The sequence below is a fragment of the Eucalyptus grandis genome, chromosome 4 (assembly GCF_016545825.1).
Source record: "Eucalyptus grandis isolate ANBG69807.140 chromosome 4, ASM1654582v1, whole genome shotgun sequence".
Lineage (NCBI taxonomy): Eukaryota > Viridiplantae > Streptophyta > Magnoliopsida > Myrtales > Myrtaceae > Eucalyptus > Eucalyptus grandis.
This window is the reverse complement of record NC_052615.1, coordinates 20388995-20461083: the sequence shown is the minus strand read 5'-3', so window position 1 is coordinate 20461083 and position 72089 is coordinate 20388995. Positions and strand designations below refer to the sequence as shown.

Genomic DNA, 72089 nt, shown 5'->3' with positions numbered 1-72089 from the left:
TTTGAAAAATTTGCTAAAAAGGTTTAAAATGAAAAAGGGTATGTTATCTCGAGTATAAGAACAGATCATGGAGGTGAGTTTGAAAATCATGATTTTACAAAATTCTATGATGAATATGGTTTTCAGCATGAATTCTCTTCTCCATATACTCCAGAGCAAAATGGAGTTGTGGAAAGAAAGAATAGATCTCTTCAAGAAATGGCTAGAACTCTTTTAATTGAAAGTAACATCTCTTCACGTTTTTGGGCTGAAGCAGTTTTTACAGCATGTTACATAATAAATAGAGTTTTTCTAAGGCATATTCTGAAAAAAACCCCTATGAACTATTCAAAGAAAAGAAGCCTATTGTTTCATATTTTCATGTATTTGGATGCAAATGTTTTATACTAAAAATGCAAATGATCGAGTTGGTAAGTTTGAAGAAAAGTCGATGAAGGCATCTTCCTTGGATATTCAACCTCAAGCAAAGCGTACGAGTCTACAACAAGAAAACTCAAACAAAGTGGAAGAATCAATGAATGTTAAATTGCAATACTCTATGCAAAATGAATTCATTCAGACTCATCTTGAAGAATCTGAACCTGCTCCGGACTCTACAAAGTCTAAAATAGCTCAAACTTTGAAGGATCAGCAATAAGTGACTGTTGAAGAATCAAGTGAAGGAAGTGACCATCAATCGACAAATTAACCAGCAACTGGAAACATAAGTCTAGTCATCCCAAAGATCTTATTATTGGCGACATCAATGAAGGAATCCGCACTAGATCCAAAAGGCACGAAGAATCTAGTGCTGTGGCACTTGTTTCTGAAATAGAACCCAAAAGCATAGAAGAAGCTTTATCTGATTAAAGCCGGATTAAAGCTATGCAAGAAGAGCTCAGGCAATTTAGCATTAATGATGTCTGGGAATTGACTCCTAAACACAAAGGTAAATCTGTTATTGGAGCTAAATGGGTTTTCAGGAACAAGATGAACGAGAAAGGAAAAGTCATAAGAAACAAGGCAAGACTCGTGGCCAAGGGATACACACAAGAAGAAGGGATAGACTATGATGAGACTTATGCACCGGTAGCAAGGTTAGAAGCAATTCGATTATTACTTGCTTTTGCTTGTTATAAGAATTTCAGGTTATTCCAAATGGATGTCAAAGGTGCATTCCTAAATGGATTCATCCAAGAGGAAGTCTACGTGGAACAAGCGCTTGGGTTTGAAGACCTAAGGAAACCAGACTCAGTATTCAGACTCAAAAAGGCTTTATATGTCTTGAAACAAGCTCCTCGAGCTTGGTACGACAGACTGAGTAAGTTTTTAATTGAAAATGGATTTGTTAAAGGTAAAGTAGACACTACTCTTTTCATTAAAAGACAAAGCAAGAGTTTTCTACTTGTTCAAATATATGTCGATGATATTATTTTTAGATCATCTAATGAAAGTCTCAGTGCAAGAAATTCTCTAAGACTATGCAGGATGAATTTGAAATGAGCATGATGAGTGAGTTTGGACTTCAAGTAAACAATTCTTTCTTGGACTTCAAGTAAAACAATTGAAGGAATGAACTTTTATTCATCAAGAAAAATATGCTAATGATATTGTGAAGAAGTTTGGACTGGACAATTGCAAAAAGGCTGATATACCAATGTCAAGCTCCGTGAAGATAGAAAAAGATGAAGAAGGAAAGAAAGTCGACCAAAAGTTATACAGGAGTATCATCGGTTCACTTCTTTATCTTACTGCTTCTAGACGTGATATTTTGTTTAGTGTTTGCATTTGTGCTAGATTTCAAGCAGACCCTAAAGAATCATATTTAAATGCTGCAAAGCGTATTATCAAATATATTGCATCAACTTCAAGCTTCGGTCTCTAGTATCCTAAAAGGGGAGACTTTACTCTTCTTGGGTACTTAGACGCAGACTTAGCCGGATGCAGAGTTGATAGAAAGAGCACCTCAGGTACTTGTCAACTACTTGGAGGCAGGACAATGTCTTGGTTTTCAAGAAAGCAAAGTACGGTAGCTCTCTCTACAGCACAAGCAGAATATGTAGCTCTTGGAAGTTGTTGTTCACAAATTCTGTGGATAAAACAACATTTAAGAGACTTTGGAATTGAAAATTCATGCACGGAGATTAAATGTGATAACACCAGCGCAATCAATCTCACCAAAAATCCAATTCTTCACTCAAGAGCAAAGCATATAGAGATTCGACATCACTTCATTAGAGATCATGTTCAAAATGGAGAAATTACGATTCAGTTTGTTGACTCAAAGAACCAATCGGATATATTTACAAAGCCTTTGGAGAAAAATCAATTTGAAATTATCTGTTCAAGACTCAACATTTTGAAGTTAGAAGAAGTTAAAGTTTAGAGACTCTCAGACTCAGACAAATAAGACTTTGACTACAAGACTTTGACTGCAAGACTTTGACTGTAAGTTATTCTCTCTCTCTCTCTCTCTCTAATCTCATTTTGAAAAGGCACGTTCATTAACCGTGTTGATTATTGTTATCTCAATCATTATCTTTAATTGACGAAATTATTGCATCGTTTCTTTTATAAAAAGAAGTTATTTTGACCATTTTTCGAAAAAGGCAGTTATTTAAAAAAAAAGGCGTCTTTTCACTTACCATTACAACGGTTGGTATCCTCTCCTTACAACTGTCTTATATATAGTCGTTTTCTCCTTGCTTAACTCCAAAACCTTAAAAAGCACCAATCTTCCATTCTTGTTTTCTTCTCTTGTTTAATCTTCGAAAAAGTTGTCATCTTTCTTGGGAAAGTCAAGCAAGGAATCTTTCAAAGACTAAGAAAGATGTCTTCTTCAAGAAAGTCTTTGAGGATCGCAAGCGGGGGACCACGGCGAATGAGTGAGGGGCCTACGCACTTCGATCTCACTGAAGAAGAAGTTTCTCCAAATCAGCAGCAAAGCCCACAACATTCTCAGCAGCGTTATTCTTCTCCATCTAGTCCTCAAGATGTTGATCGTCATCAAAATAAAGAAATCATTGAAGATGCAAACTCTGTAAGAGTTCAAAGGCCCTCTTTTATTTATAAGCTGTATCGTGCCTTAAAAGGGATTGGTACTCCATTGAATTATGTGGATGATTTTCTTAAGGACAAAGGATATAGAAATGAATATATCTTTTTGCGAAGAATGGAAAGTTTGAGAATTGCTCGTAAGGGTGTGACAGAAGAATCCCTTGCGAATATCCCAAGTGACCCTCGTGATTGGGGAGTTAATCCAGTGGATGGAAATGATTATGACAAATTATACAACGAATTTTAGCCAAGAATGGGAATTGCGGCAGAAAATAGAGGAAAAATGGGAGAGATGTTTAGATCGAAGGAACATATGAATCTATACTCAAAATTGCTTAAGCGAGGGGTGATAAGCCCTAGGAGTGTGGATTTTGACTTTCTGGATGCTGTAAATGTGAACTTAAGGGAAAAGTTTGGTCATCTTCAACTTGAGAAATTCTGCTCTGACTCCACAGAGGCATATCCTCAACTAACTCCTTATTTCTATTTAAATCTGAGTTTCTTGGATGCGAATAGATTCTCCTTTAGTGTCAAAGATCAAGACTTTCTTGTGGATATGGATATGCATGCAGATGTGTTAGGAGTTGAGAGAGGAAGGTATCAACGGATCAAAGTTTCTATTGCTCGTACTACTCTAGAACTTGTTAAGGATAGGAGAACAGAGGGAAAGATTTCCTATTCAAGGATGAGTGCATTTAACATCTTGCTGCACAAAATTGTAATCAATTGCCTCAGATCGAAATCAACTTCGAAGACTGATGTCTCGAGTTCAGAGGCAAAGCTAATGTATGCAATCATCATCGGGAAAAGGTTTTCACTTCCTCACACTTTGTTATGTTCCATATGTATAGAGCTGTGATGAAGGACAGAGGACAACTTCCTTATCCAGGTCTTGTGACGAAATTATTCAGACATCTGAACATTCAGCCTCCGCAAATCTTTTGTGCTCGATCGTGCGATCATATGGTGGTAGGACTGAAAATGGTGACCAAGATGTGTCTGAAGGAACTAAGCAAGGCATTGGAGAAATTTAAGGAGAAGACTCCAAATAAATCTCATCAATTCTCTTCTCGGGAAAAAGGAAAGGGAAGGAGCCCATGGATGCTCCATCCAAGAGAAGAAGATCTCTCCTCGTTGAGGATGAAGATGATGAGGATAACATCACTATTGCTTTGAAGAATCTCAGTCAATCTGTTCCAGAGAAAGAGTCAGAACAACAGACAGAAGAAAGAGCAGAGAAAGAGGCAGAGAAAAAAGAAACAGAGGAAAGAGAAGAAGAAGAAGAAAGAGATGTTGAGCAAGAGAGAGTTGAAAAAAAAAAGAAGAGAAAAGAGTTCAAGAAGAAGGAGAACATGAGGAGCACTCTCCACTGAAGGCATGAACACGGGGGAGACCAAGAGAAAAGAGGAATGTCCTCAAATCCCGCAACCAAAGAGGGAGTCGGTGGATCCCCAAACGATCCAGGAGGTTTTTGCCTCTCAGTTTCCTGAGGAAGGTCATGATGTTTCCTCACCAAATCTGCGTGATTATGCTGATCTTCCATCGTCTACATTTACTCCATCAGATCGTGCTAATGCTAGTATGCAGACCGAAACACATAACAAACTTTCGCAGAGTGATGGATATTCTCTTGGAGATGCAAGGTCAGATATATGCATTGGGATGTGAAGTTCAGAACTTGCAGAATGCAGGACAAGCTTATCCAAGCCCTTTCTCTTCAGATTCAGACTAATGCTAAGGGTAAGGATGTTGCACAACTGAAGGAAGACTTGAAAAGGCTGGAAGGCATCGTTCAGTCGATGGGAGATTTTCAGCTTGTTTGTGTTCCCAAGAATCCTTGACTTCATTTTCTTCTCAATCCTTTTTATGCTGACAAAAAGGGGGAGAGTTGCGACACTTGAAAAACTTTGAACTTAAATTTGTCGAACTTGTTATTTGGTTTGTGGTTTGTTTTGACTTGACTTGTGTCTGGATGTGGACTAAATCTGCTATTTGGATTTGACTGCTTATTATTAACTACTATTGATATCTTATGGAGGGCTTTATTGCATACTGGACTAACCTATTTTCTGTGGTTGCAGATTCTAGTGTTATTCATTTAGCGATTTATCTATAAGATATGCATATGTGTTTAAGAAATGTTTTGCGGGTCAAAGTTTTCCAAATCTGCGGGAAAGTTTTGTCACCATCAAAAGGGGGAGATTGTTGGAGAAATCCTCCCGAAGTGTTTTGAAGTTGACAAAACGTTTCCTTGATCTAGTCCGAAGGCTTGTAGACTCTGCTATTTAAAGTTTGAAGACCTCCGAACAGCCAGACTCAAGACTCAAAGTCTATCCTCATTGACAGTTTCTAATCCGTTGAAGAAAGGCAATCCAGAACTGGATGTTTCATTAAGGATGTGACCTTATCGACTGGAGAAGATCTCTTGGCTGGATATGACATAACAGAATTCTTTATTTGATCATAATTGATTCGAAGATAAAGGATCTGATGATTGGCAAAGTATACTAGGAATGTTCTACTTATGGAAACCGAGATCCTGATTGTATGGGCGAACAGGATTGCTGGGCTATCGACATGTTCCTTTAATAGCTCAAATGATCTTCCTAATTGATTCCGTCCAACGGGTAGATTGAAGGAATTCCTTTGGTAAGTGCCAACAGGTATGATGGCATGAAGGAGTATATAAGGAAGACGTTCTAGTTGTTTGAAGGAGTGCATGATAGAAGAATTCCAAAGTCTGAAGCTCCTTGTTGCTAGTCAATTCATTTGTTAAGCAAAATCGTGTAAACAAAAGAGAGTGTATATTCGTGAGAAACCTTGAGAAAATGTAGTAGAACATCTACACTATGAAATCAAGGAAAAGCTGTGTTGTAACTTCTCTTTTGTTCATAGTGAAATCCAGCCGGTGGGCTGTCAGTGCGGAAGAGTGGATGTAGGCTTGGAATAAGCCGAACCACTATAAATCTTGTGTTCATTTCTCTCTTCCCTAACCTTTACTTTACTTTGATCATATTTTCTTTTCTATCGATTGCCTAAAATCGCTTCTGTATCTCGAAAATTTGTTTGTGCACCTATTCACTCCCATCTAGGTTATTATACTAGCTATCTCAGGTCCTACACATTTTGATCTAACCGAGGAAGAAGACTCTCCTTAGCAATAGCATGAATGTCATCAACAACATTTTCAATCGTGCCATTCTTCTCAACATAGGACTCAAGATCCTCCTCAACAACAACTAGAAGAAGAAATTTTAGAAGACGTGGAACTTATAAGAACATTGAAACCCAAATTTCTCTTTAAACTCTACTCTAAGTTATAAGAGGGTGGAACGGCAATGACTTTTATTAATGAGTTCTTGAGCGAGAGAGGGTATAGGAATGAGACTCACTTGTTGAGAACAATGAAGAGTATGGGCATTGTGCCTAAATGTTTGGCAGCAAGGACCTTTGCCAACTTTCCAAGCGATCCACGGTTTGGTACCTTTAATCAGCCTGAAGGGAAAGATGACGATGAAAAGATGTTCACAAATTTTAAGCCTAGGATGGGTGTTGCTGCAAATGTTCGTGGTGAGAGGACGGATTTATTTCGTTCTAAAGATCACATGAAGACCTATTCGAAACCTTCGAAGTGTGGACTTCGATTTTCTTGATTCATTGAAAGTGAAACTGAGGGAGAAATTTGCACTCCAACTCGAACGTTTTTGCTCTGAGACGACTATCGCTTACCCAGAACTTATGTCTTACTTCTATTCAAATCTATCTTTTCTAGATGTGAATAGATTTTCTTTTATGGTTAGGGACAAAGAATTTGTAGTCGATGTGGACACATTGGCTGATGTGATATGGGTGGAAAGAGGCCGTTTCCAACCAACCAGTGTATCTGTTGCTCATGTTACTTTGGAACTTGTTTGGGATAGATTTGCTGAGGGCAAGATTTCTTATTCTAGAATGACTGCCTCCAATATATTGCTTCGCAAGATCATGATCAATTGCATTAGACCCAAATCAATGTCAAAGACTGATGTTTCTCACTTAGAATCAAAGTTGATGTACGGCATTAACATTGGCTTCAAGTTCTCTTTGCCTCACACCATCCTAATACACATGTATAGGACAGTGGTGAAGGACAAAGGGCAACTTCCTTACGTTGCTCTTATCACTCGATTATTAAGACATTTCAACATTCAGCCTCCTGCTATTCTGTGTGTTCAAACCATTGCTCCAATGGTAATTGGACTGAAAATGGTATCTAAGATGCATTTGAAGGAGATGAACAAGGTTTTGGAGAGCATTAAGGAGAAGTACCTTGTCAAGGCATGAGAATACTTTGTAGCAGGAAAAAGAAAAGGCAAGGAGCCCATAGTCGAACATACCAAGAAGAGGAGAGCCCTTATCTTGCAGGATGAAAAAGATGAGGATGACATCACTCTTTCCGCCTTTGCCTTAAGGACAGAGTTATGTCAGCTTTAAAGAGCCAGATGAATGAGAGCACATAGAAAGAAAAGAAAGGAGAACAGAGGAAGAAGAGAGAGAAAGAGAACAAGAAGAAGAGGAGGGTCAAGATGACTCGTTTGAGCTAACACTTGTTGTATCCTTGACAGAAGACTTGGAGAAGTCAAGGAGTGGAACTGCATGAAGAAGGAAAAGAAAAACATCACTCAAGTGTTGAAGAAGAACGGGAAGAGGAATTCTTTTCTCCACCCGATGGAACAGAAATAGGGGGAAGCTGCTGACAAAAGAGGTATTTCTTCACCTGTCTTTACTAGTGATGTTAGTAGATCTCCAGCACATCTAGAGGATGTCTATGCCTCTCAACATCCAGAAGCAGATCTTGAGGCATCCTCTCTAAGCATTGGTGATCGAACAGTGGATGTTCCCTTACATCTTAAAATTCCTAAAATTGACTCGGCTGGACTCATCATGACATCGGAACCAACAACAAACTTTCAAAGGCTGTTGGATCTCCTTTTGGAATTAAATGGTCAACAATATGGTTTCGAGTTTGAGATGAAGAACATGATGACAATTCTAAAGGCAACTTCGGACTCTCTACAACAGCAACTACAGGCCTTGAAGCTTCAAGTGTAAGAAAATGCCAAGGGTGAGGATATTCAACATCTGAAAGAGTCTCTGAAGAAGTTGGAGGATACTGTCAAGTCCTTGGGGGAATTCCAGCTTGTCCGAATCCCCAAACAACCATAATTTTTTACTCCACTTTTTGCCGTTGACAAAAAGGGGGATAATTTGTACAGAATTTGACCCGACTTATCTTTTTGAGCACAACATCTTTTTGGTTGATTTGTTTGGACTTTGGTATTTTTGGATTGCTATGCGTTAGACTTTTGACTGCTACTTAACCTTGAATCCTTTTGACAGCTGCAGTAACTAAGCTTGTGATATTGATTATGGCTAGATAGTTATTTTATCTTGCAGGATTAACATGTTTTTCTGTGGTTGTAGAATCGATACTGTCCAAGTCCTAATCAACTTATTTTTATAAGATATCATGTATTGTTTATATGTTATTTTGCAGGTCAAAAGTTTTTCAAATTTGCAAGAAAGTTTTGTCACCATCAAAAATGGGGAGATTGTTGGAAAAAACTTCTTTATTATTTTGAAGTTGACAAAACGTTTTCAAAAGTCTAGTCTAAAGACTTCCCTCTAGACTTTATTGTCAAAGTCTGAAGACCGCCAGACATAAGTTTCAAAGTCTGCCCACTCTGATAGTTTCCAGACTAAAAATGAAGACCTATCCAGATGCCAGATTATCTTCAAGGATTCGATTAGTATGGTTTTTGGAAGACCTTATGGCTGGATATAGCATCTATTTGTTTGATTATTCTTATTGGAATCTACTCCGAGACGAATATCTTTTTGAAAGGTGAGCAAACTTGGAAAGTTCTACTTATGGAAACCAAGATCCTGATTATATGGGTTAACATGATTAACGAGCTTTCATCATAAATCATTCAACAACTCGAGATCACCTCAATTGATTCTGTCCAACGAATAGATTGGAAGAATTCATTTAGAAAGTGCCAATGGTTGTGAAGGCATGAAGGAGTATTTAAGGATGACTCTCTAGTTGTTCGAAATAGTGCATAAAAGAAAAATTTCAAAGTTTGAACCTCTATTGTTCCTTGCTCTTTCATTCATCAAGATCAAAATCGTATACAAAAGAGAGACACATAGTGAGACTCTGTGAGAGATCAGTAGAAACTTTTCATTGAGGAAGTCGAGATCACAAGCTGTAAAATCTCTTTTGATTCATAGTGAAATCTAGCCAGTGGGCTATCAATATGGGAGAGTGAACGTAGGTTTGATCTAAGTCGAACCACTATAAACCTTGTGTTCCAATTCTCTCTCCCCTTAACTTCTTAGTTTTATTCATTGTTTTATATGACTATTTAAAGCTATTTATGTCCCTCATCAATCATTTTCAAAAGACAGTATATTACTTCTAAGTCTTGCGAGAAAATTTTATTTACACCTATTCACCCCTCTCTAGGTATTGCTCTAGCCCTTTACATTATCAACATCCTAAGTAGCATCACAATCGATTTGCGACACGCGACACGACATATCGTTTTATAAAGAATAGAGAATTTCGACACATTGGAATATGTTGTATATTAAATATATATTTTGCATATGCATTACAAAATATCATTTTTATGTTTATTTTAATCAAATTAATTTGATTCAAATTCATAGTAAAATAACTAATAAAAAGAGTTTAAAATGAATTTATACTAAAAATATTAATTTACTATTTATTAATATCATTCATTATTCCAATTTGACAAATTCAATTCCATTCCAATAATTCATAAAATTTGGAGGGAAAAAAAAACAATTCACATTCTGAACTAGTGTGTCGGAGCATCTTGGAAGAGAAGGGGAAAAGAATAAACTTGGAGGGAGAATTATGTGTTATGAGAAATGGGAGTCGAAAGAAAAAATAAGATTAGGTTTTTCTTCTTTCCCTTTCATTATTTTTAATATTTTTTTATTATTTTTACATATTTACATTTTGACCCATTATTTATTGAATTTTTTTAAAATTGACTATGTGCATCTTAGAATTATAGTTGTAATTCTGAACTTGTATGGAGTTCTAGACTTGAGCATCGAAGAGTATCAGAAAAGTTGACTAAGTGTCGAATTTTTTAACACGTGTTGATCGAGTGTCAAAAAGTGTTAGAGAGTGTTGAAGAGTGTTGAATACATGTCGTAGTGTCTGACACAACACGAAAGCTCTCAAAGAGTGACGGTGCTTTAGAGTCAACACCATTAGTTACAACAAGGACTTTCTTATTACAAAGCGCTTCTACAATGCTCTTCATTTCATAATCAATTTTATTCTTGCATAAACGTTGATCTCGGATGATGACTTTTTTTGCAACTTAGCTAAACCATCAATTCTTGACAATTTAGCTTGAACATCTATAAGGAAACAACAACACTTTCCAAAATGAGAAGAGAGCTAATTAAAAACGATCTTGGCAAGAGTCGTCTTACCGATACCTCACATGCCATAAATCTGAATGAATTGCACATCGCTAGTCGACATCTAACAATTCTCTTATTGCTACAATTCGATCATAAATTTCAACTAAATGTTCAGTCACTAATATGTTCTTCGATTTCAACCTTTCCACAACCTTCTCGACTACTAATTTGATCAATTCGCCATGGGTGATACAATGGAAAACCATTTTAGTGGGGGGGACACTGGGAAATCCTGGTTATTTGGCTAGAAGTGATGTTATTCAAGTACCCTATAAACTACTTAGCAATCCGACGAAAAATAGGACCTCAACAATTTTTATGTGATCGTCTAAGAGTCCATATTGGACAATTACACCACTCCAAAACATATGTTTAATGTACTTGCCAATGGTCATGTCCCGAAAATGGACTTGATAGCAGTATGATAAATGTAACATCGATTCATCGATTAGTTTACTTTAATAAAAGTCTCACCTAAATCAAAGAGAAATTTTTAAATCTTTGGTTGAGTGTTAAGGAAAATCGTGAAAGTAAGCATCTTTGAAAGTAGCTAGCTTACCATTTGCACTTCTTCATTTCCCATCCCTTTATCACATCAACCACCATGAGAGCCTCTCTCTCTTCACGCGTCCACTTTTTCATTGCTCAACTTCTTCTCACCCTCCAAATTAAGAGTATCGATCACATTGTGATACAGTGAAGTTTTCAGCTTAATGTCATCATGTTACACGTTGAAGAAAATAGATAGGGTTCGAGAATTTTCTTTCATTTTCCTGGGGAGGAGAGAGAAAGAAAATGCAAACCCGTGAAATTCAGTTGGGCCCTTTTCAGCCAACAAATGCCGAATGAGACAATGTTCAAGACTTGCACTTGGGCCCAAAATTGCCATTTTCGGATTCACAATTCAAAGGTAGGTTCTTTTCTTTACTTGGTAATGGAATTTTCAGTTCCACATCAAGGAATTCTTCTCCTCCAAGATGCGGCTTAACAGAATGCTTTTCACGTGTGCACTAATGCGGGAACGCAGTTCAATAATGGGGTGCATGGAAACAACGGGCGTAAGTCCTTAGCTTCTTCCTTGGGATAGTTTGGACCTTGCGGTCCTGTTTTTGATAGGGGACAATGCAAATCTTTTTGTGAAGCCATTCCCTCTTCCATGGACTCGCTTTGTTAGGTAAATTAGACAAAGCTCAATGTCTCATTTTCGACTCCAAGAAGTAGACATGCATGTCATGTTTCTTGTTTTTTGGAGTCTCCTCATGATCATCTGACCTTTCTGGGATGGGTTGCAGATTAATCAATTTCTTAAAAGATCATGAATCTCTTTTCATGTGTGATTGCATATTTGGTGTCTCCCTTCCAAGAAGAGATCTATTCGTGTCCTCCTAATCTTGCCATTCGAGTTAGAGGATTAGGGAGTGAATGCTGCGAAATTTTCACCTTCCACTCTGCATCACATAGAGTGACCAGACATTAGATTATGGTATGGAGAACTTGAGTTCGTGGCGAAGTTTGAACACACTACTGGATGATAAACAAGACGACAGAAAATTCATGGAATGTCCCTTGACTGATTGCTTAATGCTCCAAAAATGCAAGCTGCTTAATGAGGACGAATCTGCAGCATTTGATATGGCCTATGTTGATACCAGAGAATCCTTGATTGGGAATTCAGTTGATGCTTCGAATTATCCGAGGACAAGAACAATGCAGTCCAAAGAAGAAGACACTGCCGAAATTCTCCTTCGGCGGATAATTTCCCCGAGCAAAATGGCCCTAAACCTCGTCTTCTCAAGTCTACAAAATAACTCAAGCTTAGAAAAATCCTAATAGTTTTGGCTGCATACCTTGGCAAAAGAAGTTTTTGTTTCTTTCTCTTGAGGAACCAAATCTCGGGCAAGAAGACGAATGGCCTACTTGATGCCCTTTACTTTTGCGTTGTTACCATGACTACTGTGGGATATGGAGATCTTGTCCCAAGTAGCACATTGGCAAAACTTCTAGCCTCGACATATGTTTTTGCAGGAATGGCTCTTGGTGGGCTGATATTGGTCAAAGCAGCCGATTACATTCTCAAAAGGAGCAAATTCTTCTAGTAAGAGCTACACACATCAATAAAATGGTTGGTCTGGCTAAAATCCTGAAGGAGGTTGTGTGACATTCTGATTTTCTGATTCTGTTTTCGATTGAATAAGTTGGGCTTTCATCAACACGCCTATAGTTCTTTTCCCTAAGCTAATCACTCACGAGATAACTAGTCTATCAGGTGAAACCGTTAAGGAATCTAAACGCAATAGACTTGAGAATTCGATCAGGAATTGATTGCTCGACCGTGCTAATCTGCAAGGGTCATTACTGCACCATCAAAATCGATCAGAAATCAAAAATAGGTCGATACGACAGAGGTATGTGATTAGTGTGTGGGTGATTCCACCCGATTACAAAATTTCTGTTGAACGTCACTAGAGTGATTTTTCTGTCATCTCTGTACCTTGTGCCATTATTTGAAATCTCAAGATTTTCATGACAACCGAGAGTTGCCAATGTGTTGAAGATGTACAATGTGGCTTGAAAATAATCAACCATAGGTCAAATGCGCTAAAAATTCCTAAAAGCTACCTAGTAGGTTATGTCATGCTAAAATTGGACCAGATTGAAATTAACCGCGAATATAAACCCGATTTCAGAAATTGAAAATTCTATTATGTCACGATTCATTTTAGGAATGTTGACTCATTCTCAGAAGATTTTTTTGCAAATCGGGATTTTCAGTGAAAAATCAAAGTTGGGTTGTCTTAGATCGGGAAAATTATAGGGCCATTTCTTGTCGCATTTTTTCCGTCAAGTTGGTTCAATTGACGAGGAAAAATCATAAGATGGATGAGGGCACCCTAGTTGAATTTTTGGGACATCAATTGGGTCAATTTGGAGAAGAATTGAGCTCAATTTGTATGGAGGATGTCCAAAATTCGTAGGTCCTTGGGGGCAGCAACTTTTGGACCATTTGGCAAGCTTGTTTAGGAAGCCATGGAGGGAAAAGAGGCTGAGGCTGACAGTAATGGGTGGTGGGGCATGTTTGATGATGGTTTGGATATTTTTGGGGAGACTTTGAAGGCTTGTCGCCCCCTCTACTTACCTTATTTCTCAATTTTTCAAGTGTTAGAGAGCTTAAGAGAACTAGAGAACCAACCAGCAGCATCCCCCTGATTGTCAACTGTTGCCCGAAGTCGCCGGACTCATCACACACCTCCCGCGAGCCATCTGCGTGTCCCTCGCACCCACGTGCTCGTCCCGCTACGCCTGTCGTCCAGATCATCCTGGTCGCTGTCCCACGAGCCCAGCCACCATCCTGAGCTCGCCTTGGTTGCTGTCTACCACCATCGAGCACTACCGTCACCCTTTGCAGCCTCCGCCAACTTGCTTGGCTTGTTTCAGCCTAAGCCGAGCCTCGTACAACCCTCTTCAGCCCTTGGATAGAGGCCAAAGCTTAACCTAGCCGAGAGCCTTCTAAGCCCATTTTAAGCCCCATCCGAACCTCCATTGGTATCGTTGTAGGCTTGGTTGTCGCTCGTCTCCACATCGCCCTCGCCATGAACTCACCGGATCGTAAAACTAGTGAGTTTACTTGCTAAACTCTACTTATGGAGTTAATTATGCTTAAAGGTTGATTAGTTTAGACTAAGTATGGATTATGTTGTTAGTTAGATTAGATTTGTGATTTAATTGCTTATTATGTTTGCTAGGTGGTTAGATTAGATTAATTAAGGGCTAATTAGATTTTACTATTTATCTAGATAGGTGCATTAATTTTCTAGGCCCATTTAGGTGATTCAATTAGTATTTCCGGCCTAGGTTAGCATTTATTAGATATAAATTGTATTATTTAATTATTTTTGTAATTTATTTAATTATTAAATATTTTCCAGAAATTATACTAGGATAACCGGTGATCGGAATTTCGTGTCAATTGCAATGGTATGCTTAGCTTATGCAATTGAGTGGTGATTGGAATTTTGGATATTTGTTTCAAAATTGTGAAATTTTGGTATTTATTAGGAAATCTCGGGTGTCGGGTTTTGACACTGAAAATAATTTTAAATACTATATCAAATAGTGGGATTTTAAAAGGAAGGATATCAATTTTTCTGGTTTAGTCTGACCGTGTACTCACACGCGATTATTTTCACCGGGTGTTTTTAATACGAAGAAAATGGGCCAAACGCATTATCTTAATTGAGACATTTGAGTGCAATGTACGGTGTCCTTGGTCGTAATTGAATGGTTGTGTGTTGATTATGAGAACTTGTCGCGAGCATTTATGTCGAACGTTGCCTATGGAATGCCCTGGACAACGGAAGCCGGTCGCAGTAGATTCTGGACCGATGCTCCTTCGGGGTTGCCGTCTAGTAGAGACGTTGCCATACTCAATAGGGTGAGATGTCACCTGGCTATGCCAGAAGACCACCGAATGTCGAGTAGGCCGTGCCCTAGGGGCCATAATCAATTGGAACGTGTGATTGATTGAGATAGACACATCGGATTATGGGATGGCATGGTATGGGACGTATCATAATGATTTGGCCCTATAATCAAGACCCTTGTAATTGTTTGAAATTGAGTGAGACATTCTAATTGATGTATGCATATGCTATATGCATCTGTGATACTAACATGCAAGAAGGAACTGAGGAGAGGTGAGTCACCTGTGATGTATGATTAAACTACCTCGAGGCATATTTCCTTCTTAGTCAGGGTTTATGGGGTTGAACTCTAGGTGTATTTCATTCCTAGTCGGGGTTTATGGGGTGAACTTGCTGAGATATTATCTCATCCCGTCGTGGGCTTTAAATTTTCAGGTTCTTAGATGGTGGCTTCTCCGATACATTATGGTCAGCCTAGGAGGGTGATCGAGTTGATTACTACCTTCCATGTTCCTAGAGGCCACTCAGTCTATGAGCTTGTAGTGACCACCATCTGTCTACCTCAGAGCGTACCTCATCGATTCAGGGCGTGGTTTCGCCCGGGCTCAATGGATACCGAGTCGGTCCCCTTCAAGGTTTTGAGATTCTAGTTGTGGTGATAGACACTACTCCATGCGAGGGTGCAGTTGACCCTCCTGATGGTGCTGTGGAGGACCCAAAACCCCCAGAGGCCTCGGAGTTTTCGGTTTGGGATTCATGTGTCTAAAGGGCTTGTTGACCCTTCTTTTTTGGAGTAGGCTTTTAGCTATAGATTAGTTTTGTATATAAACCGGTCCGTTTATAAAAGTGTTTTGGTTGTGAAATTGTTTCATGCTTTTCTATCCCATGTTGGTTGCTGCTAGGGGATTTGTTTATTTGCTTCTGCATGTGCATTAAAATGAATGGGTCGCGACGTGTTCTGGGATGTCGCAATTTCATCGACCGCTGAGGGATGTGCGTGTGCTCGAGATTCGGGCATGACAGGCCAAAGCCCTTAAAATCAGATATAATTTTCTCACTTCCCTCGTTCATGTCGTGGTCCTCACTATACTTGGAATCATGTATATGTCCGTCACTGAGAAATTTAAATTTGTCGATGCTTTCTTTTGTGTTTGTGCTACTATTACTACTCTGGGCTATGGAGATCAAAGTTTCTCGACCACCAGTGGCAGAATCTTTGCCGTGTTTTGGATACTGGCTAGTACCATTTGTGTGGGTCGGTTTTTCTTCTACCTCGCTGAATTGTGCAGAGAAAGTAGGCAAAGATCGTTCACAAAATGGTTTCTCACACGAAATCTTACGTCCTTCGATTTAGATGCTGCTGATCTTGATGATGACAAAGTTGTCAAGTGAATTTTAATCATGTACTGCAAATTCAATTATGCAAATAAACTAATTTGAGCAAGCGTCTGAGTTTCTTGCCGGCGCTTTCTTTTTGCACTGCTGCGGAGTTTGTTTTATACAAGCTACAGAAAATGGGAAAGATCAGCCGGGAAGATGTTACCACAATCTTAGGAATGTTCCAGAATCTTGACGTCGATCACTCTGGAGCTTTGACAACCTCTGATTTAATTCAGTCCCAAAATTAGGGGGTTTGGCTGCTTGGAGGATTGTACTTACATACTTTGTCTTGCATCACTAATACGCCCTGCCATTACTTGCTGATAATGCTGAGTTTTTTCTGTTGGCTTCAACCATGAGGAGACATTCACCCCTATCTAGAAAATCACTGGCAAAAAGTAAATCCAAAATGTGGAACTCATGTGCATCTAGCCGCAAATGATAGAAACTAGGAGTCGGATAGTCTGCGACATCAGCTTCACAAAGTTGTTGAGTTTCATCATCGATCTGTTGCAGCATCACTTTTACGTAACAGAAGTTGCTACCACGGTGTGTGCAACAAATTCTGCAGTTTGCCAACTGAAATGTTTTGTCCATTGATGATTTTTTTTTTTTTTTAAAGTTCCTAGATCTATCTGAACAGCACTATCATAGCCATCATACAAACGGACTTGATTTAAATCAGCTGTCCTCATTGATTAAAACTTTAACAACTGGTAACTGGTAAATTTAATCTATTTAAAATACCAAACCACCTACCTCATCCTATTTCAGCAAACAGAATCATAAAATCATCGGCCTTCCCACCAAACCTTATTGTTCCTTTACTGTCTCATACGATTATATGCAAGTATCCACCAAATTTGACAGATCCTCCAACTAAGCACAACTGATAAAATATAAAACCTTTAGCAAGTTAACATCCCCATGCAACGCTAACCCATTCATGATCCAATCACATGACTCTGCACGACTCAGGGTTCTCTTCACTGAAGTAGTCAGCGCGGTTCGTGTTATAGCCCCTATTCACACCATAACTGCTCTCACTGTAATAAGCCGGCACCCCGTGATAGTATGGCACGGCGCCATATCCTTGGTAATATGGCTGAGGCGGCTGGTTGTACATTCCACTGGGATAAATTGTGGGATATCCCGAAACAGGCTCGGCGATGTGCTTTTGAGCTTTCACTGTCTTCGGTTGTTCTTCTGGAGACGACCCCTCTTTCGGTTGTTGCTTCTGTGGTTTCGGTGTTTCCTTCTTCCTTCCACTTTTTGTCGCCATCTTTCTTGTCGTGTTTCTTCTCAGGCTTCTTCTCGGGGACTATCCCGATGCTCTCCACAGTTTTTCCGCCTTTGCTGGCTATTTTCTCAAGGATTCTCTCAGGACAACAGCTTACCACACTGATTAGCACCCTGTTCTGCTTCTCATCGTAAATTTGGTCTCGGATTTCTCTTGTTCCCAAAACGACAACACCGATAAATTAACTTAGTTTCCTTTCTACGGCTAAATTTTGGTACTAAAGTTTACATCACATAATACTACTTACGGAATCTAATTCACCACAGTCCTCATCCTAAATTCATAATTACAATAGGAACAATGTGTGGGAGACTTTCAATTTTGGAAGAAACAGAATTACCGTTTATGAAATACGACAGCCCAGGATTAGAAATCCAGACATACAGTCGTTAGTTCATTATGAGTTTGCAAAACATTTAGCATGAAAGCTCTATTTATCGCCGATTGTGACTGCCTCACTGAAGTCATGTGAAGTCTGTGGTGATAAAGAAGAAAAACAAAAAAGAAAGTACAACCATTGACACAGTAAGGTGAGACCCACCAGGGAATTTGCACATCACTTTCTTGATCTTCTTGTAGCAGCGATAGCACCCCAGGTCAACCCTCATGACCATTGTTACCTTCTACACTCCACAGTCACGCACACAAACGCACAAAGACAGAGAAAGTGAGTGAACAGCACAAGCAAAGATTTTTTGTACTCTCGCAAACAAAACGAAGCTAAAAGAAGAGAGAAGCATGGCTCTTTCTGCCAACAGAAAAATGAGAAAAATCCTTCTTTTTGTGCAAGAATGAAAAAGAGCTGATCATACGTGGGTTACAATAATCTTGCTATCAGTTAGAAAGAAAGAGTCTTGATAAATTGAAAGGATGAGGAACGTAATATGCACCTTTTCGGCCATTGCTCTCGTCTCCGGTGGGTTTTGCGAGATCTGATCTCTCAAGCTTTAGGAGGAATATGACTGATTGTGGAATGATTCTCTCTCTCTCACTCTCACTCTCTGAGGAATGAAAACTCAAGGGAGATGGACAGAGAGATCAAAGAGACGATAGTGAAGTGAACGGGCAAGATCCAATAGGGTCACATTCATATAGATGAGGACAAGAAGTTCTTGCATCATGTGAACATGTAAGCCTCCGAGCAGCTTCGAATGGGATGACAGCACGTGTTGGTTCGCGGGCGGGTAATCCACGTTGTCGTTTGATGACGGTCGAGACAGTGTTGCCGGTATTCGTCAGCACCTTCACCGAATGCACTCAATCGCCCATTGGAATTTGGATCCTTGCCGCATCAAATTCAACGGATGAGATCGTCGGATGTAATTATTTTGTCGGGTGGTTGTGGGGTCTGATGTTGTCGGCCTCTTATCATATCTTTTTTTATCTACATGTTTTGGAGGAAATAGGCGGGAGAGCCGCTCTGGAGTGAGAGACCCTGCATTATCTTTCTATTTCCTCTCTGTTGGGAAGACAAAGATAAATAAGGAATGAGGGAGCCTCACGGTGGAAAATGTATACATCACATCAGAACTTCTATTTTAGTTACTACCGGATAAGCATGTATAGTAGCCTCCCACGCTTGGAGTGTGAGGATGGGAAGGTCCTTGATGGAAACTTCTCACCTTCCAACTCTCTCCCTGTGTTTCACAGTAACCCAGGAAACAAATTAGAAAAAAAAAAGTGATGTTCTACGGCACGTCGTCTGGTTTACGTTGCAATAATTGACTGGGGGAGTGATCCTTGGCTTTGGCTTCACATGCCAGTCACCTTCGGTTCACAGGAACATAGAAACGAATCTTGCTATAGGTGAGTGTCCTATTTTCCGCGTTGAATTAACAATTACAGATGTCGATGTCCTTCGCCTGCAAACTAAACTAAAAGCAAATGCGGGTGGCCTTCTTATTTGTGATCCACCAGGTCGGAACAATAATTGAATGAAGTTTTCTCCTATCAGAGATGATATAGGTCTAGAGATAATGGGTATGCAAAAGAGCATGATTAAATTATTATTAGGACTTTAGGCTTGCTTGGTGTTTCAACATGTATGGCTTACTTAGGTTTGTCTTGTTGCATCAAACTCGAAATTGGTCTTTGCAGTTCCTTGTATCTGATGAGATGCACCCTGTAAACTCAAAAGTTAAAGACATGAGTCTTGCCATTTTTGTGCAATGGTAATTGTGCTTCAAAGTTCTGAGTCAAGATTGTGTTCCGCGAATACTTCCGAGTGATGAGGACGCTTAATTTAGGTTTCAGAGATAAAATTTGTACTCCCAAGAGAAAATTCAAGTGGTAAAAGCGTGTACTTCTACCCCAATAAAAAGGGGCGGGTTTAGACCACCAAACATTCGGATGGGCACGAGTTTCCCCTAATTTACTCTTTGCGTGTGTGACGAGGAGAGCCTGCCGCACCCAATTGGGGGCTAGTCGGCAGTGGTCCAAAACTATATAGGAGATCAAATGCAATTGGTGATCAGAATGCAATCAGATGGTGCTGAACTGATCTAGAAGATCTTACTAGAAATCGCCAGTCTCAAGCCGGTTAGGATACGTTTGGTGATGTTTACATTCAAAATTGTTCTCGGGAACTTCTGTTTTGGAGAACAATTTTTTAACAAGAACACGTTTGGTAAACTTGTATAATTTATGTTCTGAAATAGAAAAAAAAAATGGAAACACGTTTGGTAAACTTGTATAATTTTTTTGTATTCTTTTAATTTTTTAATATTTTTATTTTATTTTTTTTCTTTATTTTTTTATTTCTTCCTTTTGGCCGGTGACCGGCCAAAGGAAAAAGAAGAAAAAAGAGAAAAAAAGAAGAAGTGTTTCTTGGAATTGTTCCCGAGAAAAAAAAAATTTCTACTTCTTGTTTCTGTTTCAAATCTGTTCCCGGAAACAAAAATGTAAACAAACACGTTTTTGTTCTTTTTTATTTCCCGGAATAAAAGAACAAAAATTTGTGTTCCAAGAAACATAAACAAATTTAAATAAACAGCCCCTTATTAGCTGGTGGCGAGGGCAACAAACTCTTGGGCCCCAATGTGATTTGGCGTTGGCTCCGATCCAATGTCACACTACGAAAGGTTTTACTCATTGTTTTCTTAAAATATGCAAAGCACATATACAACGTGCGAAGCGTTTTTCTATATTGCGGGTGCTGACAAAGGGACAACGTGTGCATGAGTAATGGTGATATGCTTTTGTATCGTGGCTTTTTAGCTGGCTCCGTGTCTTGAAAGAGCTCTCTCTCTCTCTCTCTCTCTCTCTCTCTCTCTCTCTCTTCTCTTTCTCTCTCTCTCTCTCTCTCCTTTTTGACCGAACGAGCAATGTGGAATCTTAAGCCATCATAAGCCTGCTAATTAACAAATTGGAATTGAGCTAATCATGCTTGAGAAAATTGGAAAAAAATGGGAGATTTCATACCTCGGTTTGGAAGATTGAAGTCATCTCGCTCGACTTCTGACTTCTGGAAAATCCTAGATTGTTCGGGAGAAAATTGAATTGAAGAATTTGTTTGTTTCTTTACATAGTTTAATTGAAATTGTGCTTTCGAGAGAACTTAGTCCCAGACAACAAAGAAGATGACTGTAAAAGAAGGTGGTTGATTCTTGCGCGGCCACTTTGGTAAGAGTTTTGCAGCAATTAGTAAAAGGCCGACGGCTGATTGTCATATGACATAAAACTCTGCAATCTACACCTATCCAAGCGTGGAAATTTATGAATGTGTTGGGTTGAAATTGGGAGAAGGACAAGAAAAGGCAGAAACAGATCGCCTGCCGGCATTCAATAATTTATAGTAATTTAATGTTGGTGTCTATTACAACAATCCACATAGCACTTCTCTTTCTTCTTCTTCTTTTTAATTTTTTTTATTATGTGATAAGAAATATCATGAGCCTAAATTCATGAAAGGTGAAGGACAAAGACGAGAATAAATACGCATAAAAAAATACTTTTTATATGTTTTTTTTTTGGGTTTAATATGTAAGTAATATAGAGCAAATGAAGTACAATAGCTTAGGGGCATCTCCCAGACATTATAAATAGATTTAATAATTTAAAAAGAATGAGGTAGGAAGTCTCTACATAATAGCCAATACAACATTTTGACTGAAAAGGTCTTAACTTTTCAAATGCATTTACTTGATGGTGACTTGAATAGGAAGTTAGGCCGTGGAATAGGATATGTACCAAATCCACATATCATTTCGTATTTGACAAATTATGCATGATGATGTTTGAAATTTGGTGGAGTGATTTGATAGCAGTGGATGGCCATACATAAAACATGGACAAGGGGATAAGTACACTAATGGTGCCATAAGTTGTGTACGGCGCTCACTTTGGTGCCAAAGTTTCCGTTGGATCATTTAAGTGCCAAAAATTTGAAAACGCTCACTTTGGTGCCAACATGATATGATCGGCCGGAAATCTGGCGTGGCCTTTTTTATTAATTTCTTATGCTGATGTGGCTCGCCGGAGTTTCGATTAGATCATTAGGCCTTCAAACGACGTCATTTTAGCATCCTAACACCAAAACGACGCCATTTTGTGCCTTTCCCCCAAATTCAAAACCCTAAATCCCCAAATGACGCCGTTTTGTGTCGTCTTCTTCCCTGAGCAGATTCGTCTTCTTCCCCGAACAGATCCAGCAACACCAACAGCACCAAACCAACAACACCAGCAGTGGAGCACCAGCAACACCAGTAATTTTCCAGAAAAGAAACCACGCATTCACCTCCGCCCTTCCCCAGTAGTTTTCCCCCATTTTTAATCACCTTATCAACCTTTCAAAGCCCTGAATCTCAGCCTCACCACTGCATTTTCCTAAGAAATATCGTTGGGTGCAGAGGAAACGCGAGCAATCCGGCCAATGGTAGCCGTGAAGATCTGGAACGCCACGGAGGTTGTCGGTGAAACCAGCTGCTACGAAGGTGGCGGTCGTGGCCCCGCCATCCCCTCCTCCGCCCTCATCGTCGACACCTCCCTCTTTCTCGGGATTTTCTATTCATTTTTTTTTCTTTCTTTCTTTTGTCTTGCTGTGGCAAGCAACTACAATGGAGGTTGAGGGATGGCGGGCTGAGTGACGGTGGCCGAGGGACGTTGGCCAAGTGACGGTGGTTGAGGGACGGCGGCTAAGCGACGGTGGACGAGCAATGGCGGACAAAAAAACCCTAATTTCAATCTCCAAATAAAATTAACAAAATGGCATCATTTTTGTGAGGGTATCCATGTAGGACGGCAAAATGACGTCGTTTTCTTAAGGAAGACGGAAAACGACGTCGTTTAAAAGGCTTCTCGATTTTTTTCTTAAATATAAAAGCCACGAAATCATTTTGGCCGGAATCTGTCGTCGATGGCACCAAAGTGATCGTTTTTCCTCCGATTTGGCACTTAAGTGATCTGGCGGAAACTTTTGGCATCAAAGTGAGCGCCGTACACAACTTATGGCACCATTAATGTACTTATCCCCATGGACAAGACATACTGAGCCTCTCTTATTGACATTTTCTTTTTTCTAAAATTTTGACACCATCTCTCCTTTGGATTATTTTGTTTGATTGTGCCTAATAATGCATACAATTATTGTCCACATACGGTTGAACAACCTTTGCTTTTATGTAATTGTTTTTACTATTCTTCTTTGCATTTTATCATTCTTTTAAGAAGTTAATGGAATCTGATGTAGAAAGATGGAATTGTTTTTTTTTTTTTTAAACATGGAAGGGCCAAATCACAAGTTCATTACGATGCCAAAGCATCAGGAAAAAAATGTATAAAAAAAAGGAAAAGCAATAAATGCATTTCAACTCCTAAAATTTATTACAGAATTGCATTTGAGTTTTAACACTTTTAAATAGTATAATAAAATTTTAAAACTTGTAAAACTAATACTATTGAGTTGAATGCGATATTTCCTTATGTTCTTTAAAGACATATTTGGTGCCTTAGGAAAAAAAAAAAAAAAAAAAAAATTGAAAAAGAACTTCAAAAATAGGCTGAAAATGAAAAAGAAAGAAGCCAAAATCTTTAAGAAAAGAAAAAGAGGCTGAAAAATTAAAAAGGAAATCCAAACATTTAGGGAAAAAAAAAAAAAAATCTAAGGAAAAAACAAGGTTTGGCGGCACTGCTATATCAATTTTGGTAGCAAGAGTTGTTGACCCTCGCCGGGGACTTGGTGAGGTCAGATGATCCTCATTTGAGCACTGCAAGGGCTGCTAGTCCTTGCCTGCTCGAGCAGTGGTGGTGTCACCACTTGTCACCGTCATTTGAACGTTGGTCCATCTCTTTGATCATAGTGACTTCTTCAATCACAACGATTTTCTGGACTTCGCCGAGATACCCTGGAACGGTGGAGCTAGCAAGTGACTTGAGCTTGTGAACTCACAATTAGACAATCGATAGGTGTATGTTATATTTATTGCAATAAACTTTACCAAATTGGCGATATCAATAAAACTTATGAAGTGTGATCAGATCAAGCGATCTAACATAGGCAAGCACCTTACTGATTAAGTAGGTATTGGCCAACAATAAAGTAGTCTGTGATCTTATCAAATATTTATAGTCTATTAATACAGATAATTGGGCATATGTAAAACTTGCTTTTGTCGGTAGATTGCTGTTAATTAGCTTTGTATTCCATCAGTATAATCAATTATCGGTGTGCTTTCTTAATGCTACCGAACGAAGTGATCGAAAAGCTCGTAAGTGCCTGTAGATCTGTCCGCCGCGGAAAGGCAAAAGTCAAATGGGAGGACGTTTGTCTTCCTAAGGAAAGGTGGGGTTGGGTTGGGGCAGCTATATCAGTGGGAATGAAACTGGCATCATAAAACTAATATGCAGAGGGATGCGGTCTACTTTTTGAAGTCTGAAAGCTTGATGTTGGAGAGAGATAGGACTTATTATCCTCGCGCAGGTAGTAAGTGGGGTTCAGCCTATGTACGTCTTGAATGGGGTTTGGCCTTTTTAGGTATATAGGCCATGTATATAAATTTATGGGATAGATGTGATCTGTCATTTAATTGAAATATGTGTAAAATGATAAGAAAAAGGCTCAAGTAATATTATCTAATCGCCACTAGGCACGCAACCTAGTGATAAGGGAAATGGAGAGTGGGGATGCTAGTATCATAGGTGCGGGGTTCAACTCCTACGCTTCACAAAAAGATAGGAGAGATAAAAAAAAAAAATTATTTGGTCGTTAATTAAATGGCAGGTATGTGGTGTCCAAACAATCTTTTGTGGACCTTGAATGATTTCTCTCTCCAAGTGATTTTAAAGGCGTGCTCTCCCCATCGGCTTGGTGCATTCAAGTTTTACTCCTAGAGTGCCTCAACAAGGCTTCAATCTAAGACCACAAGGAGAGTGGATCAAACTCATTCATATAACCCAACACCTTAATTTTATAGTTATGTTGATATTTCTTTTAGTGAAATTGAAATAGCAGTTAGATTGAATATGAAGACTATTAAATTGGATAAATTGAGGAACTCGAGTCATTTACAGAGTATTTGCCATAAACAACTGATAAGTCATTTACAAAGTATTTGCCCTAAACAAATTCTTTTTTCTTTCGGATGTTGAATTTCATATTGCGCACAAAGTTAGGAGAATCAAAATATGTACTTTTTTCGTGATACCAGTCTTTGGACAAGACATTACTTGTTTCTAGTTTCCTTTCAAATAGTTTCTTTCTTCGTATGTTTGTTGTTTTCATGATAATAATTTTATAGATGTGACATTCTTTGATTAGCAGCGTTTTTTTTATATGTTTATTATTTTTTTATTTGTTCATCAAAGAGATTAAAACTATGCGAAGGGGCTGACCTTTCTTATTTCTTTGTTTACAGTTAGAGAGCTTTAGGACTAAGCAAGTCCCTATAAAATGTAAAACAACGAGAGGATAATCTCTCTTCTAGGGAAGACAAAGATACAAGGGAAATTGAGAGCGCAAAGTATATGGACATCGACATGTTAAAATAATAAATGCATTTATGGGGCCCGTCGTTATTGTATATCAAATGGATAGGCCGTAGAGGCTCCCATGGGAGTTTTGTTTCCTCTCTTATGGTGAGATTACACTTTAACTAGACACTAATATCCACAGTTTCATGAATTTATTGTCAAGTGTGTTTGATTTATCATGTTGCGCAAAATTTCGAGCCATGACATAAACCCAACATAAATTTGTTGGGGCAAGTTACTGTACAAATAAGCCTTGCATAGTGGGTGTCTGCACTATGTACCCTAGGTTCTAATATGGGTTGGTCACTTCAAAGTTCATCTATAATGTCATTTACCATTTGCAGTGTTGGCAATTGAATTTGTGTTGTGTCGTGTCGTGCTCCTAATTTATTTACATTATTCACGTATTAACTACTAAACACGTGTTGGCACCCAAATTAACTTATTGGGCTTCAAAAGTTGAAAAGAGTAAGAGTAGGCTCAATACACAAGAAACCATGGACATGGAGATTGGGACGGAACGCCAACATTCGACAAGTAGAGGTCACGAATAATGCGAGAGGGGAACTTGCCAAAACTGGCAAGATAAGGATGGAAGCAGTTACGGGAGTCGGCACCGGTGAAAATATTGGTAAGGTAGAGCATTTATTGACAAGGAGCCGAGGCTTTCGAAACATTTTAATTATCGAAATGGTAACTACAAAAAAATAGTTATATGTGAATTACCGCTATAGATAGCCGAAGAGGCATCAATGTAAAGGACCTTTTGCTAAATTGACAATCCATCATTCAGTTTTCAATTGTTAGCTTTTCTTTTATTGCACTTTTATATCCAATTCATACTTTTACTTTTCTCTTGTTTTGTTGCACTTTACTTTTGTCAGTAGTTTAGATAAGTTGCTTCCTTTTCAAAGTGACACAGAACCCGTTATAAACAATAAAATTGAAGCTTTGCTTCTTCGGTGGAAGATTTTATCCATGAAACGTTCCCTGGCAAATATCTTTTCCACGTGCGTGGTGGGATCATTGTGTTTTGCTCTTAGGAGGTATTGATGGCAAAAATAAGGAGCCGGGAGAGTCACTCCACTGTTGGCAAGGACAATTCGTCCCCACAACGTGTTGGAGAAAGAACCATAAGTTTCGAGATCTCTAGTAAGAATGTAGACCCTATTGATGGCGTCAATACGTATGATCATTTCGGAGACATTCCACGAGAATTGTCAGAGGACCAGAGAAGAGATTTGGCCTCAAAACAAAGAAGAGAGTTGGCATCGAATCCAACGGTAATGGCCACCATGAGAAGGATGTTTGAAGAGCAACAAAATGATTTGTCCAATCATATGGCTAATCATTTGTCTAGTATCTTAACTCCTCTGTTAACCAATTTGGTTACTAATTTGACTTTGAGAATGGGGTGCCGAATCAGGTGTATGTGACTTATAGTGGTCAACTAATGCGATTCAATAACCCATACAAGTTCCGGCTCAACCTACTGTTAGCAGTTCAAATCCCGTGCCATCAGTTAGGATTTTGCAAAGGGCAGATAGTGTGAATGATCAGATTTAGGACAATCAAGGTGGCCGGGTTGGAGTGCTTGAAACTATACCCATATTTGGATCGGCTCTAGAAACTTCTAATGCCACAAATCCAAAAAGGGTGATTGGTGATACCCCGAACTTTGGAAACAAGGCTCAGGCGGGTCTCTCGTAGCCAGTGCTCCCCTATTTTGGTCGACTTGGGGTAGTAGTGCGATGCCACTTGCAGGGGTAGTGAATATTGGATCGATTGCTATGTCGACTGCAGGGTACTAGCCTTATCGACTGCAAGGAGGACTAAGAGACTTCGGAATTTGGCCTCCTTCCCCACCAAGGGTACAAATGAATCTAGGCAATCAGGCGGCGAATCTTGTGAGAGATCAGAGGATGATAGAGCAGGCTATTTGTTTAGTCATGCAAAGGATGGGATTGGATGGAGGTGTCTCGAGACCTGTGTATCGCAAAACTGTACCTAAATTGGGTTGACAACATCCCATATCCCAAGGGATACAAAATCCCTAAGTTTACTCTCTTTATTGGGGAAGATGATTAGTCGACGGTAGAATATATTAGCCAATTCACGGCTCAAAGTGGTGATGTTAATAATGATTGGAGAATAAAGCTACATCTGTTGCCTTTGTCATTATTGAATACAGCATTTACTTGCTATATTGGTCTCTTCACAATTTCGGTACAAAATTGGGAGGAAATGGAGAATAAATTCCATACCTAGTTTTATCGTCCAATTCCCATAGTGACATTGTCGAATCTGGCCATCGTCAAGCAGTTTAATAATGAGACGGTTGATCAATTTGTTGCCCGATTTAAAAAGATGAGAAATCAGTGTTTGTTCTTTTTCTTGGAAAAAGAAGTTGCCGAGATGGCCAAAAATGGTTTAAAATTTGTATTGAAGGAGCATTTTGCCAGGAAAAAATTTACAGATTTATTCTTGCTAACTGCCGCAGCAACTCGATATGAGAACCTTTGGAAGGAAAAAGACAAGAAACCCTATTGGGATTACAAGCAGAATGTGGTAATGTATGATGCCGAAGAAGATTCGAAAGAGGATGATACTCAGGATGATGCTATTGAAATTGCGGTAGCAAAGATGACTCTAGACAAACCATACCTCTGCCAAGCCTTGAAGCCCGCAAGAGTAAAGGAATCAATAATACTCAGGGCCAAGGACAAGCAGGGGTATTCGTTTGATGTTACCAAGTTGAATGAAATTTTCGATCACTTGGTACACGATGGAGTGATAAGATTAATAGAAGGTTAAGTCATCCTGAGTAAGGAGGAAATTGGCAAACAGAAGGTATTGTAAATGGCACCACTCTTGGAGCTATAGTACCAATTATTGCAACGTTTTTGGGAAGGCTATTCAAGAAGCAATCCACCAAGTTAAGATTAAGTTTGTCGAAGAAGGAGATAGAAGAATGGAGATCGACTTGGATCCTTTTCCTCAAATAACCGGGATGGTATCGGCAGCTTTTAGAGGGCATACAAACCGGATGACTTTATGTCAAAAGTGCCAAAAAGAAATTTTTCATCAGTATTTCTCAGATGATGATGATTATTCTGCAGTACCAAGATATCACGAATTATGATCGGCAGTATCGCTAACCTCCTCGGTACTATGGGTCTTCCCCCAATTACTTTAATCACATGCAACAAGTGGTTGAAGATAGAAGAAATCCGACAATTGGAAGGAGGTACTTTAATGAACATAATTTCCAAAAATAAACTCCCGAAAGTGTTGCAGCGCCAATGCAGAAGTGGGCAAGTAAGGTACCGTTTAAGCGGCTTTATGAAGAAGGGCATCTTGACATTGGAACTCTGGGAAAATCGAGCGGTAAATTTGATTATTGTGTTCGGTACTCAAGGACTCCTAAGCCAAAACAGAAGTCACATAATGTAATATCGTCAAGATGGGGATCGGAATTTGAGTTCGAAGATGAATTTCCACATTTAACCAGTCAACGTTAGAAGCCTTCCAGAACGATAAAGGTACCCCATAATCCTCCTCAAGGGTAATGATTTGTGGGGAAGGACATCTTGACTAGTCCGCAAGAAACTAAGCCTTCTGACTTCTGAGCAAAAACAAATGTCGAGGACTCGAATAAGGAGAAAGCTGCAAGAATTGTACATGCAAGCCGACACTTTGGTAAGACTAAAAAGTAAATGTTATGGTGAAACGAAAGGCATAGTGTGGGTAAGACACGAGGGAGATTCTTCCGAGATTGGTGGGGAGTATAGTAGCTACCAAGAAGTTGATGTTGTGGAAAGAAAGAGCCCTTCTTGAAAGTAGAAAGAAGAGAGGATTGCAGGGAAAGTGGATAAAGTAAAGAGCAAGCTCAATAGGGGAGGATCCAACTCTGGCTTTTCAGCTGGCTCAAACATGGTGCAAGTGAGACTTCCTCCTGAATTCAAAGCTTCAACCATAAGGGTTGTACCAACTGAAGAAGAAACCTGCGAATTGATGGAGACGGTCAAGGCAGAGTTTTAGTTCATTAATGAGGACAACAATGATTAAGACAACACGAGGATGAAATGTATTGATGAAGAAGGAGATGCCAGGTGACATTGAAAACATACTTTGATTTAAATCCAGGAATTTGATTCGCTAATAATAGAATCTGCTTTTAAGTATCTTAGCGACTTTATTACATTTCTTTTTTTTTCTCCCTTTTTTGTTTTTTTTTAAGCGAAATTATCCCGACAAGCACTTAAATAGTTTAAATTTATTTGTTGTGAAAAGGGTCCGATTAACGAAAAGATGCTTCGTATGAGTCCATATAGTCAAACAAAATAGGTTTGCTACAATTATGACAATAGTGAAATTTTCTAACTATGATCCGTCCATTAGCTAGATATTTTCAAAGATAAGAGAATTTAATTAATAAAATATGGTGATGAAGAAATTTTTACTTAGGATCTTAGGATTATGTTTTGTACTAATTATAGCTTAAACAAAAGATATGTTAGTCTCTTTCCAGGAGAAAGGAGAACCATATGGCGTTTTCACATGAATTATTGCTTGTTAATCAACACTTGTCTTAGTTTATAAGACCTGACCCCGCCAAAATTTCCACAGAGTAAGGTCGTTAGAGAACAATGCCTTTTGGTTGAGTTGAAGAAAATAATTCGAAGCATACTATTCAATAGCTTGCAAAAGTTGACACCAATAGAGAGGATTACTTGGCTCTTAGAAAAGCATATTTCAAAAATTAACTTTCAGTATGAACACCTTGACTCTAACGTGAGCATCGATTCTTTTTTGGTCGAAGACCTAATTGTTGATTAAAATATCTTTTAGCAACAAGACCAATTATTTGAGAACATCTATTAGCAAAGGACCAATTTGAGACCATGTTTCTTCGATCGCTGAAGGTTGGCCATAGCATTAGTTTGTTTTCAAGTTTGCTTATGCTATCCAATTTGGCCTCTTACAAGTTCAAATTGCAAAGATATTGTGATCTTTTGATTCAGTATGCTTCATAACTCTCTTTCTTGATGAAACATTTCTCCAACCTAACCAGTGCTAGTATCACATATACTTTCAGCGTGCTTCGAGAAATGAAGATTTTCACCACATTCAATCCCCAATAGATTACGCTATGGGTTTATTGAACTTTAAGGAAACATGAACATGAACATGAACATGAACTTTCCTATTTCTCTTCACACAAAAATGCTTTGAAAAAGTATTTGATAACTCCCGATGTACAAAATGGTTGCATGTCATGTGGGTAATCAACTTTAAAAATTCAGCTAGGGGTGAGCATAGAGGACTGCTTGAACTGAGAACGACTCGGACTAGACTAGTCAGTCAGTCGGTTAATTCAGTTTTGAGGGGGTGTTGGTCCAATTCCCAGTTCCATAAAAATAAAACCGGTTATTTCTAGTCCAGTTTCTAGTTCCAAGGTGGGAACTGGACTGACCAGATTGACCGGATTGGACCAACTATTTATATTTTTTGTTTTTTTAATTTCTTAAAACCTTCTTTTTCCTTCAATTTTTTGGTTTGTGGTATAAGCATTTATGGGACATTGTCCTATTGAGTAAAATTTGCTTTATCAATGTCACGAAGATACCAAATGGTAATTTTGGGTTTTCCTTTTTGAAGTCATAAAATGGACTAGTTCCATTGGACCGTTCAGGTGTTGGACAAGATTGGTCCAGTCCTCGGTTCCTTGAAATGGAAATTGGTTACTTTAGTTTAGTTCCCACTTCTTAGGTGGAGTTAGACTAGATCGGAAAAGATCACCTCTAAATTCAACTACCCTAATAAAAAGAAATTTGTAAAAGAAAAGTCAGAATTTTCATTTTCTTTTATCTGGGACAAGAAAGAATCCCTCAGAGGGCGTAAAACAATGTAAACATAGCAAGTATGCATATAAATTGGAGGGATAAAAGTGTTCCACCTTTCAAATGCCCTGAAACAAGCACGTGGCCACCGTCATTTTTACGTCCAAATGATCCTGCGTGGCAACCACGAACGGAACTTCATGGTAAGCTGATGTGTCGTTTTTTAATGTTAAATTTTTATTGTTAAAAAGAAAAAAATTTAACATTAAAAATTTTAAACTCAAACAGAATGATTTTTTTTTTTTAATCAAAGAGAGAAGATAAACGAAAGCAAAAACTAGAAGCAGAGAGAGGGGAAGGGTGTGGCCGGCGGTGGTGGCCCCGCTACTGTTAAGGTAACCATGGCTGCAACTGCTGTCGTGTCACCCTCAGTGTTCTTTTTCGAATTCAATACTCGACACCATTATCAGTTTCTTCGGGGAACATAGTCAGAAAAGGCAACCATAAGAAAGTGCCGTTGGCGACTTTGCTTGAGACGAGGTCTCTATTTTGTCTTGCGCGGCCTCACCATCTCTGTTAGCACTCCGCAAAAGAAAACCATCAAACAAAACTAATGGCCGCCATCACAATCCCGCTAATAGCTATCACATGAGTGATTACCAACACCGCTTGCAAGCCTTGCCTCGACAAGGGCGGGGAAGCCATCAACCAATCTGTCGACCCTGATTACAACCCCAATGACTAATCTCTTGCCTCTCTAAGCGGCAAACCTAACCATAACCTTGTAGATTCAAATATGAAGCCATCAAATCAAGGATCTACGTTGTGGGTTTCCGATTCATTATTTTTTTTCCCTTCAATCGCTCCTCTTTTTCACTTCGGCCAGAGGTTGGTGTTTACTTCCCCATGGCACTGACGAACCATCCGATGTCAAACTATAATCTTAGTCTGTCATTGATTTGCTGGTCTTGCAAAAGAGGCGAGAGTTAAAGAAAGTAAATTTGACTCACGAACAAACGCAATCCATCACAAGATTTTGTATATCCCGAGCAAATCTAATTTATCCTGTGGGGCAAGAATGCTGAGCAAATCTAATTTATCCTTTGGGACAAGAGTTTTCCACCACCAACACCTTGCAAAAGTTGCCAAGTGGAAGAATGATAATTTCCACTATCGACGCCTTGACTCTCACATAAAGTATGATTATTTCATTCAGTGGGCCAAGGAGAGCATCTTCACTTTGATTTGCCTAATCAACCGATCTAGTTACAAAGACAATTAACAAAGTATCTTTAGAGTCTAGACTCTACAGTGGGGGTATCCTTGCCAATTCAATTTTAGTTTATTAATATGGTTAATTATCATATATCCAACACCTTGCAAAAGTTGCCGAGTGGAAGAATGCTAATTTCCACTATCGACGCATTGACTCTAACATAAGGTATTGATTATTTCATTTAGTGGGCCAGTGAGAGCATCTTCATTTTGATTTGCCTGATCAACCGATCCAATTACAAAGACAATTAACAAAGTATGTTTGGAGTCCAGACTCTACAATGGGGGGTATCCTTGCCAATTCAATTTTAGTTTATTAATATGGTTAATTATTATATATCCAACACCTTGCAAAAGTTGCCAAGTGGAAGAATGATAATTTCCACTATCGACGTCTTGACTCTAACATAAAGTGTCGATTATTTCATTTAGTGGGCCAAGGAGAGCATCTTCACTTTGATTTGCCTAATCAACTGATCCAATTACAAAGACAATTAACAAAGTATGTTTGGAGTCTGGACTCTACAGTGGGGAGTATCCTTGCCAATTCAATTTTGGTTTATTAATATGATTAATTATTATATATCCAACACCTTGCAAAAGTTGCCAAGTGGAAGAATGATCATTTCCACTATCGACGCCTTGATTCTGACATAAAGTATTGATTATTTCATTTAGCAGGCCAGGAAGAGCATCTTCACTTTGATTTGCCTGATCAACCAATCCAGTTACAAAGACAATTAACAACGTGTCTTTGGAGTCTAGACTCTACAATGGGGGTATCCTTGCCAATTCAATTTTGGTTTATTAATATGGTTAATTATTATATATGGAGCTTGTCAAAATTTTATATGATAAACATAACATTAATTGGAATAATTGATAGAATGATATGAATATCTTATTAGATATAAATGGATCTTTGTGAAAAATCCTTTACATCACAGAAATAGGAGAAAGTTTTATGACCTTATGTATTTCCTATCACTTTATAATTAATGAAGATAATTCCTATTGATTTATAATTGGTCAGAATAAAATTTAAATTAAGAATACAGTAAGCTTCTGAAAGAGTTTATAAAGGGGTTTTAGTAATTTATTTTAAGAAATTCTCACGATAAATATATATTGATTGGCACATATTTTACATATTAATAAATACTAAATAAATGATAAAAATCAATTAAAAATGAAAAAAAAAAGTCTCCTATGATTTAAAAAAAGTTGTGAAAGAAAAACATGTCTTACGTCACCAAGAAAAATGACATACGTAAATTTTAAATTAGCATCTAATAGACCTAGCTACATTTAGTGATAAGATCTCTCTCTCTCTCTCTCTCTCTCTCTCTCTCTCTCCGAGTTAGCATCTCTCTCTCGGTTAGCGTTTGTGATTTTTTTTTTAATTTTCTAATAAGTTTATCCCAATCAAACAAACAATTCCATTTCACCTTTAATTTATTCCTTTAGAGCTATCATGATCCCGATAGTAGCCATGAAAGTATTTATGTTTTGTAATCTTAACGAAAGGGCAAACTTGAGTAATTTTAGATTTCACATTGGTAATAGAGAGAGAGAGAGAGAGAGAGAGGACATTGAACACATAGAAAAAGCAAAACAAGGATGGATTAATTATCTTTAAACTTTTTGCCCAAATTATATCAAGAGAATTTTTCAGGAAGTTATGTATTATACAAGGCGTGCGGCCTAGCGACCGGGTGGTCTACTGGGGTGGGGACATGAGACCGAGGTCACGTGCTAATAAAGTGGTGACTCAACCTCGGTGAAATGAAAATAAAATTCTGTAAATTGTTTAAAGTGGTGATTGAAAGTTGGGTGCCTATAAAGCCGCGACTTTTGGTGGCCTTATTTTGTCTGTCTTTGTCTGATGGTCACTTCCAATTATCGAGTTAGGCAAGTTGGACAAAAGTTATGAATTCTAATTCCTCGCCATTTCCAATTGTCCTTCACTTTGATCTGCGTGGCCACGTGGGTAAATTACAAAGAAGACTGACAAAATATCCTTAATGTCTACGGTGGGCATTCTTGCCAATTTAGAGGAAGGGATTTTTTGCTGGTCTTGAAAGAAAGGCGAGAGGGTTAAAGAAGTAAAATTGCCTTATTAAAGATTTCCTGTATCTTAAGCACATGTTCATTCTTTGGGGCAAGAGAAGAGGTGAAGCTTTGTTCAAGTGCAAGGGCTAGTAGTGCTTGGAAAGGAGAAACGCATCGGTAAGAAACGCCACGCCAGTCCCGCCAATATACAGAGACGCTGCCTTTTGTTCTGAGATATTTGCTTACATCAACTCCAGGTTCACGACAAATCATCGAGGCCTGAAGGTAATCGAATCCTCTAATTGTACTGCCTTTCAAGATTTGGGGACAACTTGATCTTCTCAAAGGTAACTTATCCTCAAACACAAAACTTATTACAGTAATTATATATATGTGCTCTCCTCCAGAAAAGCCCCACCTTCATTCTCTAGTTCATTATAAACGATACAAAAACAACATGTGAAATTCATAAATCTCTTTTTTGAAACTGTCATCACATATATTGCTTATTTTTCTTACTATACTTTTTTCATTCAAACTGGTCGGTATAAATTGTTTGATACATTGAACCTATTGGAATAGTATATTGGCCCTCACTCTGCAATTCGATACCTCGGGCACTAGTGTGGATTCGACGGAGTGCAAATTTGTGTGAAGCCAATACGGACAAAAGATACAAGATCACGAGAAAAACTTAAATTGGGAGAATCGCAAATTGATGTAATGAAAAAGTACAGAGAAACATAGTTTGTAGGTTTGCTTGATTGCCGAAATGGAGAGCTTTAAACTCCTAAACGTAGATTGTAGGTTTGCACCTCCATTCTCCATTCCACCTCTCTCGCAACTTCCAGCTTTAATGACGAATGCTAAAACGGGGTGACTTTCCCCCCAAGCTCCTTGTACATGTCTACAGCCACATGTTCTTTATGCTTCTTGGTTTCTCCATAAGATCAACTAAGGGCATGTTTGCCAACTTGACCAAACAGTGAAAATTTCTTTATTTTTGTTCCTTGGAGTTGATTTAGAATGGAAATCCATTTGGTAAAATTTTTGTTTTCAAGAATAAATTTCCATTTTTTTTTTGTTCTTGAAAGCAGATTTGGAACAGAATCAAAAAAAAAAAAAAAGTCGATTCTTTGTTCTCGGGAATAATTCCTTACCAAAAAAAAAATAATAATTCCATAACCAAGCCAATTTATTTTTCTCTTCTTTCTTCTTGTTACTTTTCCCTCTTTCTTCTTGTTATTTTTCCCTCTCTCTTCTTCTTCAACCGCCACCGTCTGTCGTCGGCAATCGGTTGGGCAATGCTTGACCTTGCTTAGCCAAGGCTCAACCGACAAGGCGTGGCCTCCCTAAGGGCCAACAATGCTTCGGCGAGGTCGCCGGCCCTCATTTGGCCGATTGCCGGTCATCTCAAGGCTGGTGAGCGCAAACCTTGAAGAAGAAGAAAAAAAAAAAAAATGAAAATGAAAAAGAAAGAAAAAGTAAAAAGTAATAAAATTATTAAAAAAATTAAAAGAAAATGATTTGGATTAGAAATTTTCAGAACGGTACCAAATGCAATTCTATTCTAGGAATAAAAAAATTTGACAGTTATCAAACGACTTAAAATGCTTAAGAATTGTTTCTAGGAACAGAATAAAAAAGAATAATTTTTTATTAGAAATTATTCTCAGAAACAAAATGGTTACCAAACGTGTCTTAAGTCGATTCATTTCATTCTTTTAGGGCTACGAGATAACAAATGATCAAAGTGAGCACTAACTCTACATCAAACACATCCTAAATTGACATATTAGTAAAAAGCGGATACCGAAAAATTTACTCTGAATGTTCTTATATTAGCTCACTTTGGTTCGGGTAGACGTGCACTGTTCGTATTAGCTAATTTTGAACCGTGTGTAACGTTCGCTAGACTATACTAGATATTTTTATTTGCTTATCTGCTCGAATCAACGTAGTCAATCCGTGTGATGTTTTTAATTACTTATTAAAAAAAGACCGAGTGAACTAGTTTTTCTTGCTTATCAATTACTCACAAGAAATATATATATATATTGAACCCTTTGGATCTTCTCTTTTTAAATGCAGAACTTGCTCATTAGTTAGTGATTTTAACTTGATCCTGTGAACTGGGGCAAGGTGGTCCTATCAATATTTTTTGTGCTTTTATAATGTTGGAAACTTTTTACAATGCAGCCCAGCTTAATCGAGTTGCATATTCAACTTAGCTAGATCGAGGAAAGCCCTTCTTTTATAATTTCTTTTTTCATTAAAGAAAGGCCTTTCGATTGGCTGTAATTAACTTAACTATTTCTTTAACCAATTTTTGTGGCGATTTTTCAACAACGAACGTTGTAACAATGGTGTTTTTCCGACCGCTAGTAATTAGCATAGTCTATCAAAGCTAATAATAATCCTGCTCTTGCGAGTCAAGCGAGACTTGCCCTTGAGCATCAGGCTGAGCCAATGACAACGATTTATAGTGGTCTGGCCCCAATTGGCGCCTACTCCATTTCTCCAGACCATTGATGAGTTTAGTCCATTCCACCATCTTGAAACTTCTTGCAAACAAAAAGGTAAATTCATTTACAAACAATTTCTCTGACAAGAAGTTGATTTGCAACATGATAAAAGAGAGATTTTGCAAATACTTTCATGTACACACATGCTCAAGACAATGGGCTACCTTTCCTTTTTTTGGAAAATAAATTCCCCCGACTAATTTCTGTCGATGGTGGCAATCTCCAAGCCATTACTAACGTTTATAATGGCTAGTTTTTTGGCCATTAACAGTGCAAATAATGATAGTTATTCTGTTTCATAAATCAATTTTTGCCTAGAAATTGATTTTTCTATTTCTATTCATTGGAATTTTGATAATATTTTAATATTTTTAAAATTTTAGTTTGTATTTATTTTGTATTTCCCTTTTTTTCTCTTTCCTTTTTTGTTCCCCTTCCCTTCCTTGTTCCTCCAACTGGTCACCATTTGATGACTAGCTAGAGGTTGACCTCGCCAACCCTCGCCTCTAGCTGATCATCCATTGGCGGCCCAGTTGGAGGAAGAAAGGAAGGAAAAAAAAGAAAAGAAAAATGAAATAAAAAATAAACAAACAATTAAAAATTCGAAAAAAATATTAATATGTCATTAAAAGTTGCCCACGTCAATGCTGGCATGTCATGTAACTCGACTGGCATCCACGTCGGCAATATCTGACTAAAATTAGCCAAAATGACTAAATTGGCATTTAGTTAAAAATTTAGAACTAAATTGGCAATAAGTCAAAGGTTTACAACTAAATTAGTATCAATGCAATAAGTTTATGACTTTTTTGACATTTTTCCCTAAATGAGCAAGCTGGATAGAACCATGTGATGAATTCAGTCTTCAAAATCTCCCCCAGTATTATTCGTTTCTCAACTACCAGTTACTTAATTGCAAGTTGTTTGTTAAAGAGCGTGCGTATTCGTCTTGCGTGCGTGAGGGAGAGAGATTGGACAATGCATACTTTGCTAAGGTAAAAAATTAGAGTCCAGAGTGCTCAGTATGAAAATGGCCTCATGCCATCCCATTACAATTAAGATGAATAGAAAAGCTACATTAAAGAATTAACAATCTAAGTAAAGTAGTATCTAAAGGACCAAAATTACAAACCTAGAATTTTACAAAATTTAACCCATCATTTATTTTGAAAAGAAGCAATAGTGGGAAACAAAAAGTATGGTTAAATGATGATTAACCGATTTTCAAACAAGAATGATATTTTAGTCACTTAATTATAAACTTAGAAGGTGAAGAGAAGATATGAGAGAGAGAAAATAGGGTGAACTTGTTTCCAGACATAAAAAGTTATTTTGGTCAATTTACAATAAAAATTGTGTATGAAAGTAAAGAGAGATGGAAATAGCCCCCTTTTTTGGTGCAGTGTTTTCCTTTAATTTGGAAATTCTCACATTTAGACGTAGCCATATTTAAAGATTTTTTTTTTTTTTTAATTACAGGGCACATGGCATCTACTGTGCTCTAGGAATTATTTATAAACTCTCACATGTTCAAATCCCAGTGGGTACAAAAATGAAAGCAATTGCCAGCAATCAAATTTTTATTTGTTCACTATCTTTATAGAAAGTACTTATGTCTTGCAAAATCCTGAAAATGCAATAAATGCTTTAATCTTTAAAATACTGAGATTTTTTTTTTAAATTGTTCGAACTCTCGATATTTAAAAAAATCGACAATATGCAAATAGTGTTTCTTCCTCATGTTTTAGGTTTAAATTTGGACACACTTGAACTTCGTGTCAGGAAAAACTTGGAGATTTGGGAACCACTTTACAAAGCCCTTTAGACCTCTAAAGACCCTTGGGCAAAAGCAAGTGTGTTTGACATTTATTTTTGGGCTTACATTCTCCAAATGCCAGCCTTCACAAAGTTGAAAGCCCAAGGCAGGTGAAGGGCTGCCTTGGGCTTTCAACATTTTGGGAATAGCCCAGGCACTATTCATCTTCTTCATCATCAGAGAGGCTGGTGAGATGGGTCGACCGGCAAGAGAGGTCGGCGTGGTCGTGGCACCCCGGCGACCGTCGCCGACCCGATCACGAAGGTTGTGCGCTGGGTCGCAAAGGTGGCGGAGGTCACCTGGGTCACGACACGCGACCTCCGCCACCTCGCTGCAACCTTCGGCGACCCAAGACCTCGCTGCGACCCGGAGATCGGTTCCACGGAGGTCACACAGGTTGCGGCGTGCGACCTCCTCCACCTCGTCGCAACCTAGATTTGGGTCGAGGCCGTCACGAGGTCACCTCCACAACCTTGCCGCAACCCAGATCTAGGTTGCAGAGGTCGCCTGGGTCGCGGCACACGACCTCCTCCACCTCGCCGTGACCTCTAGTAACCCACAACCTCGTTGCGGAGGTGGCTGGAGGCGCCGCCCGACGAAGGGTCGAGCGACGTGCCGCAACGGAGGTTGAGAACCCCACAATCCCTAGCGATCCATGACCCTCGCTAGAGGATCACCCGACGCACCACGACCTCCGGCGAGGCCGCACGATTTGGGCACCGCTCGCCGAAGGGTCACGCAACCCTCGCAGGACCGCCTACCTCTACCGGACCACCTGCTCCTCGCTGGCAACTACTTGTTCTAGCAAGCCATTTTTTTTTTTTTTTTTTTTAATGAATTAGAAAAGGCTTTGCAAATATAATTCCCCCAAACACCATTTTACTCAAAATACTTTCTAAAAAGCTTTCAAACTATAATTTACCAAACACAGTTTGCATTTTGGAAAACACTTTTAACTTAAAAGGCCTTTGCATTTTTCCAAAGACTTTCCCCAAAAGTCTTCCAAACGCAGTTAAAATATTAAGTAAAGCAGAGGAGAAAAAGGAAAGAAATTGAGCCCTCTATTCCGCGTGGTAGACCAGTAACATGTCACTAGTCCACTCGTTTTTTTTTTTTTTCCTGCGTTCATTGTTTTGAGGTCTTTTCTTTCTTTCTTGGATTCTGTCTTTTTCCTCGTTCTGATTGTATCAGGATCGTAGAAGGCCTTAAGATTATTCTAAATTGGTCTTGCTGTTATTCCTCACTCTCCTGTTTAATTACGTTGCTCTTGCTTCCGTACGCTCAAGTCTCTCTCTCTCTCTCTCTCTCTCTCTCTCTCACATCTTTGGTTTTGTTTCCCTGTTCTCATTGTTTTATCTCTTTGTTCTTCCTTTCTTTACATGCATCGAGTAATTAATTCTGTTCAGTGTTCAGTTTCCTTTGGGCCCATTCGTTTAAGCAAAAGCAAGGAGATAGAAAAAAGGGAAAAGGTGGAAAGAGAAATTTCTAGACAAGAAGGAAGAAACGATGGGGAGTTTTTTTACTTCCGTCACGGTGAACCTAGTTTCGAAACTTGGTGAGTGCCTGTTTACTCCCATTGGACATCAAGTTGGGTATGTGCTGCGCTACAAGAGATACGTCGAACATCTAGAAAATGGAGTCCAAGAGCTAGAGACTGCAAAGGAAAGGGTGCAATGCTCTGTCAATGAAGCCCAATATAATGGAAAACTTATTCACACTGATGTTAAGAATTGGCTAGAGAGTGTGACGAAGGAGATTGATGAAGCACAACACCTGTTAGAACGTAGCAAAAGTGCGCAGAACCCTTGCTTTTGTGAATGGATTCCCAACCCCTTGGTGCGCCATAAAATGGGCAAAAAGGTGAAGGAGACAACTAAAGACATTCAGGAACTTTATGAGAAAAGCCGAAATAGTGATATCAAGAAGGTCTACCATGAAAATACTCCGACAGGAATTATCAATGCCGCCACTTCCGCTACAAGATCTATTGACAAGAAAGAAGATGCCCTAGAGTCGAGGGCTTCAATCATAGAGGATGTAATGAAGGCTATAGCTGATAACAATGTCCATGTGATTGGGGTGTGTGGACCAGGTGGGGTTGGCAAGTCCAAGCTTTTGGAGGACATCAGAAGTCGAGTTCAAGGAGAGGTGTTGTTTGATGAGTTTGCCATGGCAAATGTATCACGCTATCCAAATATAAAAGAAATACAAGGAGAAATTGCTGACATGTTGGGCTTGAAGCTAAAAAATGTGGAAACTGTTAGTGGGAGAGCAAAACTTTTGCGTCAGAGATTAGAGCAAGATTCTACGAGAAACATTCTCATTATTTTAGATAATTTGTGGAAGAAGTTAGAGTTGAAGGAAGTTGGAATCCCTTGTGAAGATGATAATAAAGTAAGAGGTTGCAAGCTATTGCTAACGTCTAGATTCCAGAATGTTTTGCGCATTGACATGGGCTCTGATAGAGAATTCCAAGTCAATGAGTTAAAGCATGGAGAAGCCCGAAGACTTTTTGAAAGGACTATAGGGGACAAAGTTAATGATCCTGAGTTTAAGAGCCTGGTAGATGGAGTGGTCAAGAATTGTGGAGGCTTGCCACTTTTTATTGTTCCGTTGGCAAGAATGTTGAAGCATGGAGATTCAGCTACATGGAGGAATGCATTGGATATGGAAGAGTTGGATAGAAGATCACAAGTGGAACTAAATTACAAAGACTTAAAAGATGACAGAATCAGATCGGTGTTCTTGGTTTGTGCTCTAGACTCTGGGAGAACTTCCATGAGGGATTTCCTCATCTACTGCATGGGTTTGGGTTTATATAAAAAATCCAACAGGACCATCGAAAATGCAAGATATAGGTTAATAAAGGATCTAAATAGCCTAAAGGACTCTTCTTTGTTACTAGATTGTGATGACAAGGTATATTTCAGAATGCACGACATATTTGTTGACGTGGCCATCTCTATTGCTTCTACGGAATGGAGCGCCTTGGTCGGTAGGAAGGGTGATGGGTTTAAAAAATGGTCAAAGGATGAGCTCAGAAAATGCACAGCGATATCCTTCCCTGGTGTTGGCATTGAGGAGCTTCCTGAAAAGTTGGACTGCCCAAACTTGAAGATGCTTCTATTACTCGAACACAAACTGTCTCTCAAAATTCCCCGTTGTTTTTGAATATATGGAGAAGCTCCAAGTCTTGGACATTACTGGCTTATCTTTTACCTCTCTGCCTTTGTCGATTGAGCTCCTTGAAAACCTCAAGTCCCTCTGTCTTGATCAATGCCGTTTGGAGGATGTGACTATTATTGGAAAGCTGAAAGGATTGCAATTCCTAAGTTTCCTTGACTCTACAATTGCTCGGCTGCCCAAAGAAATAGGTGGATTAACAGAACTGAGATTTTTGGACTTGACGGGGTGCACCGAGCTCAAAGTTATCGAACCTGGCATGCTTGGAAACTTGGTTAATTTAGAAGAACTTTATATGGAAAACAGTTTTGATCAGTGGGAGGCCGAGGATAAAGTACCGCGAAGCAACGCCAGCCTTGCTGAGTTAAAGAACATGAAGAATTTGAGCACTCTATCTATTGCCATTCCTCATTCTGTCAATCTCTTAAGAGACCTGCCATTTGGGAAATTGAACATGCATAAAATCCAGATTGGGGAAGTTTGGGATTGCTTGTGCATGCACAAAGAATCTAGAACTTTAGAGCTCAAGCTGGATTCAAGCTATCTTCTTCTTGAAGAGTGGGTGCAGAAATGTTTGCAGAGAGCGCAAGATCTTCATTTGGGTGGACTGCAAGATGGCAACGATAGCATTCACGATTTGTGCATCGAAGGTTTTCAAGAATTGAAGCATCTTCACGTACAAAATAGCCCCTCATTTCAGTATGTTGTTCACTCTACAGAGGATGTGCAGTGCACTGCATTTACGAGATTGGAATCGTTTTCTCGAAAACCTCAACAATTTGGAGAAGATTTGTCGTGGTCGCCTTGCCTTAGAATCCTTTGGCAAATTAAAGATTGTGAACGTGGACAATTGTGGTGAAATCAAACATTTGTTTCCTTTGTCCATGACGAGAATATTATCACAGCTTGAAGAGATTAAAATAAGTAGATGTCACTTGATGCAACAAATTGTCGCAGATGCCGAGGCTGAAGATGGAGATGAAATAGATGATGATCCGAAAGTAAAGTCATGCAAGTTGCGTAGGCTGACATTACGAAACTTGCCAATGATAACGAGCTTCTATAAAAGGGCCGACTATCCGGTTGATTTATTTGATGCGCAGCAGGTATGTCATTTGTTTTTGAGATATTGGTGCATGGATATTATGTGAGAGTATAATAGGACGTAGAAAAATGGGATAAGTAATCTTTTTTTGAGATTTAGTTTTCCAGAATAACTACGACAAACAATTATTTAATTTTTCAATATGGAATGGATATGTGATATATGAATACCTAAAAACATTTATAAGCAGTTAATTACACCTCATCTTATTTGTGTTATACTGTCAACATTGTTAAAAAAGCACTGTACGATGTATTTTTTTTTTTTAAAACAATCTAGAAGTATATCATTGCTTTAATGGGAAATTCGAATATGTATACTTCAACATTTATGGATATATTTATAAGTTGAAGGAAGTATATAAGACCTTAATAATTTTTAAGACCTTTATTTGATAATGAATGGACATATGTAGAATTGTATTTTATCCGCTTGATTAAAGTGAAAGAAAGAACTAAAAAAAAAAATCAACAGGTGAATCTAACTACAATGTGTCAAATAACATCCAATCAATTACTTCTTATTTTGCAATTATAATCGTAAGTACATGAGCATTAGAGTAGTTTACACGATCACATGTTCCGTTATACTCTTATTTGTTAGATGACGGAACTATTATGCGACTACAAATGAAAAATCGAATATAGTACGATAGGTCAAATTGTTTTCTAATTCATGTAAGCTATTGGACCTTTGTAGTGATCAAATCTACCCCAACTCTTGGTTCTCACCACTTTTCTAATATTACCAGTAGAATTTATGTGCGTTGCACGTGTGTAAATTCCTTTTTTGTAATAAAATATTGCTTGAAAGTATTATTTAGAAACATAATTAACAGTCATTTATGCACTGTCGCTTTGATTTAACAATTGCTTTAACTGTTCGGTTAGTATAAATAAGAAAACCCTTTTTTTCAAATTATTTTTATCATGTGAGCCAAATTGAAAAAGCGTGATGTCAACTAAAATCGTATGCTGAATTAAGCATCTTTTTCTTGGCTACATATATAAAATTGGCCATAGCTCCCAGAGCAGTTTTGTGACTTAAGCGGGGGAGGAGGAGGTGAGCTAGGTCGGATCATCGGCATAAAAAAAATGGCCATATAAATTTGCTCTTTGATAAGGAAGCGCATCTTAGGTCCTTATGTAGGTATATTTATTTCTATAACCAGTGTCAATTGGCCCAAGTGATAAGGAGCTTGGGCCTTAAGCAAGGTCTTGAGTTCGAGCCATGTGCATGGAGCCGAAGGCTCCGGATATCGGGTGGTCAAAGACCTAAAAAGAAATTAATTCCTATAATGAAATTGACTTTGATGCCCATAAGGTGCTGTTGGGGTCAGTTCATGGTTCTTATGCCCAACCTTGGATCTTACAGTGATGAACCATTTTCTCTTTCTACTTTCGGTCAATGCGGCATATATTCCGTATTACATCTATAATAGGAAATCATTGATCGTGCATGGGGACAACAAAATCTTCTGACTATTTTAGTATTTCTCTCACAATTTACAATAAATTTTTACTTTCATTCTTATGATAAGAGATGTATTTATTCGAAATACTTTGGATAAAATGCCAAGCTCATATTACACCTACAAATCAATTAAAAGTGTAGTTTTCTCGGTTTGCCAATTTAGTTCATGACTATTTGATAGAAAATAATTTGTTTGAGATATTACATAAAATCATAATCAATGACTAAAATTCAATTGAGCCTATGCCATAAATTAGGAAAATTTAGGTAGAAAGCACGAAATGTGAGGATAAATTGAATAACCTCAATATTTTAGGGACTATAAATTGTGTCCTATATTATATATGCAATGGACTCCAAGTACATAATGATCAATTTTAAAGAAGAATAAGGCAAAATTCAAAATAACTACTTTGCCTTTTCTTCCATTATCTTTAAATCTAGTCTATGAGATTATTTCCATTATTATTATATCACATGCAGCTTGTATTTTTAGTTACAAGCATTATTATGAATAGTGTGGGTTATTCACCCTTTGCGGTTAATGAAGCTACGAGTTTGGAAGCCATAACCATTGAAAGATGTCAATTAATACGAAAAGTATTTGACCTAGAAGGACTCACAACCAACGAGGAAGTCGAGATTTTATCGCGATTGAGAGAATTGACCTTGAGTGACTTATCAAGTTTGGAATACATATGGAATAAAAATCCACAAAGAGCATCATGTTTCCAAAACTTGAGGACACTGAAGGTGCAAAACTGTGAGAACTTGAGGTTTCTTTTTTCCTCTTCCATGGCTAAAGCACTCAAGCAAATAAAAGAAATAGAAATAGTGAGTTGTGATAAGATGGAGGAAATTATTAATGTGCAAGAAGAAGAACTGGAGGAAGCTAAATCCGCTGACACTTTAAATTTTCCTATATTAACCTTCTTGTCTCTTGAGGAATTGCCAAATCTCAGGACATTCTCTTATGAAAAGTACGATATTCACTATCCATCCTTAACAAGACTGACGATATCTAGCTGCCCCAAAATGATGACATTCTCTTCATCCGAAAGAAAGCAACAATTGATGAGAGCTGATATAGGTTTACAGCAAGCATTTGGTCATATCAACTCTGGCTTGTCCTTGCCTGTTTTTTTCAATGAAAAGGTATGTAAGCATCTACCATATCTTTCTATAAATTTTTCTTCTAGTTTTAACTAGTGAAGCATTTTAATAACAACCGGATCATTATTCTATACCAAAAATTTAGCAGTTCACGGTGGAAAAACTAACTCACTCATTGCTGGTCATTCCCAAAGTTACCCCCAAATGTCGGCATAGTAATATTCTGTGCCAAAACTCTCAGTCATTCTACATATAAAATGCTTTTACGCAGGTTCTTTTTCCGAGGTTGGAGGAATTGAAACTTTCATCCATGTGCCGATTAAAGAGGATATGGCACAATCAACTCCCTGAAGAGTCCTTTTGCAAACTCACATCCTTCACTGTTGAACTTTGTGAAAATTTGTCACATGTTTTTCCATCAAATTCAATGGATAGGCTGCAGAGCCTAAATAAAATTGAGGTGGTCGGGTGTCCCTCCTTGGAAGCATTATTCGAATGGGTATGTCTTAGCTCTGAGAAAAGGCAAACACCATTGGTCCTCTCTGCATTGAAAAAAATAAAGTTGTGGAATCTACCAAGGCTTAGAGACGTGTTGAAGAGTGACCGCAAAGTGAACTTTAAATCACCTTGTCTAATGGAAGTTGACGTGCGGTGTTGTCATAGTTTGCCATATCTCTTTTCAAGTGCCACGGCTAGATCTCTTCGTAAACTTGCGATACTTGAAGTTTCTGTTGCAATAACCTACGGGGCATAATTGCGATGGAAGAAGGAAAAGGAAAGCCGTGGAGACTTTGAAGTTCCATCAATTATGCACACTCAAGCTTAGTGACCTTGAGAATTTGATTAGTTTCACTCAGTGGGTTTTGCTGGTGATGGGTTACATCCTCTATTCGATGAGAAGGTATCAAAATCCTAATTTTATGTCATCTGTTATTTTAGTCTGTATTTGGTGCTTTGACCCTAACAATTTTGGGTATTTTTGGTTTATCTCTATGCATTTGTAGCTTATATTTCCAAAGTTAGAAGAGCTACACATTAAGGGAGTTCAACAACAAGAATTATGGAACGATAAAATCCTTAGGGGGTCCTTTTGCCGTCTAAAGGTCCTCAAGGTGAAGCAGTGTCCTAACCTAATGAATGTGATTCCTTCATTCATGTGGAAGAGGCTGCATGATTGTGTGGAATCCTTGACTATTGAGAAGTGTCCACGTTTGAGAAACCTTTTACAATGTTGATGGCAAAAGTCTAGGACAACTCCAATATCTTGTTCTCGGTGATTGTGGAGAGATGGAGTACATTGTTGCTAGAGAAGAGGAGAAACACGGAGAAGCAGCTGACATAATTGTAATTCCTCAAATTGTCACTTTGTATCTTCACAACATGCCAAAACTCAGAAGTTTTTGCCAAGGGAAGTATATTTTAGAGTGGCCCTCCTTGAAAGAGTTTATTGTCGAAGATTGTAAAGCTGTGGAGGTGATTCTAGGAAATGCCAGTCGTATATTAGAGGGCAGTGTTTTGATGCAGCGTCCACTTCTACTCGTCGAACAGGTTTGCACTTTTTCTTCGTTAATGACATATATAGTTTGTTGTCCCTAATAGTTTTTAGCTAGACAATGTAAGGATATGGGAGTTCACTTATGCTAACTTATCATTTTCTTTTGCAAATCTTTGACCTTAAATAAAAAATATCTCAAATCTACTTCTTTAATAAACATATTGACATGAATATCAAAATTTTTTGATAAGTTTCAGGAAACTTGATATATATATATATATATATATATATATATATATATATATATTTTTTTTTTTTTTTTTTTTTCTTTCCTACTAAATCTTAGACTAACGTGACGTTTCCTTAATATTGTAGCTGAAGTAACCAAACTAGAGTCTAGATGATGCTGAAAATGTTGGCTCAAATTTAAATCTTATGAAACGTAAGATCAAGATTAATGACAGTACAAATTCTAAAACTTCTGTTAGTTGGGCACTTAAGTTCTAAATTTTTTATATACGTTAAAATCATAATATTAGCACACTTTATGCATTTCAAAACTTGTTAAGTCCGTCCCTTCTTTGTATATATTCTGCATTTTTTTTTTTTTCAGTCCTACATGGCTATTAACGCGGTGATGGCTTTCCTCAACCACGAAGGGACCTGTTTCACTACTGCCACATCTGGAAAGTTGAAAAAAAAAATTAAAACACGACTACACATTAGAAGACAAAATCAACTCTAATATGAAACTGATAAAAAGGACAAAAAAGTCCTGCAAGAGACCGTTAGTCAAAGTGGGAAGGGTCGCATAGGGAGCGGCACTGTTGCTTGCTGCCGACAAGGACCGAAAACCCTTGCCAGGGTCACAGCAAGGCTGTCGACCCTTGAGGGCTAAATCCGAGGGCTAGCCCTCATCGTGAGCAAGCAATGGCCCGCTGATGCCCTTGCCAGATTTGGATGAGGGCAAGTGTGCTCACTCACATGGTGGCGAGGAGGCAAGTCCGGCAACTGTTAGTGGCCGGGCAAGGGTGTCAAGCACCCTAGCCCTGACTTGGCTGATGGTTGCGGCCTTCAACAATGCAAAGACCCTGAGACCTCGCTCTCTCTTTTTGTTTTCTTATGTGTATTTTTTTAAATTTTTGTCACTTTTTTTTTTTTTCATGTTGCATCACCACATTAGGACCACATATTTACAATAAAAAAGGAAAAAAATTGATAAAAGAAATATCACATATACTTTCCGTCCTCTTCAAATTAATGTGGGCAATGAAAAGACTCAATTGCTAAATTGGAACAAGTTTTACTGCCAATAGAGAAACAAATCAGCTAGTGGTTGGAAAAAACCCGTCCAACATCAATTGAACAATACATACCTGCACTCTACCATCTTTTGATTTAATTGTTGGATCTTTTTCTTCATTAGTGTCGTTTTTTCTTAGAGTATATACTTTGTCGGAGAAATTTTGAAGTGAATGATCCATGAAGCATTGGTTCGTGCTAATTGGTTTGTGTTTTGTTAGTATCATTACCTTATTATGCACAAGCTATATTTTTTAAATGGTTCAAAGAAATGGGAGAGTATATTGGCCATTGTGTATTTGTGTGTTGTAGTGAGCAAAATTTAAGATAGGCTAAATTCGAGGTTTATGGGAAACATATTATGCACAAAATTAATTTGCTTATCTGACTAAGAAGCGTATGGTTATGCTACTACTCAAACATAATTCCTTATATATATTGAAAAAGTGTGTGCTCTTTACTAAAAAGTGATATGACAAAGATATGGATTTTAGTGGTAGGTACTAAAAAGACAACAACGTGCATCTAGTCTTCTTTTCTTTATGCTATATTGATAATCTCGATCATGGGATATTCCTTGTTCTTGAAATTACAGTCTTCTCCTTTCTACGGAAACAAGGAGTTGGCTCTAATTAATTAAATTGAAAACTAATAGGTTGAGTTCCCCAATATGGAGTCGATGAAGATCTTGCGCATGGATAACATGGAGAAAATATGGCTTGATGATCTTGCTTCAAATGCCTTTAGCAAACTCAAGACTCTAGAAGTGCAGTATTGTGATAAACTTTCGTCCATATTTTCATCTTATACTATGCTCACAAGATTTCAAAACCTAGAGAAGATAGTCGTAACTAATTGTGAATCCTTAGAAGTGGTATTTCACATCCAAGAGTTCAATTTTAGCGAAGCTCGTTCTACAAGCACTTTTCTCTTGAGAGAATTAGTTTTGATGCGGCTCCCAAAAATGAAGCACGTGTGGAGTGGATTTTGTCAAGGAGGTCTTTCCTTTAGAAGCTTAAGATGCATGCAAGTTATCGAGTGTGGGAGTCTCAAAATTTTATTTCTAAGCTTGGTGGCAAAAAGTATGACACAGCTTGAAGAACTTGTAGTACAATCTTGTGGAGTGGAGCAAATTATAATAGAGGAAGACGGAGTAGGCATGAGTACAAGTAATCTCTTCTTTCCAGGATTGATCAACCTAAAGTTACTTGAGTTGCCGAAACTGAGGAGCTTCTATGAGAATAGTCATACTTCAACATGGCCACTCTTAAAGGAATTACGAGTTAGACACTGTGGTAAGATGAGGTCATTCTCATCCGCTTGTGAAATTCAAAGCTGCCAAGGTACAACTACGAATGGGTACCAACCTGCAATTTTTTCTCCTGAAAAGGTACGATCATAATTCTAACCCTCTGCTTTCGTCATCAGTGGTTTATGTGCATAGCTCTTAATGGTTTGATATTCTCAGTAGGAAACTGAAATTGTCCAACATTTCATGCTTATTAAACTAGCCTAATCGCACCTGTGAACAGCTAAGAACTTTGAGAAGATTAAGTTAATATTTCCTGCTCATATTCTTTGGAATATAATCAGGTGATCCCAGCTGTTTAGTTTGAAAGGAAAAAAACCTTTTTTATATTAACTTTAGACAGTTATACTTCTAATGAGTAGCTCGTGTCTCATCAAGTCCATTATCTTATTGGTACGTCTTATGGCCAGGATTTATCTATTTAATTTAAGTTGACCTTCCTCATCGGCCAAAATTTATTTATTTATTTAGATTAATATTATGCTCATTTGGCATATTGTTGGCTTAGCTACAGAACAAAGTTCCATGCTCAAACATTATGAACATGATTGGTAACTGACAAACACCGCAGCTGACTTGCTTAACCAGTCACATGTTAGTAACTTACCAATAGATTTTGACAAGTATCAACATTTATTTATAATTCACAAATTACCAACTATTTTAATAACTTATCTACATGTACTTTTGTGTCCTACTAACGCCTTTAAAGTTACTAAGTTTCATTTAAAATTATCAACCTTAATTTGATTGATGTACCAATATTCGACTGATTTTAGTTATTTACCAACTTTTTTATAGTCTACCTACATTTGTTATTGTGATTACCAACGCTTTTAAAAAGAACTTTCTTTTATTTGAAATGACCAACCTTAATTTGATAGACGTACCAATTTCATTAACATATTCACTAACTTTTGTTACTTGCAAATTTTATTTATCATGTTAGGCTTTGAACAGCACAAAACGTTCATTTTTATTTTCAAAATTACCAACTACTTTAATAGTCTATTGACATATATTCCTGTGGCTCACCATCATATTTCAAATTACTAACCTTATCCTAATTTTCCGTACTTAATAAGGTAGGTGTGCCAACATTGTCACATTTAGATACGAAACTGATTTTAATTGCTTGTCTGGCTCCAGAATTGTTTTTCTTTTTCTTTTTTTAGATGAAACGAGCAAAAAGCCTACTGGCTATTTGTCCTCTCTTTTCCCTAAATTGAAGGACATTTTAGTCATTGGACTTTTGGTGGCCCAATTAAAGGGATTTCCTTCTGCAGGTCATTCCACACTTGGAGGAATTAACATTAGTAAGCGAGGATATTGAGATGCTACAGCATTACTTCTTTGGCAATCTCAAAGATCTAGCTTTGGGATGGTACCATGATGAAAATGCCGCTTTTCCCTCCAACTTCCTTCTCCATGGATTCCCCAATCTAGAACTTCTTTCTGTGATTTGTAGTTCCTTTGAGGAAGTATTTCCAGAAGATGCGTCTGGACATGGGGGGTCAACTCCCTGCGAAGGACCTACTAATGTGGAGAAACCTCTCAAGGCACTTGGGAATTTGAAACAATTGGAGCTGTTGAACCTGTGGAACCTAAAGCGAATTTGGAAAGATGGCTCCTTGATGGCTGAAATCCTTAAACAAATTGAATTTCTATTCATTTGGGGGTGCCCTAGTTTGTCAGTCGTGCTTCCATCCCGGCTTCATTCGAGAGATTGAAGCAGTTAGAAGTAAAGGATTGCGCTGGTTTAGTTCATATGGGGACTTGCTCAGCAGTGACAAGTCTGATGCACCTTACCTGGCTAACCCTAGAAAATTGCGATATGATGGAAGACGTGGTAACAGATGATGGAAATAGAGTAGAGGAGATCTCTTTTCCTAAGCTAAAACGGTTGATACTTGATGGTTTACCAAGCCTTGAGAGCTTCTCCCCCACGAATTGCCCCTTTAGGTTCCCATTATTGAAGCGTGTTGTCATCACACAGTGCCCCAAGATGAATGTATTCTGCAAGGGTGCCTTCAGGACACCAAACGTAAATAAAGTATTCCTCTCCGACAAGGATGACGAAGGATGTTGGGAGGGGGACCTTAATACCACCATCCAAACCTTATTGACATGAAACCGTCAACACTGAATTCAATGAGTCAGGTAAATCTGTGTGCCTAATCATGTCTGCCCGAACACCATGTCAAAAGGAAGAAACTTGAGTTCTTCTTTGAGTTTGTATTGGCTCATATGAATCGTTGCACATTTCGAATATTGGGGGCTTTTAGGCACTTACTTACCTATGCATTCTAGCTGTTTGATGAATTGATTAGCATAATTTCTGTCAATGTAGGTTCGAAGATTGTGAGGTTTTGTTATATGGGGGTTGTGTGCTTGCCTACTTCTATGTTTAATCTTGAGGAGTCTCAATAGTTAGACATGTCTTACTAACAATGTTTGTTTCTTTCGAGTATCATGATCAATACAATCAAAGTGGCTGCTTTTATTTGCTAGAAAGTGTCTTTTGTAGTAAGGTGTCGAAGCAAGCCTTTTGCAACTTGTTCTTTACTAGTGCTCTAGTGCATGGTGTCAATGCCTCTCGACATGGCATCTTTGTGCCGACATGTGGTATTCATGGTGGGCAGGTGTCTTTTTTCTTATTTGGGATGTCCTCTCTATGTCATTTCATTGATAATGTTACTGGTGTAGCATAATGGTTGGGCATATAATCAATTGAATATGAGGGTGCCTCTATCCTTTATCAAACTGTATAGAGATTTTGTGTGAGTGTTGGCTTTTAGGTTACCCTGTTTAGTGGGTAAGACTTAATTTTTATTTTTTTGTTATAGTTCTATATAAGGTATTAGATGCTCAGTTTCCCAGGTCTTTCATGTACTAAGATAATGCCACTTTGTAAGTTTGACACTTGTTTCATTTGTCTGAAGAGCCTCATATAGCACCAAGAAGTTTCTTGGGAGTCGAAGACTATTTGGATGATGATAATAGCCGGACATACTATTATCGAAAGGGGAAAAAGTCCAGGACTCCTAATATGCACGTGTCCTTCAAACAGCGCACCATAGCCTACATGGAGCCGTTCATGCTAGATGTTTTCATCTCCAACCGCTTCGTCTCGACTTCACGCGCTCCCAGGATCGCGCGCAAGTGGGTCGCTGTTGTGGGTGCCAATTCTAAGGATATCAAAGCCGTAGTCAAGTCATGATTGGACATACAACCATGTCTGGCTGTAGGCTGGATTTTGGCGGACCGGGCGAGGGAAGCCGATGTGTTTGCTGCTTCCTATACTCCAGGAGATAGGGAAAAGTTTGAAGGAAAAATCAGGACAGTAGTTCAGTCTCTGATTGACATAGATATTAAAATTTATCTTGACTGATTTTCCCTCCTTGAGTATGATCTTCTTTATGTGCCCCACTCCTAATAGGAATATACTGACATCTTTGACATTGTTTTGAGAATATGCAGGATGTAGTGTTGGTTCTTTTGTTGGTTATATATACATAATATTGACTGTTCATTTGACAATAGTGGACTCGGATTTTGTTTTGGCTTTGTCGAAACTTTTACCTTGTTATTGGATGAGCATTGTGATGGATATCATAGCTTCATACATATATATATCTCCAATTTTATATCGTGTCGATGTTGACTCCTGCTTTTGAAACATGATGGATGTCCATGCCGGGATGGTTAGTTTCATCCGTCCTCTTTTAGCAGACAATAGTTTACAAGATTAGGTCCACTGCTCTTGACAATCCTATATGCTATCATCTTTTGGATTGGACTGCTTCGTCCTTAAACTGCTTTCCCAGAAAACATTGCGAACCTTGGCAACCTTTGGACATTAAACACCAAGAGAGTATCCGCTCTTAGAGAAGAAAAATATACATAGGAGAATTAGGGAGGTTGGGCATGCAAGCGCCGACACGTAAAAATAAGGAATGGAGTCCCGTCAGCTCACTAGGATTACCCAATAGGTGAGGCCACCTCAACTGGGAGCCAAAGGCTCCTGCTGCTTTGACAATCCAAAATACTATCATCTCTTGGATTGGTAAGTAATATTCTACTTAAGTTACCTAACTTGAGTCAATTTAGTTATCTATCCTTCCATTGTTTTACTTGACTTCAAAGCATAGAGATACATAAATGATACATTGGTCGCCTTAGTGACTTGATGGTAAATAATTAATTAATTCGATATAACATGATTTGGTATTCTTGTAGAAAATTTTGACACGGATATAAAGTGTTGTTTAGTCATTATTTTCATTCTGTTTCTAAGGTTGACCATTGGATGAGAAGAGGAAGGCTCATTGAAAGATGAATTTAATTGATCCGGTGCTTTTTGAATGTTAATTCTTGACGATTCACTTCGGTGCAAACTAAGAAAAACATTTTGTACAAATTTGATGCGATTCTAATACACTGTATGTTTTTACCACAACAGTAATAACGACCATGCCGACGTGAGAGTCTCTTTAAATTGCAATGAGTTCAAGCCAGAACATCGTCAGGCCCATTAGAAAATAGTAAAATTGATTTTTGTTTTGTTTACCGACTCCAACGTCAATGATAAAGAAGAGGACAGTTTGCATGAAGACTAGAGTCCAAGTTTAAAAATTACTTCTTGCATGGAAGACACGTTGTGTCAAAATTGAAATTTCCTAATCGAATTCATTATAGACATGTTTGGTAATCATTTTGCTCTCGAGTTTTATCAAAAATGATTTTTTTTATTCTGTTTCTCGGACCAGTTTCTAAGCATTTCAAGGTGTTTCGTAATTATCCAAAATTTCTATTCCCGTGATAAAAATATATTTGGTACAACCCTCAAATTCTTTTGTGACTTAGAATTTCTTTTCATTTTTTAAATAATTTTATTACATTTTTCGTTTTTTTTTTTTTCTTTTTCTTTTCTTCTTCTTAAGCTAATCATCGGCCTCAGCCATGGATGGGATTAGCCAAATGAGGGCCAACAACTTTGTTGGAGAGTCATTGATCCCTGGTGAAGCTAAGATCACCCAACCACCGACGAGACTTGACCCTGCTAGGCCACTGCGAGGTCTTTCTCGTCATGGCCGGGCAATGCTGACCTTGCGATGGACCGGCAAGGCTAGGTTGGGTGAGGCTTGACCTTGCCTTGGCCAGACAACGTCAGCCTCACAACAGCTCACCGAGGGCTGGGTGAGGCCGACCTTGCGCAGCCAAGGCGAGGCCATCGACCCTTGCCTAGCCAGTCGTTGGCCATTGCCCAAAGAAAAAAGCAACAGAAGAAAAAGAAAGGCTAGGCAAGGCAAGGTGAGGCCTCACCTTGACTAGGCAAGGTCAATCTCGCCTTGATTTGACGAGGCCGAGCTCACCTAGCCACCTGCAAGGCTCCGCCTCGCCTTGGTCAAGTGATGTTAGCCTCACGGTGGCTCGGCGAGGGCTGGGCGAGGCTGACCTTGCCCAGCCAAGGCGAGGCCAAGCCTCACCTAGCCGCCGACAAGGGTTTGGCGAGGCCACCAATCATCGGCCATCGCCAAGATCGGCGACCGACAAGAGAAATAAAAAGAAGCAATGTCACGACCTACCCCTCGGGGGGAGGGAATAGGTTTAGGTGTATTGCCTAAAGAATGGACCTAAGACCCATGATTAGGCGCAATCTCTCCCAAGCCCATACCTTGCGTGACGTTGGGGTATTTTCAATAAATTTGCAAAAAGGAGTCACCACTAGCCTATTAGGGTTGGCTAGAAACTAAGTGAAGCATGAAAGTATACCTCACTTCCTACGCAACCAAATAATCTAAGGTCGAGGACTTGATTACACTAATTAATCAATTAGTGCCCTTTCGGTACCTAATCTTATTCATTTTAAAAGAAAATATTTTTGTCAGGCATTTTAGATTGATTTTAACATGTGAGGTGATTATGTAGGTACACAATCATTAAAATAATAATCATAGATACCAAGATCCTAATTGCAGTAAAATTGAGCACGTTCAGTTAAACATAATTAAATATGCAAATTAAACACGCGATATAATCAATATATGAGCAAATAAATGCCTAATTACACTAAGAATACAAGACATAGCAATTCCTAATCAAACCCTACATTTTTTGGATTTTCAAAAATTTTTAATTTTTAAATTATTTTTTAAAGAAGGTCGAATTTTTTAATTTTTTCTGAGTTTTTGAATTTTTGGAAAATCTTTTGAATCTTTATTATTTTTCGAAATTTTTGATTTTTTTTACATTGAATTTTTAATATTTTTAATATTTAATATTATTATATTCGGTAAAACGGGTTCTGGCCGGATAAACCCAATCCGGCCCACTGATCGAATCAAGCCCAGGTCCGACCCACGTTGGATAAAAAGAGTTTTTTTAGTTTTAAAAAATATATATTCCTTTCCTTTTTTTCTCTTTGTCTTATCCCTGTTTTGTCTTTTTCTGCTGTGCATCTTCTGCACTTCCTCGTTACCGAAGCCAACCTTTGCTCTCTTTTTTTCCTATTTCTTTTTACTTTTTGCTGCACTTTTTCTTTTCCTTTTTCTTTCTTGGTCTTCTCCTTCTCCATCTCGTCCTTTTTCTTTACTTACACGTTCGTTCCCCCACCTTCACCGAAACGGCCATCCTCCGGACGAACTCTAACCAGAAAGTTCTTTCGCCTCAACACCAACTGCCGATGCCGACCTACGCGGCCGCGAACGAGCGGTGCGGTCGCCTCCAGCGGTTCCCAAACCTCGGCGACCCACGGCCCAATCCGGACTCGGAGACTTGACGGACCTGACCCACCATTGGTCAAAACAGGCGACAAGGAAATGCCGACTAAGCAACCACGAACGAAGGAAACATGGAATCACCACTAGCATTCCGAAAGCAAAGCAAAAATCGGTGTAAGTGTTCACAGATCTAACTGAGACATTTTCACAAACAGTTGATGTATGCCAACAAATCCTAAGGTTTATGGCTCCGTCGATACTCGAATCCGTGCCGGCAACCTCGACAAACGACCTACGGGGACTGTGGAAACAAAATATAAGGACGACAAGGGTCGGAGCAATTAGATAATATGTGATTTGTGAAGCAATTAGATCACCTTGAATCAATTGGATGTTCCCGGTTTGGTAATCAAAGCAAAAATCGATGTAAGTGTTCACAGATCTAACTGAGACATTTTCACAAACAGTTGACGTGTGCCAACAAATCCTAAGGTTTATGGCTCCGCCGATACTCGAATCCGTGCCGACGACCTCGACAAACGACCTACGGGGACTGTGGAAACAAAATATAAGGACGACAAGGGTCGGAGCATCTGAAAATATGTGATTTGTGAAGCAATTAGATCACCTTGAATCAATTGGCTGTTCCCGGTTTGGTAATCAAAGATCAGTTTTGTGAAAGTGTAGGCAGTCTAAAATATCTTGTCAAATGTCCTGTTTGAGATTGCTCCTTGCCATATTTTTTTCATTATTTTCTCTCGTGTTCTTGTGTTACCCTATCTTAGGGTCCCTTCTTTTTTCTTTTTTTTTTTTTTTGGTCATAAACGGAAACATTTCATTAAGTAATCAAAGATGAGAGGCCCGATAAATGGGCATCATTACATAAGAGGTCCAACAAAGTTTGTGGAGGGGATAAGACCCAATTCAGAGATAAGTAATTGTTCCTGTGAGCTTTAGCTACCCAGTCTGCAACAAAATTGGCTTGTCTTGAATAATGGGCTATTTGAACATTTGAAAAGGCCTGCATTTTTTCCTTGCACTTCCTGACAATAGGTTGAACTTCCCAACTTAACTGCTGTGAGCTGTTAATAGCTTTAACCAATTGCGAACTATCTGACTCAAAAAGTAGTACTTCGTGTCGTTTAGGGAAGAAAAAATTGAGGGCTTCCCATGAAGCTAGGGTTTCTGCCATTAAGGGGGAAGAGGCTCTTATTTCTTTAGCAACTGCTCCCATCAACCTCCCCTCCGAATCACGGCTGATGCAAGCAATGGAATTCTTCAGCAAACCAGGTATATACGTTCCATCTATGTTTATCTTCAACACTCCTGCTGGTGGTGGAATCCATGTCTGAGATAGTTCAACCTCTGGAGTTGCGGATCTACTGATTTCGTGAGTTCTCCATCCAGCAACTGCGCGTGTCTTGGATTTGCGTTGGGTTGGGGTCGCAGCTCTCCTCTTCATGCTCCGCTCCCTAAACGGCAAAGCTTTCTATTTCCGGCACTCGATTCCTCTGTCTCCGCTCACCACACTTTCGAAGACACGACTCTCCGTTCGACTCTCGTGCACTCCTGCCCGAAGTATCTTCTTTGGCCGTTTCCTCTGCTTGAGTTCAGGTTTGCAGCTCACCGTGCAATCTCCTAGTCCTAGATCCACCCTTTACATCCTCTCGAGTTTCAAATCTACAGATTTCGTGTGGTCTCTGTCCATCCTCTACACCCTCTCGAGTTTCAGATGTGTTGATTTTGTGGGTTCTCTGTCCAGCAACTTCGTGGGTCTCAGCAAGTCGACTAATTTCATGGATTCTCTATCTAGCAGCTTTGTGAGTCTCAAATTGCATCTCTCCTCTACTTGCTCTGTTCCCCGAACCGACGAAGCCACCGCTCGGTCGAAGGAACAACTCTCTGTTCGACTTGCCTACGCAGCTCTCTTCTCCAGTTCCCTCTGTTCGAGTTCGATTTCTCATCTCACCGTGCGGTCTCCGAGTCCCAGATCCACCCTCTGTGCACCCATCTTCACCAGTATTTCGAAGTTCAGGGATTTTGAGCCGAGAATGTTCTTCTCTTCTTCTTGCTCTACTACCGTCCTCTCCTACTTCCAACGTCGCTTTGCTCCTCAAGCTCCACTCACCACTCAGCCTTGGTGGCCTGTCTCCTCTCCACTCATCAACTCTGTGTCTATTGTCAGGTTGTAACTCGTCCCCCAGCTCTCCGTTCCTCTGTCTCGGTTCTTCAATTATCTCTCTAATCCCTATTTGGGCTTCTCGATTTGCAGATCCTTCGTCTACGCTATTACTTGAACCACCCTTCCTTGGATTCCACCGGTTATAGCTTTTCAAACCGTTAGTGCTGAGTCGATGATAGCTGACGCCTCTGGTTCTCTACCCCGAAAGATGGCCTGATTGCAGGCCTTCCACATATTCCACAGCGTAACAGCCACCAAGTGCAGGTTTGTAGGATTAATTGTCTGTTTGAGTTTGCTAAACCATTCCTCTATCCTTGTCAATCCCTGACTTGATATTTTTATGTTCAGCATTGTATTGCCACATATTTGTCTTGTCCACGAACACAGCGGGAAGAGATGTTCAACCATTTCCCTCTCATAATGGCATAATGGACACATTGGGTCAGGCAATACTTTCCGTCAAAACAGGTTATCTTTTGTTGGGAGAGCATTTTGACATAAATTCCACATAAAAATTCTTATCTTGGGTGGAGTGTGCAAATTCCATATGTCTTTCCAGAGTGAGGGGGGAGGTTGAAACGAAGATGTGGCCTGATTCACCTGATCTTGTTTTGTATCCTCTTTAATGTAGTTATACGCACTTTTCACTTTACATTTGCCTGCCTGAGTCCCAGTCCATACCAGCTGATTAGCTTTTGTCTGAGGCTTAATAGGGATGGTCAAAATTTCTTCCACTAACTGTTCATCGAAGTGTGCTGCTATTGTCATTTCGTCCCATCTCCCATGTTCTTTGTCTATAAGTTTAGATACAAAGGAAGGTTCATTAATATTCATTGGACCCTCAATAATACCCCTTTGCAGCCATTTATCTTCCCTAATTTTAATCATAGATCCATGTCCTACCTTCCACAGGACTTTGGGAACTATAGAATCTCTCCCTAAGACTAGGCTTCTCCATCCCCATGAAGGTCGTAGGCCATTTGCTGCATGCCAAAAGTTTGTGTGTGGATAATATAATCCCTTGAATAATCTGCCCCAAAGAGAAGATGGTTATTGTACTAGCCGCCAAGCCTGCTTCCCTAACATCGCTTTATTAAAAGTTATAAGATCTCTAAAACCCATTCCACCTCTATCTTTCCTTGTCTTCAATATATCCCATCTCTTCCAATGAATGCCTGCTTTTTTTTCATTGGTCTTCCACCAAAATGAAGCATTTTTCTGTTCAATAGCCTTGCAAATGAAGACCAGTATTTTAAAAACAGACATGGCATACTGTGGGAGCGCTTGAACCACCGTTTTCAACAAGACTTCTTTTCCAGCTTTGGAGAGCAGTTTCTCCTTCCAGCTTTCTAATTTTGAACTAATGTGCCCAATAATCCATGCAAACATTTGTTTTTTCGACTCTCCCCAGTCTGAAGGTATGCCTAGGTATTTGCCAGTTTTGTCAATAATAGGAACCCTCAATTCCCTTGCCATATTGTCTTTCAAAGATTGAGGGCAACCCTTGCTGAAGAATATGCCAGATTTATTCAAATTAATCTCCTATCCAGCCACTAGACAATATTGATTCAGAATCATGGCCAGATTTTGGCATTCTAGAATAGAACCATTCATGAAAAAAATGGAATCATCAGCAAATAATAAGTGACAAAATGTATGACAGCTTCGATTAAGCCTAATGCCCTTAATACTTCCGTTCTCCACAGCTTGCTTCATCAATGAGGATAAGACGATAAGGGGTCCCCTTGCCTGAGTCCTCTTGAAGGTTGAAAAATCTTGAAGAGGTTCTCCGTTGAATTTAACACAAAATGTGACCGTAGTAACACATTGCATAACCCATTTCACCCATTTCACCCATTTCTCATCAAAGCCAATCTTTAGTAGGCATGCCTCCAAAAAGTCCCATTCAACTCTATCATATGCCTTCTTCATGTCTAATTTCAAAAACTGCCTGGAACTTCTTTTTTCTGCTTCTTATTTTAATTTGATGCAGTACTTCCTGAACAATGAAAATGTTATCCTGGATTTGCCTCCCACCCACAAAGGCGTTTTATTGTGGTGCTATAATTTCTATTAGGAGGGGTTCGAGTCTATTGGCCAGCACTTTCGAGAGAATTTTGTAGCCAAAGTTGCATAAACTAATTGGACGATACTAGTCCAATCTCTCAGGGTTGGGCACTTTTGGGATAAGGGAAATGTGTGTTCGATTCAAGGCTGGTGAAAGAGAACTAGTGGCGAAAAGTTGCTCCTCCTCCTTAAATATGTCCCATTTAATATCTTCCCAGAGATAATGATAGAATAAACCATTAAGACCATCTGAGCCGGGTGCTCTAGTGGCTCCTAGCTGAAATGTTGCATCTGTGACTTCCTCTATAGTAACTTCAACAAGTAATCTCCTATTCATATCTTCTGTTACTATTTCAAGTAGTTGGTTTATCACTGGCGCAAAATCTCTAGGGCCTTGGGACTTATACAACTCTCTGAAAAATTGCACAGTATGTTCTCTCAGTTGATTCTACTCAACCAACCATGTATTTTCTGCATTTTGTAACATAGAAATCCTATTTCGCTGTCTCCTTTGAATGGTTGTCGCATGGAAGTATTTTGTGTTCTTATCTCCCCATCTCAGCCAATTAATTCTAGATCTTAACCCCCCCAATACATTTCTTCTTATCTCCCAAGCTCGCCAATTTCCCCTTGTAATCTTTTAAAATATGCCTTATTGAAGACGTCTGAAATATTATTTGTAAGACCCTCTAGTTCCTGCTTTAAAATACTTATTCTCTTCTTTCCATTTACAAAGTTCTTTTTGCTCCATTTAGAAAGCGCATTCTAGACAGCTTGAAGTTTCCCGACTAAAGTTGTCTGGTGCTGATTTGTAGCTTCCCAGGCTTTTAACACCACTTCCCTGCACTCTTCACTCTCGAGCCAAAAGGCCTCAAATCTGAAAAGTCGTTTCCTTCTATTATGAGTTGTTTGAAGAGACAAGATGAGAGGACTATGATCTGATCCTACTGTCGGAAGAGCAAAAACTTCAGCTTCAAGGTACATCAACCACCATTCAATCGTACTTACCACTCTATCAAGTCTTTCTTTCACATATTCTTCCCCCTCCCTGTTATTCGCCCAAGTAAATGCACAACCCTTGCTGTCTATGTCCATTAGAGAACATGCATCCAAGCATTCTCGAAAAGTCGTCATTCTGAAATTTTCAGCTAGTCTCTTCCCCACTTTTTCCCAATAGAAACGCACTTCATTGAAATCCCCCAAACACACCCAAGGCAGAGTGTTGGTATGGCTTATTTGTCGCAAGCTTTCCCAAAGTTATAACCTCTTCGGGTATGTATATGGCACATGAATGAAAGTAATTCTCATTTTTTTACCCGTGACCCCCTCTTCACATTTTAGATTGACAAAGCTATCGGTCATTGAGTCAATTTTCAATGAAATCCGATCATCCCACATAAGAGCCAAACCTCCCGCCATACCCACTGGATCAACTACTACATAACTCTGAAATTGAAGTCTTCTCTTAACTCTCTGCACAAACTCAGCCTTATTTTTTGTTTCCATAAAAAAAAAAAAAAAAAAAAATCAAAGAGGGCCTGAATTAAGCCATTAAGGCTCTCAATTCTCGGACTGTCAAGCGTGTGCCCAACCCTTGACAATTCCAACTTAATATATTCATGGTTCACTTGGTGGCTTATTAGGGCTAGCCACCACAGGCTGTGTTGCCACATCTTCAGTCATCTGAACGGGGGTATCCAGAAGCTGAGTCTCATCTAACCAGTTTTTTGCCAAGGGTGTCGTAATTTGAGTGCTACCTTTTTATGGTTGAAATCCTCCGGATCGATGAGCATAAGTATTATTTTCCCTAAGTTGTGCATGGTCACCTCGGTTGTACTGATGTGGGTAGGTTCTCCTTTGCTGAAAATGCTGATTGATTGGAGTGATAGGTTGACCAACTTCCATAACTTCAGTTTGTCTTTGCTGTTCAAGAGTTTCAGGAACCACCTCTTCTATATTTTCTCCTAGTGGCACTTCATGGTAAAACACCTTCCAGAATGGGCTGTGATCAGAAGTTTCTGCTTTCAACCAGCCTCCAAAACACCCTCCCAGCTCAGTGGTGAATTTTCCCTCATCATAAGGTATGTCTTTGCAATAAGTAGCATAATGCCCAATTTTGCCACAAGAGTAACAAAAAAAAAGGCAATCATTCGTATTTAAAGTCCAGCCAAACTTTTTTATTCCCATGTCACATTAATTGGCCAACTCACAATTCAGCCTCCGCATCTATCTCCACTTTTGCTTTCCCAATTTTCTGAAAAGGGGCCTCTTGCATCTCTTTTAACATCCAGCACCTTCCCCATTAAGCTTGCTATTTTCTTTATCATACTTTCATAATTCCATTCTAGAGGAAGGCCAAAGATTCTAACCCAAAATGCACAGGTCTTAAATTCATAACAGTGTGGCGGGGTATCTGGCTCCCAAGCTTTTAACAACAATAAATTGTTAGAGAAAGAACAAGGACCTCCCTCTAGCACTCGCTTTTTATCCCTTCATTACAAAAAAATAAAGCTGATTTTCCCATTTTCTAAAGGTTTAACCTCCACATTCTCAGTTTTCCAGGCCTTTTTCATCGCTGTTATAAGCACTTGAAAGTTAACGCTAGGGTTCTTGTATAGTTGCCCAACAAGGGAGAAACGACACTCTTGAATTTTTTCCGCCGATATTTCCTCATCCAGAATAGTCATATCATTCTCATACATTAGCTTAACCAATTTATTGTAGAGATGGGTGAGCCGACCCACTGCTTCTTCCTCCCCCACCATGGCCTCTGAAGACCCTGTTCACTGCCCCCGATCTAAAAGAAGGACACCTAGAATGCGAGAAGAAGAGCTCACTGAGAGGAAATCGAAGATCCCTTGAAGACGAACACCTGGATTGCGCTGGGACCTGCCACTAGGGTTTGTTGACTGAAGAATTTCCCCCAATCTAGAAGACGAACACCTGGGATGCGAGATGGAGAACTCGCTGAGGAAGAAGACGACGCTCCCTCGAAGAAAACGCACACCTAGAATACCTGGGGTTCAATGGAATACCTCTTGGGATGTTGCAACGTGAATGAAACAATGGAGAACCAGCTGTTTTATGGGAATGAGAGCGACATTATGGTGGGTGATTAGGGTTTGAAGAGGTGAGGATGGGGGCTGCCATAGCTACACAATCGGTAGAGAAAAGCTCCAAAGAAAGGAGAGGGGATCACCGATTCATCGCTAAAATCAAGCAGTTTTTCTTAGGGTCCCTTCTTAAGAATACCCAAAGTAGTTGAATCTGGGGGTTCTCATGCTATCATCATATCATAATATAACTTAAGACACTAGTGATTCAATATACTGTAAAACTTATTGCAGGCAAAATTACCAAAAAAGTCCTAAATTTTTATTTCAAGTGCTTATGCCAATTCAGTTCTAAACCTTTTAATCTAACCAACTTAGTTCTAAACAATTTGACGATTTGTCAATTTAGTCATGAATCTTTCAATTGTGCTAATTTAATCACAAAAATTTTCTCTCTCTTTTTTTTTTTTTTTTTCCCATTTTCCTTCTTCTAGCCATTACGAAGCCCTATCCATGGCTAGCAGAGATCACCAGGCTCAAGCGACGGTAGCTCTTGCCAGCTTGATTGAGATGATAATAGAAAATGGGGTCGATATTGGTTTTGATAGATAAAGGTTAAAGAGTGGTTTTAGTGTAGCGAGCTCCAACTGGGATTTACAAGGTCTGAGCTTGACTTAGTCTAAATAGTTGCGAGCTGAGTTTGATTTTCAAATGACTTGGGATTAAAAGTTCAATTGAGAGGGCCTGGTATAACAACCCATCTATGTCTGTGGATTGGACCCGCAAATTTCAATTTTGGCCCACATTCAGCCCAGCCCAAGTTCCCATTTTTGGAAGATAGATATAGTTTAGTTTCATTTAATTAGTACACATATGGTTTAGGAAATTCCATGGTATTTTATCAGTTTTAGTTTAGATTTAGGAAAATTTAGTTTCTTAGAAAATTTGAATTCAATTTGAACAAACTCATGGGGCTTAATAACAAGGCTATATTATATCCTTTGCTCAAATTATATCATATTACTTTACTGCACTTTACTTTTTACTCGATCTTTCATTAGTATATTTGATGAAACAATTGTGATTCTTTTATATCATTTTTTTGTGTTGTGATTTGCTTGTTTTGAATGAATGGTTAGGTTACATTTTGAGGATCTTTATAGATAGAAAAGCATTGCATGGACATTTAACGAGACAAAAAACCTTAGGCTTCATAATTTAGTAAAATGACTTTACAAGCACTTTGATTGACAAATAACCAAGTCGTGGTATCAAAATGATACTAGTCAGTAATCAAGTGTGAAATTTTGTTGGACTATTGCCAACTATTCTAAAAGTTTAAGATTTTAGAACAGTTAACAGTAATCCCACAAATTCTTACGTGATATCAGAAGCGGAGGTCCTGAATTCAAATCTTTCTAAACCCCATTTGTCTCCCAATTAAATATATCCACCCTTAGTACTAGGTAAAAAAAGCTAGACTAAGCATGAAGGAGAGTGTTAGAATAATTAAATATTAATCCATGCCTTTATCTAATAGTTAAAGCTTTTAAAATAGTTGGCGGTGATTTCACAAATTGTCACAACCCTAGATCGTTTTGGTTGCATAGGAAGTGAGGTATTTTGCCATACCTCAATTTATTTCTAGCCAACTCTAATAAGCTTGTGGCAACTCCCTCGTATAATATTTTCATAGGTTAATCAAATTAAAATGAATTTCCCAATGTTGCATGAGATAAGAATTTGGAAGAATCCATGCCGATTGACAATCGTTGGGCCTCGACTCGATATAATCTCTTAACCCATCTTTTCCCACTCATTGAGAGGCTTGTGACAATACAAAATATCACCATGTACCTATAAAAGTGTGTCAATCACTTTAATGAGTTCATATCGTTTGATATTCATTTTTGGATTTTCACTAGTAAAAAGAATGTAATCATTCATTATATGTTTTGTTCTTTTGGTCAAACTTTGAATTCTAAATGATCTCAATTTTAAGTTTAATTCGACTAGTTTGTCCCAAGAAGATATCTCAATTTCCCCCAAGTGATTCGAGTTAGCATTGAGTACTCCAATGAGGTTTCATAGGTTAATCAAATTAAAATGAATTTCCCAATGTTGCATGAGATAAGAATTTGGAAGAATCCATGCCGATTGACAATCGTTGGGCCTCAACTCGATATAATCTCTTAACCCATCTTTTCCCACTCATTGAGAGGCTTGTGACAATACAAAATATCACCATGTACCTATAAAAGTGTGTCAATCACTTTAATGAGTTCATATCGTTTGATATTCATTTTTGGATTTTCACTAGTAAAAAGAATGTAATCATTCATTATATGTTTTGTTCTTTTGGTCAAACTTTGAATTCTAAATGATCTCAATTTTAAGTTTAATTCAACTAGTTTGTCCCAAGAAGATATCTCAATTTCCCCCAAGTGATTCGAGTTAGCATTGAGTATTCCAATGAGGTGAGTTTTGTCGCGAGATTAAGCTCTTAATTTACTAGTTCGAGGTCCAATTCGGGCTCGATGAAGGATATGGATGGCAAAGCCAATAGATATTCGTGGATAGAGGCTTTTCATGGAAAGAAAAACCGAAATTTAAATCCTCCTTGAACCCGGGCGAGTCCTCCTCTACCAGCCGGGTAGTCTTCCCCATCTTCAAGGTAAGATGTGTTTTCCTTTTGTAAAACCCTAATGTTCCCCTCATATCTCACCCCCTTCGACACCCCATTCCCAAATCCCTGTCAAAACTCCCAAAAACCATACAATGCTTGATCCATAAACCCACCGAAACCCTAACGCCCCATCTATATTCATATTGCGGCTGGGTAAAACGAAAATCCATCCAGTCGTCTCACCCATTCTCGCCATCTCCCATCTGCATTAAGAAGTTCGGAGCTCTCCTCAACCAGATCCTGGAGATAACAAGATGACAAGTCGGCTTGAGGAAGACAGGAGGATAGCAGCCCTTTGCAAAAGTCTAGGTGAGTTGTGGTCTGAAGATGATGTTGTCAATATAAAAAGTAATATCTCAGAAGAAAAATTGATTGAATGCCGGAGAACATTGTTCGGAAAGCTTTACTCTCGACCAAATGTGAATTTTACAGCCTTTGTGAATACTATGACTAGAGTGTGGAAAGTTGATAAGGTGAACTGCACTCAGCTCGGACCGGGACACTTCTCTTTTGCTTTCCGGTCGGAAGAAGAGAAACAAGGGTTTTTAGACACCGGGCCATGGTGCTTTCCGGAAATTTACTAGTACTACGACAATGTGACCCTGATACTCCTGAAATCTGTTATGAATATACTCATTGTGCATTTTGGGTAAATCTATATGGCCTACCTTTTGGGAGAGTCACGAGGGAAGTTATTCGGGACATAGCCTCTAAATTGGGGGTTGTTATAGATGTGAAATTGGAAGCGAAAGGAAATAGTTTTTATAAAATAGGCAAAGCAAAGGTGATGCTGAATCTGGAAAATCCTTTAAAGACAGGAGTTCTTGTGAATCTGGAAAGGAAGAAACTATGGGTAGAGTTCAAATACGAGTGACTACCTCATTACTGTTATTCATGCGGAAGAATAGGACACTATGCTACTGATTGTAAGGAGATTCCTTATGAAAAGTCAGGGCTGACAGAGAACTTACCAGGAAGATTTGGGAACTAGCTCCGAGCAGATGTGCACGACCTTAGCCCATATGGGAAAATCTTTTACGGCAAGCAAGAGCCAACCCTAGAAGATAACGAAAGTGTGCCAGAGACTCCAATGCATTCTGATTCAGAGAACAACAACCAGCAGCAGGAGCATACTTTAAATGTCATGTGGGGACAGAAAACTGGTATACAACCAACTCATAAGGAAATCAGTGCATCAACACAGCAATTAGCAATACAAATTACGGGAGAAAACAGCCCTCAAAAGAGAGGGAGCTGTTGTATAGATGATGAATCTGTCATGGTTCTCTACGAAGAGCAGCAAAAGGAAGCAGAACTTGATATGCTAGAGGCTACATCAGGGGAAGAAGGGCTGATTAGGCAGAAATTTAAAAGCACCAAGCACCCAACAGTTAAAAAAGGCAAGCGTTTCTGTCCCTATGGTGCTCAAAGTTCGAAAACACCAATCTTAGACAGTACACAGCTGGTGGAAACCCCAATTGAGGTGGCGGAGAAGTCAGGTCAGTGGGCTCTGGTGGCTAGCCCTAATAAGCCACCAGTGAAGCCATGAAAATACTAAGTTGGAATTGTCGGGGGTTGGGCACACCCTTGACAATTCGGGCTTTGCGAGTCTTAGTGACTCAAGAAAGGCCCAAGTATTATATTTCTAATGGAGACTAAGAATCGGGAGCAAAAGGTGCATCGGATAAGGAGGAGGTTGAAATTCCGGAAACTGACTTAGTGAACCCGGAAAAGGAATGGCGGGGGATTGGCATTATTTTGGGATGATCAGGCAGAGATTTCCATTGCCTCATTCTCTAACAACTACATAAGTGTACGGTGTCAAGTAATGGGAACAGGACAGCAAATGCAAATCACCTTTATACATGCTCCTAATGCTTTTCAAGACAGAGTTCATCTATGGGAGGATATTTATAGAGTGAGTAGAAACTACAATATACCTTGGCTTTGCATGGGCGACTTCAACGAGGTATTGTACCACTGGGAAAAAGTTGGAAGAAAGCGAGCAGAAAACTACCGGCTAACAGCCTTCAGGGACTTTCTCGGCAGGTGCTCCTTAATGGATTTGGAATCCAAGGGCTGTGCTTTTACCTGGAAAAATAACCGGACAGGAGATCAATTAGTCAAAGAGAGACTAGATAGGGGATTATGCAATCTGGATTGGCGCATTACATATCCTAATGCTGAAAGCATAGCACTACCAACTATAAGTGGTCCATGCAGCCCTCTTGTAATATCATTATATCCGCGGAAAGACAAGAAAAAGAAGGATGTTTCGGTATGAGGCATTGCTCGCGGAAGAAAGAGGAAAGTATGTCGTTGGTAAAACAGGTTTGGGCTGATGGAGATTCTCAAAGGCTAAATATTGCACAAAAGTTGCAGCTGGTGGCCCAAAAATTGGCAAAGTGGAGTAAACGAAGATTCCATAATGCAAAACAGAGAATAGATGAGCTGCAAAATGAGTTACAAAGACTGACAAATGAAAGGGTAATCCAAAAAGAAAGCGAGAAAGCAACGCAGTTAAAACAGGAAATTGAAAAGTTGTGGTTACAAGAGGAAATGTTTTGGGCTATGCGATCAAGAGTCAAATGGCTAAAATGGGGAGACAGAAACACAAAGTTCTTCCATGCATCAACTATTCAGAGGAGAAACAGAAATAGAATAACCTTCTTAAAGGATGCAGCAGATGAATGGGTGAAAGAAGATCAGCCGTTGAGGGAAATGACGCAAGCTTTCTTTCAAAACCTATACTTGTCAGTGGGAGATCGCAACTTTCAGCCTGTCATACAACAAATACCAACATCAGTAGATGAAACAATGAATCAGAGGCTGGTAAAATCTGTTACAATTGAGGAGATAACTGAGGCAATGCAGCAATTAGGAGCTACTAAGGCTCCTGGACCAGATGGGTTTAATGGGCTATTTTACCGCAATCATTGGACAGATCTAAGCCAGGGAATTTTCACAGAAGTGCAGAAGTTTTTCGAAACAGGATACCTAAACCCTGATATGAATAGAACCCAAATAACCCTCATCCCTAAAGTCCCAAATCCTGAAAAGCTTGAACAGTTCCGCCCTATCAGCACATGCAATTTTATATACAAAATCATCTCCAAAGTAATGACGAAAATCGTGAAACCCTTACTACCAAGTCTAATTGCTGAAGAACAAAGTGCTTTTGTGGGGGGAAGACAAATTCAAGATAATATCTTGATAGTTCAGGAGGTGCTACATAAGTTGAGAACTCGGGAAAGGAAGAGCAAGTTCCAAGCAAAATTAAAGCTTGATATGCAAAAAGCATATGACCGTATTGAATGGGACTTCTTACAAGCATGCTTGAAAAGATGGGCTTTTGTGAACAATGGGTCCAATGGGTGATGCAATGTGTGTCCACGGTGTCTTTCAGCATCAACTTCAATGGCAATCCTTTACCATTTTTCAGGCCAACCAGAGGAATCCGACAAGGTGACCCACTTTCCCCATACCTATTTATTTTAGTGGCTAACGTTCTATCCAACCTAATGAATCAAGCAGTGGCGGTTGGAACTCTAAGAGGAATTAAGTTAAACAACTGCTGCCCTACATTATCACACCTACTGTTTGCGGATGACTCAATATTTTTTCTCCATGGTACGGTTGTTGAAAGTCAGAATTTAGCAGCTATCTTGAATCAATATTGCTTTGCAACAGGACAGGCAATAAATCTTAACAAATCAGGCATCTATTTCAGTAAGAACTGTCCCATGAGATTGAGAAGGAATATGGCTAAGGAGCTAAGAGTCCCAGAAATCGAGAAAACAGGGAAGTATTTAGGGATTCCCTCTGATTGGGGTGGTTCCAAAAAAGACATCTTTGCATGGATCCTTGCAAGAGTAAGCATGAAGTTGGAGAGTTGGAAGGATAACTTGCTGTCTAAACCAGGTAAGGAAATACTGATTAAATCAGTTGTGCAGGCCATCCCACAATATGCAATGTCCATATTCAAACTCCCTGTGTCAATTTGCAAAGCTATTGAAAAGAAAATTGCAAACTTCTGGTGGCGGAATGGCAACAAAGCTGCTGGAATTCACTGGAAAAAATGGGAAAACTTAAAACTAAGAAAGGAGGAAGGCGGGCTTGGTTTCAAAGACTTCCTAACTTTTAATAAGGCGATGTTAGGTAAGCAAGCTTGGCGTATTTCTCAACAACCCTCTTCCCTTCTAAACCAACTTATGAAGGGACTATACTACCCACAAGGCAATTTTTGGAAAGCTGGAAAAGGATCTAGACCGTCTTGGGGATGGCAAAGCATCATTTTAGGGAGAAACTCAATAGCTCCTCAAGTTATGTGGACTGTAGGCAATGGACAGACTATTTCAATCAGGGATGATAAATGGTTAAAGAGTGGTACTATTGGTGGGCCAGCGACAAGAGACGAGCCAGAGAAAGTGAGTGCTCTAATAGACCACAGGGAGGGGAAATGGAATGAGGAATTGCTTCGGCTATTGTTTGATGATCAGAAAATAAAGGAAATCCTTGCAACTACCATAGGTTTACCTTCTACAGCAGATAAAATGGTATGGATGAGCAACAAATCAGGAGACTACTCGGTGAAAAGCGGATATATATACCACAGAAATCAAACAGCAATCTCAACAACCACATCAGCATCTTCCTCTCATCAAACTAAGCCAGCTTTTTGGAAATTCATCTGGAATACTAACACTCTATCGAGAGTAAAACAGTTCATCTGGAATGCTTGCCAAAACGCAGTACCTACGGTGGAAAACTTGTATAGGAGGAAAGTTGTACCTGATCCAATGTGCCCAATCTGCAAAGACGAAGCCGAAACCGTTGAACATGCTCTATTACTCTATCCTTGGACTGCAAAACTATGGCGAGCGAGTCCCCTGCACATCCACATATCAAGACTTGGGTTACAACGACTTGAGGATTGGCTATATTCAAAAAAAGAAGACCCAAGTAGTAACCAAAATCTCAACTTAATTGCCACAACGATGTGGTGTATTTGGAAAGATCGGAATAGGTTTGTCTTCGAAAATCATCCCATGTCTCCAAAAGCAGAGACCACTGTCCCGAGCAATAGCCTTAAATGAGAACTACATGAGATGCAATCGTGAGAAAACAGCAGCAAAAAACACACGAGGCTCACCTGCGAGAGATGGAAACCACCGCCTCCGAACGTTTTGAGCATTAATATAGACGCCTCTTATGCAGGATGGGGCCGAATCACCAGATCTGGAGAGAGGAGGAGATGGCGAGAACAGTCAC

The 72089-nt window shown here is 39.0% G+C and overlaps 4 protein-coding genes across 5 annotated transcripts; 3 read left to right on the top strand and 1 right to left on the bottom strand.

Moving 5' to 3' along the window:
- Window positions 1-17003: 17003 nt before the first annotated feature.
- LOC104441514 (heavy metal-associated isoprenylated plant protein 6) lies at window positions 17004-18727 on the bottom strand. Its single transcript, XM_010054667.3, has 3 exons — window positions 18543-18727; window positions 18194-18275; window positions 17004-17802 (listed from the first exon to the last, which is right to left on the bottom strand). The coding sequence occupies exons 1-3, from the start codon at window positions 18552-18554 to the stop codon at window positions 17396-17398; spliced, it is 501 nt and encodes a 166-aa protein (XP_010052969.2). The 5' UTR covers window positions 18555-18727; the 3' UTR covers window positions 17004-17395.
- A 16102-nt stretch (window positions 18728-34829) lies between these two features.
- LOC104441516 (disease resistance protein RPS2-like) lies at window positions 34830-43055 on the top strand. 2 transcript variants are annotated; one of them, XM_018872152.2, is made up of 3 exons: window positions 34830-34964; window positions 35045-35134; window positions 40542-43055. In XM_018872152.2, exon 3 carries the CDS (start codon window positions 40635-40637, stop codon window positions 42297-42299), a length of 1665 nt encoding a protein of 554 aa, XP_018727697.2. In that variant the 5' UTR covers window positions 34830-34964; window positions 35045-35134; window positions 40542-40634; the 3' UTR covers window positions 42300-43055. The 2 variants fall into 2 exon arrangements, with proteins under 2 accessions (XP_018727697.2, XP_018727698.2); XM_018872153.2 differs by having other exon boundaries at window positions 40535-43055.
- LOC120292549 lies at window positions 42304-46756 on the top strand. Its single transcript, XM_039310797.1, has 4 exons — window positions 42304-42961; window positions 43269-43417; window positions 45373-46044; window positions 46274-46756. The coding sequence occupies exons 1-4, from the start codon at window positions 42304-42306 to the stop codon at window positions 46754-46756; spliced, it is 1962 nt and encodes a 653-aa protein (XP_039166731.1).
- Window positions 46757-47251: 495 nt separating this feature from the next.
- LOC104441515 lies at window positions 47252-53718 on the top strand. The gene is made up of 4 exons (XM_018872154.2): window positions 47252-47550; window positions 49455-50189; window positions 51395-52268; window positions 53051-53718. Exons 1-3 carry the CDS (start codon window positions 47290-47292, stop codon window positions 51836-51838), a joined length of 1440 nt encoding a protein of 479 aa, XP_018727699.2. The 5' UTR covers window positions 47252-47289; the 3' UTR covers window positions 51839-52268; window positions 53051-53718.
- Window positions 53719-72089: the final 18371 nt, after the last annotated feature.

Coding starts and splice junctions, on each gene's coding strand:
- LOC104441514 (XM_010054667.3), bottom strand. Junction 17,803..18,193: donor AGTGATGTGCAAATTCCCTG/GTGGGTCTCACC, acceptor TGGGAACAAGAG/AAATCCGAGACCAAATTTAC.
- LOC104441516 (XM_018872152.2), top strand. CDS start 40,635: ATGGGGAGTTTTTTTACTTCCGTCACGGTGAACCTAGTTTCGAAACTT.
- LOC120292549 (XM_039310797.1), top strand. CDS start 42,304: ATGGAGAAGCTCCAAGTCTTGGACATTACTGGCTTATCTTTTACCTCT. Junction 42,962..43,268: donor TCACGATTTGTGCATCGAAG/GTTTTCAAGAAT, acceptor AAATTGTCGCAG/ATGCCGAGGCTGAAGATGGA. Junction 43,418..45,372: donor ATTTATTTGATGCGCAGCAG/GTATGTCATTTG, acceptor TATCACATGCAG/CTTGTATTTTTAGTTACAAG.
- LOC104441515 (XM_018872154.2), top strand. CDS start 47,290: ATGGAGTACATTGTTGCTAGAGAAGAGGAGAAACACGGAGAAGCAGCT. Junction 47,551..49,454: donor CACTTCTACTCGTCGAACAG/GTTTGCACTTTT, acceptor GAAAACTAATAG/GTTGAGTTCCCCAATATGGA. Junction 50,190..51,394: donor CAATTTTTTCTCCTGAAAAG/GTACGATCATAA, acceptor TTCCTTCTGCAG/GTCATTCCACACTTGGAGGA.